General features: G+C 43.8%; 1 protein-coding gene and 1 non-coding gene across 3 annotated transcripts; one reads left to right on the top strand and one right to left on the bottom strand.

Moving 5' to 3' along the window:
- The first annotated feature begins 19,379 nt into the window (after positions 1–19,379).
- On the top strand, positions 19,380–31,255 carry LOC136497644 (serine/threonine-protein kinase CTR1-like). 2 transcript variants are annotated; one of them, XM_066493487.1, is made up of 15 exons: positions 19,380–19,996; positions 20,982–21,280; positions 28,281–28,425; positions 28,535–28,650; positions 28,897–29,105; positions 29,195–29,479; positions 29,587–29,627; positions 29,732–29,800; positions 29,878–29,978; positions 30,066–30,150; positions 30,231–30,329; positions 30,417–30,485; positions 30,570–30,701; positions 30,785–30,879; positions 31,005–31,255. In XM_066493487.1, the coding sequence occupies exons 1-15, from the start codon at positions 19,481–19,483 to the stop codon at positions 31,084–31,086; spliced, it is 2,343 nt and encodes a 780-aa protein (XP_066349584.1). In that variant the 5' UTR covers positions 19,380–19,480; the 3' UTR covers positions 31,087–31,255. The 2 variants fall into 2 exon arrangements, with proteins under 2 accessions (XP_066349584.1, XP_066349585.1); XM_066493488.1 differs by lacking the exons at positions 30,785–30,879; positions 31,005–31,255 and having other exon boundaries at positions 30,440–30,485; positions 30,570–30,657.
- A 5,190-nt stretch (positions 31,256–36,445) lies between these two features.
- Positions 36,446–36,518, bottom strand: TRNAA-CGC (transfer RNA alanine (anticodon CGC)). Its single transcript has one exon. It is a non-coding gene; the product is annotated as a tRNA-Ala (tRNA).
- Between the last annotated feature and the right edge of the window lie 15,888 nt (positions 36,519–52,406).

The raw sequence follows: 52,406 nt of genomic DNA on the forward strand, positions 1-52,406 counted from the left end.
ATGATTAAAGGGTAAGTTCCTATCTATGCAAAAGAATACCTTTTGCTTAGGCCAACACTTATATATTACTAGCATTAAGTTTATATCCTAGTATGCACTGTAAATTTTTGTACTTGATGATGTAATTTGAGTATATCTTATTAATGTGGCATATATATATGTCTCTAGGATCTGCAATCCTTTACCTAGCAGTTTGAGCAAATGGATTAAGGCAGTTTCAGGTACTGCAAATGTCAAGTTTGTTGATTCAAGTTTTTTTAGTATGCTGATTTAGTACATTTTTCTTGCTGAGTTCATATGAAGTTGTATGGGTTTGGCTTTCATCTTTATACAGCTTCTAGTTATGAAGTTTTCCGTTCGCTTGGAGGAGTATAGAACTGTTTATGAATATTCTAGACTGCCAATATTCTGCTCCCTGATTTGCTTTGACTTGCAATTTTATCATGTTGTCATTTAACTTACCATGGTGCTGCCATTGACACCATTTAAAATGAATTGTTTGAAGATGGCTACCACCTGAGTAGACTCTTTTTGTTAGAGACGCCATGTCCGATACAAATGGTGAAACAGTATGTTCCTCTCTATTCAAAAGAGTTCCTTTTTGCTTGTGTCGACAATTATATATTACTACAAGTAGTTTTATATTCTAGGATGGAATGTAGATTTTTCTCATTACAGATGTAATAGTAGTATAATGTTAGTATAAAGTTTGCATTCTAAGTCATTTGCTCTTGCTAGCACAGAGCATATGAACGTGCACTGTTTGAATCATGTTTATAGGACCTGTTCTATTTTTGTAAGGAATGTGCCATATATGTCTCTGGTATCTGCAATCCATAAAAAATAATTTATAAAATATGTTTTTTTTTCTGAACATTATGGCATATATGTCTCTGAGATCTACAATCCTTAGAAATAATTTATAATTTTAGTTTTCTGAACAACTTGGCATATATGTCTAGTGAGATCTGCAATCCATAGAACTTATTCGTAAGATAGGTTTTTTTTAAATTGTGGCATTTGTTTTTGGCATCTGCACTCCTTTGAGAGATAGAGAGAGAGTTTGTCAGGAACTATGACGTCCGTTTGCAGTATGTTGTTGAGCAATATGTTTGTCAGGAACTATGAATAAAAAATATTTGCCTTTTTTGTTTCTGTAAAATGTGCCAAATGTGGTCTGTCATTTCCATTCCATTTTTTTGGAATATATGGTATGTTTTCTGAGTTCTGCAATCCATATAGAGGAAATCAGTGGTGTGCTCTGCTTGTGTGCTCTGTTCAATGTGGTAATAGTCTGAGTGTTTTGTTGAGCAAACGAACATACCACAGTTGTTATGACTGAATGTTTATGTTATCATGTAAAAAGTGTTAGCTATTTTAGAAAGTTGTTTCATAGAACTGCTACCTGTATAGATTATGAATGGCCCTGTTTTCGTGTTTCTGCTCTATGTTTTTTCTGCCGAGAACATTGAAGCTACTTGAACTTTGAGATATTTCTAGTTACTAGAGATGTTGTCTGTTCCCTAGTATTGAACTTAGTTTCCCAGCCACAGTCTTGTGAGTTGTTGCCTTCTTGCAATCTAGCTATTGCTACTATTTTACTTGAATATCCCTCTACTCTTCAGTTTTTTGGTTGTATGCAATGCCTAATTGATGGTAGTTAGCTTTTCTTTGTGCTTTCTCTATCAATTTTTTATATTAGTTGAATTTTAGGAGGATGTGATCTTTTTGGTTTCTATTGCTTTGTAGTCTTTACCTTGCTAGTTTTTCTAAAATTTGTTGTTACATGTGCAGCCACCTAAGATTAAACTTATATGAATTGCACCACCAAATTCAAAAGCCTGAAGCCACACTTTTCCTGATAATGCACTTACACTAGAGTTCAACTACACTTACAGTGGTTAATATGGTGTAATTCCTGGGTATTATTGATGTAACTAGTATTAGATGAAAAAAAATTGTTAGGCTCATGTTTGGGTAATATATTTTGAAAGGTCTATGTTAGCTTTTCTGTGTTTTTTATTGAGGCAATGCCCTCAGATCTTCTTTAGTTTGAAACTTTGAATTGCCTTTTTTTTGCAGTGCTATGAGAAATTTTGCTTTGCTATTCTACCTGTTTTTTCAATGTCAAATTACTCAGAATTGTTTTGGTTTTGATTTCCATATTAAAATTCATGTCATAGTTTCTCTGCTACATTTATCCATTTAGTTTGGATTTATTTTGTATTAACTTTGTAGTTACAGTAGAGTTCAACTTTAATTATAGTTGTTCATCACGTGTAATTTATAGGTAATTTCTATGTAACTAGTACTAAGTTTAAGTTAGCAGGCCTTGTCAATTTTTCTTAGTGAATTATGTCTTTTATTTGCTCTGCTTTTAGTGTTTATTCCTGTATTTCTACCCCCTTGCCAATGTGGCTTGTGGGCAGTCCAAGTAGTACCTCAAATTTAGTGTTAATTTTCTAGTTGGCCTGATTTTTGTAGTTGTGTTAAATTTCATTTGGCATGTTGTAGTTTGTCATGCAGATTTACTTGATCATCAGAAAAGTTGTAAAAGGTGTTCCAGGTAACTTAGTTAGGTGGCCTAGTTGATTTTTGTAGTTGGTCGAGTTGATTTTTAGAATAATTGCTAAAATAAATTCAATTACAGTGCTTTGTAATTAGATTTACAGTCTATTTTCATTGTAATTTATTGTATTGAGTGCTGTAATTTAATGGTAATGTCCTTATTTTGATTAGATGATTGTACTCCTGGTTGATGTTGATCTGATTCTTTATTTTCCTTGTTTTTCTTCTTCCTATGTTGATATTTGAGTTGTACAGATGTTCAAGCAGAGGCTGAGATGGGCGGGGCGGTTGGTGATGGCCCTTCTGTGTCATTGGTTAGTTTTTATAATCTAAGGTACTTCTCTACTCCTAAAATCATCACATTTGTGCTCTGTACTTCTATAATCATCCCAATTTAGGTTAGAATTTGTTCATCCAGCTGCCAGTTTTCTTCTTTGTCTATTGTTATATTCTAGAATCTGTGCTACTTCTTTATCTCTAAATAATGGTTTTCTGGTTATAGGTATCCTAGTTACATTAGAGTTCAACTTCACTTTACAGTTGTTCATTAGGTGTAATTATAGGTATTATTTATGTAAGTAGTACTAAGTGCAAAAAGTTCATTACTTGTTTCTATGATTTTTACTTTTTTGAATTATCATTCTTTGAAGTTTGTTTGATTAATATAATGACCTCATAATTGTTTTGGTTTAGCTTTCTATATTATGAATATGTTGTTTGGTATGTTTGTAGGAGGCAGTACCCTCAGAATCTTTGTGATTTTGCATTTCATAAAAAAATTTCTGGTTTTTATTTTGTTTTTATTTTGTTTTGTTTTTGGTATGTATGTCAGATGCAGTCCCTCGTAATCTTTGTGATTTTGTATTTCATAGAAAATTTTTGGTTTTTTATTTTGTTTTTTATTTTTGTATTTTTTATGGTCTTTGGTATGTTTGTTAGAGGCAGTTCCCTCACAATCTTTGTGATTTTGCATTCCATAGCGAATTTCTGGTTTTTGATTTTGTTTTTTGTTTAATTATTTTTTGGTTTCCATTTTTTGGTTGTGTTTGTGCGTGAAGGTGGATGGTGGTCTTTGGTAATCCGAGTGAAATTCACGGTTGTTTCACTCGATTTTTTTTATTTGGTTATTTGTGTGTTTTATGCTATATGATTACTCGCGTGAGCATTAGGCTTCAATCAAACAATTTTTGTTTCTTGTCTCATTTGTGCGGTTCATCCTCTCAAATTGCTTGAGTGTTCAAATGGGTCAAATCACCCAAGTTCCAAATAGACAGATCCTTAATAAAACAATGGCAAAGCTTTTGCCGTTCTTTTAAAAAGCCAGACATAAGCCTGTTCGCTTGCTCGTAAACGATCGTAAATTCCCAGCTCAGAACAGTGTTTTTCTCTCACATCAAATCAGCCAGCAGTAAATAATCCACGATACGATACGGCCTCCCGAACAGGCTGCCCTGTAAAAGATGGGGAGCTTTCCCGTACTCAGGCTTCTCAACGTAGAGGCAGTAGTAGTATAATTCGGTCCCAGCTGGGCGGCCGGTGGTGAGTCCGGGATGAGATAAACGGCCACCGCCCCAGTGGTCCACTGCAAGCTAGGCCACCGCCCGCCGTTCGCAGGCATGCTCCCCTCTGTGCTCCCATCTCTGTCTGTTGCCGTATTGAGACTACTCTTATCTTATCTGACCTGACCACGCATGTCCCTCCATCGCTTTACAGATCGAGCTGCACCCCAGTGTGTGTATGTGCGTGCCAAGCAAAAGGTCGTCGCGAGTTGCATGCCTGCGGCCGTGGACCAACTGCAATCATGGGGAGGGGAGCATGGCGATCGTCGCGGTTGCGAGTTGTTGCAGCGCACGGCACCCGTGTGATAACTCCTTTGTCCGGTCCGGTTCACACAAGGGCCAATGAAGGAAGAAGCTAGAACTGATTTCCCAATCGGCAGACTCGATCTATTACGCATATCGTTTATGCTCATTCCTTTTGTTGATGGAGCTAGGGAAGTACTAGATCTGAAAAGCACCTGTTGTGGAGCGTGGCCGACATCGGCACACCTCGATGCTGCCTTGCCCCGCTGTTGGATCATTTTTTTCTTTGATTCTTTGCAGTTTGCACGACAGTCTGCCAGGTCTCCTCTCGTTTTTTCACAAGGTAATGTGATTGGGATGTATGGAGATGATGATTCTTCAGGCATGGGAGGATGAGGTAGGTAATGCTGCATGGGTCCTCTCTGTCTGAATGAGAGCTACTAGTCGTCTTTGTTGGCAAAAGTAGGGAGTTCACCCATATTTCACACCCACAGCGACCCAACTAGAGCTGATGTTGCTGATTGATGTCAGGTTTGTCCATCGAATCTCGATTTTCGAATTGATGCTAACTGCTAACCAATGGATTCGTATCTGAACTTTTAGAACTCCACTATAGTGTTTGTGGGAATAATCAACGCATAGAGAGCTCTAGCAAGCTATATATGAGAACATATGCATACAAACTTTTGATCCAATAGAAAATTATGTACAACAGATTAATGATAAAAAAAAGTAGGTGAGCTGATGATCGACCTTTGTTTGCAAATCACTATTAGTTTTTTTATAAAAGGCAAATCAGTATTAGTTTGGATAACCAACCAATCAGTGGCACACTGCATGGCGCCCCCATACAACTTGCAACAAGTTTATGCCACTTCCCAATATTATAAAACGTTTCTGGTATAGGCATAACTGGAGTTGACGGGAAAAATGCACAAATATATTGGAAGGCGCCACCACCCGCCCCTAACATTTTTATATTCACTGTTCTTTATATGCGTATATTTGGAACTCAAGAAATTTTGGAGGGATTTTGGAGGAATCTGGATGAATCTAGAGGAATTTGTGAGAGGAAAACACTGTTCCAGATGAAAAAAGAAGTGGATCAAGTCGGGTTTAAGAGCACGCAAACGGGTTAGGAGTATAGAACTGTTTATGAATATTCTAGATTGCCAATATTCTGCTCCCTGATTTGCTTTGACTTGCAATTTTATCATGTTGTCATTTAACTTACCATGGTGCTGCCATTGACACCTTTTAAAATGAATTGTTTGAAGATGGCTACCACCTGAGTAGACTCTTTTTGTTAGAGACGCCATGTCCGATACAAATGATGAAACAGTATGTTCCTCTCTATTCAAAAGAGTTCCTTTTGCTTGTGTCGACAATTATATATTACTACAAGTAGTTTTATATTCTAGGATGGAATGTAAATTTTTCTCATTGCAGATGTAATAGTAGTATAATGTTAGTATAAAGTTTGCATTCTAAGTCATTTGCTCTTGCTAGCACAGAGCATATGAGCGTGCACTATTTGAATCATGTTTATACGACCTGTTCTATTTTTGTAAGGAATGTGCCATATATGTCTCTGGTATCTGCAATCCATAAAAAATAATTTGTAAAATATGTTTTTTTTTCTAAACATTATGGCATATATGTCTCTGAGATCTACAATCCTTAGAAATAATTTGTAATTTTGTTTTCTGAACAACTTGGCATATATGTCTGTGAGATCTGCAATCCCTAGAACTTATTCGTAAGATAGGTTTTTTTTTAAATTGTGGCATTTGTTTTTGGCATCTGCACTCCTTTGAGAGATAGAGAGAGAGTTTGTCAGGAACTATGGCGTCCGTTTGCAGTATGTTGTTGAGCAATATGTTTGTCAGGAACTATGAATAAAAAATATTTGCCTTTTTTGTTTCTGTAAAATGTGCCAAATGTGGTCTGTCATTTCCATTCCATTTTTTTGGAATATATGGTATGTTTTCTAAGTTCTGCAATCCATATAGAGGAAAATCAGTGGTGTGCTCTGCTTGTGTGCTCTGTTCAATGTGGTAATAGTCTGAGTGTTTTGTTGAGCAAACGAACAGACCACAATTGTTATGACTGAATGTTTATGTTATCATGTAAAAAGTGTTAGCTATTTTAGAAAGTTGTTTCATAGAACTGCTACCTGTATAGATTATGAATGGCCCGTTTTCGTGTTTCTGCTCTATGTTTTTTCTGCCGAGAACATTGAAGCTATTGAACTTTGAGATATTTCTAGTTACTAGAGATGTTGTCTGTTCCCTAGTATTGAACTTAGTTTCCCAGCCACATCTTGTGAGTTGTTGCCTTCTTGCAATCTAGCTATTGCTACTATTTTACTTGAATATCCCTCTACTCTTCAGTTTTTTGGTTGTATGCAATGCCTAATTGATGGTAGTTAGCTTTTCTTTGTGCTTTCTCTATCAATTTTTTATATTAGTTGAATTTTAGGAGGATGTGATCTTTTTGGTTTCTATTGCTTTGTAGTCTTTACCTTGCTATTTTTTCTAAAATTTGTTGTTACATGTGCAGCCACCTAAGATTAAACTTATATGAATTGCACCACCAAATTCAAAAGCTGAAGCCACACTTTTCCTGATAATGCACTTACACTAGAGTTCAACTACACTTACAGTGGTTAATATGGTGTAATTCCTAGGTATTATTGATGTAACTAGTATTAGATGAAAAAAAAATTGTTAGGCTCATGTTTGGGTAATATATTTTGAAAGGTCTATGTTAGCTTTTATGTGTTTTTTATTGAGGCAATGCCCTCAGATCCTCTTTAGTTTGAAACTTTGAATTGCCTTTTTTTTGCAGTGCTATGAGAAATTTTGCTTTGCTATTCTACCTGTTTTTTCAATGTCAAATTACTCAGAATTGTTTTGGTTTTGATTTCCATATTAAAATTCATGTCATAGTTTCTCTTGCTACATTTATCCATTTAGTTTGGATTTATTTTGTATTAACTTTGTAGTTACAGTAGAGTTCAACTTTAATTATAGTTGTTCATCACGTGTAATTTATAGGTAATTTCTATGTAACTAGTACTAAGTTTAAGTTAGCAGGCCTTGTCATTTTTTCTTAGTGAATTATGTCTTTTATTTGCTCTGCTTTTAGTGTTTATTCCTGTATTTCTACCCCCTTGCCAATGTGGCTTGTGGGCAGTCCAAGTAGTACCTCAAATTTAGTGTTAATTTTCTAGTTGGCCTGATTTTTATAGTTGTGTTAAATTTCATTTGGCATGTTGTAGTTTGTCCTGCATATTTACTTGATCATCAGAAAAGTTGTAAAAGGTGTTCCAGGTAACTTAGTTAGGTGGCCTAGTTGATTTTTGTAGTTGGTCCAGTTGATTTTTAGAATAATTGCTAAAATAAATTCAATTACAGTGCTTTGTAATTAGATTTACCGTCTGTTTTCATTGTAATTTATTGTACTGAGTGTTGTAATTTAATGGTAATGTCCTTATTTTGATTAGATGTTGTACTCTTGGTTGATGTTGATCTAATTCTATGTTTTCCTTGTTTTTCTTCTTCCTGTGTTGATATTTGAGTTGTACAGATGTTCAAGCAGAGGCTGAGATGGGCGGGGCGGTTGGTGATGGTCCTTCTGTGTCATTGGTTAGTTTTTATAATCTAAGGTACTTCTCTACTCCTAAAATCATCACATTTGTGCTCTGTACTTCTATAATCATCCCAATTTAGGTTAGAATTTGTTCATCCAGCTGCCAGTTTTCTTCTTTGTCTATTGTTATATTCTAGAATCTGTGCTACTTCTTTATCTCTAAATAATGGTTTTCTGGTTATAGGTATCCTAGTTACATTAGAGTTCAACTTCATTTACAGTTGTTCATTAGGTGTAATTATAGGTATTATTTATGTAAGTAGTACTAAGTGCAAAAAGTTCATTACTTGTTTCTATGATTTTTACTTTTTTGAATTATCATTCTTTGAAGTTTGTTTGATTAATATAATGACCTCATAATTGTTTTGGTTTAGCTTTCTATATTATGAATATGTTGTTTGGTATGTTTGTAGGAGGCAGTACCCTCAGAATCTTTGTGATTTTGCATTTCATAAAAAAATTTCTGGTTTTTTATTTTGTTTTTTATTTTGTTTTTGTTTTTTGGTACGTTTGTCAGATGTAGTTCCCTCATAATCTTTGTGATTTTGCATTTCATAGAAAATTTTTAGTTTTTTATTTTGTTTTTTACTTTTTGTATTTTTTATGGTCTTTGGTACGTTTGTTAGAGGCAGTTCCCTCACAATCTTTGTGATTTTGCATTCCATAGCGAATTTCTGGTTTTTTATTTTGTTTTTTGTTTAATTATTTTTTTGTTTCCATTTTTTTGTTGTGTTTGTGCGTGGAGGTGGATGGTGGTCTTTGGTAATCCGAGTGAAATTCACGGTTGTTTCACTCGAATTTTTTTATTTGGTTATTTGTGTGTTTTATGCTGTATGATTACTCGCGTGAGCATTAGGCTTCAATCAAACAAATTTTGTTTCTTGTCTCATTTGTGTGGTTCGTCCTCTCAAATTGCTTGAGTGTTCAAATGGGTCAAATCACCCAAGTTCCAAATAGACAGATCCTTAATAAAACAATGGCAAAGCTTTTGCCGTTCTTTTAAAAAGCCAGACAAACCCTGTAAAAGATGGGGAGCTTTCCCGTACTCAGGCTTCTCAACGTAGAGGCAGTAGTAGTAGAATTCGGTCCCAGCTGGGCGGCCGGTGGTGAGTCCGGGATGAGATAAACGGCCACCGCCCCAGTGGTCCACTGCAAGCTAGGCCACCGCCCGCCGTTCGCAGGCATGCTCCCCTCTGTGCTCCCATCTCTGTCTGTTGCCGTATTGAGACTACTCTTATCTTATCTGACCTGACCACGCATGTCCCTCCATCGCTTTACAGATCGAGCTGCACCCCAGTGTGTGTATGTGCGTGCCAAGCAAAAGGTCGTCGCGAGTTGCATGCCTGCGGCCGTGGACCAACTGCAATCATGGGGAGGGGAGCATGGCGATCGTCGCGGTTGCGAGTTGTTGCAGCGCACGGCACCCTGTGATAACGCCTTTGTCCGGTCCGGTTCACACAAGGGCCAATGAAGGAAGAAGCTAGAACTGGTTTCCCAATCGGCAGACTCGATCTATTACGCATATCGTTTATGCTCATTCCTTTTGTTGATGGAGCTAGGGAAGTACTAGATCTGAAAAGCGCCTGTTGTGGAGCGTGGCCGACATCGGCACACCTCGATGCTGCCTTGCCCCGCTGTTGGATCATTTTTTTCTTTGATTCTTTGCAGTTTGCACGACAGTCTGCCAGGTCTCCTCTCGTTTTTTCACAAGGTAATGTGATTGGGATGTATGGAGATGATGATTCTTCAGGCATGGGAGGATGAGGTAGGTAATGCTGCATGGGTCCTCTCTGTCTGAATGAGAGCTACTAGTCGTCTTTGTTGGCAAAAGTAGGGAGTTCCATATTTCACACCCACAGCGACCCAACTAGAGCTGATGTTGCTGATTGATGTCAGGTTTGTCCATCGAATCTCGATTTTCGAATTGATGCTAACTGCTAACCAATGGATTTGTATCTGAACTTTTAGAACTCCACTATAGTGTTTGTGGGAATAATCAACGCATAGAGAGCTCTAGCAAGCTATATATGAGAACATATGCATACAAACTTTTGATCCAATAGAAAATTATGTACAACAGATTAATGATAAAAAAAAGTAGGTGAGCTGATGATCGACCTTTGTTTGCAAATCACTATTAGTTTTTTTATAAAAGGCAAATCAGTATTAGTTTGGATAACCAACCAATCAGTGGCACACTGCATGGCGCCCCCATACAACTTGCAACAAGTTTATGCCACTTCCCAATATTATAAAACGTTTCTGGTATAGGCATAACTGGAGTTGACGGGAAAAATGCACAAATATATTGGAAGGCGCCACCACCCGCCCCTAACATTTTTATATTCACTGTTCTTTATATGCGTATATTTGGAACTCAAGAATCTGTATATGTTTTAGAAATGCAAAGTTGGTTGAAGTTTCCAGAGAGAGACCAATCATTGACTTGCCCAAACGAAAATTTGCAAACTTCTTTACCTTGAACGCTTGCCCGGGGAAGTACACAGGAGCAAACTTGCCATTAATTGCCCTCATTAGGTATAGCGTATAGTGTATGTATGCCATCTAACAAGCTAAGAATAATTTATAGAACCCGAGATTACAGTCTGAAAAATAATGTAACTTGCAGCATTGTCTGGTTTATTTTTCTTAGCTAGAAAAATCTTGCAACATTGCACAATGATGGGGGGAAATCATTGCTCGTGATACCAAAAGCAGATGACCTTTATAATCATAACTGAGATATGATTTCCCAACAAAAACGATAAGGTGACAACCCCAGCTTTGCCAGCCTTTGCCTTGCCGCTTCCCAAGCAGAACTAGATAAAACTCAAGCATTCTGATCCGCCGGGGCGTTTATGGCTTCCTAAAGCAAAGCAACGCAGAGATGGCCTATTCCAAGACCTATGCAATGTAGTATTGCCTACTAACCTATCAGGCCCTCCTGCAAACACTCACCTAGAATTGGCCCAGTTCAAATTAGTTTTGTTCGTAGAGCGATGATCAGCTAGCCTAGAGGTGGTACCCTAAAAGTGAAGGAGGCCAGCCAAAAATAGACTTCTTGCTTACTATTTGTGTGCACTAGTTCCAAAGGCATCGATAATGACTCGGTTCCCAAGTCCAATATGCAACCACCTTGCATCACATGCCTAGCTCCACTGAGGTGCCTGTTTATCTTGATGGCCTCCATCAGCTGCATCATTAAGAATTGGGCAGCTAATGGCAGCCACTAGCAGTCAAGTTGCGATATTATATATTAGTGTGGTTTGTTGCGTCACCAGAAGCAAAATGCTTTGCTGATTGGCGAGGGTATGCAAAATAGGCTCTAAGACGGTGCTTGGCCAGTTTTTGAGAATACAGTGGTTGTTAACACCACTTGGTCATGGCAAGTTTGTTGGTTTAAAGAACTATTTACCTGTTCGGCTGGCTAGAAAAACGGCTGATGATGCTGATTTATATAGAGAGAAAAATATTATTATTTTACTAAACGGTACGGCTGATAAGTTCAAACAATCAGGCCCTGTATACGACGCCCATCTTTTTCGAGCAACTCACTAGTGACTGCCGACTACAGTGTTTTATGCCATAACCATCAGCGTTTAGCACCCTAGAAATGTCAATATTTGCAGCGCACACCGTCCATGTGAAGCTCCAAAAAATCTGGTCATGAGAAACATCCGTTTTATTGCAGATAAAAGATCCTGCATCAAAGTATCACGGGAAGACAAAAACTTACAGCCTGTTCGTTTCATCGTAAACGATCATGTATTATTTACTACTGGCTGGTTTGGTATGAGAGAAAAATACTATTTCAGCTTATAATCCATGATCGTATACGAGCAAGCGAACAAGCTCTTAATGAAAGAAAAAACTTTGCAAAAAGGATGACAGGAACTCGAGAAAGGGTTTGCAACAGAAGCATTTAGGTGAGAGCATCTTACATGGATCTTCCTTCGGTACTGTTTTTAAGCCGTTCGGCTTATCTTATAATTCGCACTATTTAACTTATTTTTTCAACCAGAACAGTATTTTTCTCTCATAACAATTCAGCCAGAACAGTATTTTTCAGCCAAGTTTCAGCAAGGCGAACGGGGCCAGGCTCACGGGCTTCTCCCGATCATTTTAATGCTATTCGTAAGTATCATTTTTTCCCTCTCAAAGTAGTGGTGATCACAGTAGACTTAGGTCCTTTCAAATTTCGTAACAGTATAACAGCACGTCTCCCAAGGCACGAAGCAGTGCCTTTTGTTTAACATACTGTGAAAGCAAGCAAGTTTGTTTTTTTTTTTGGTTTTGTTTTTTGAAAGGTAGCAAGCAAGTTGAGTAGTGTGCTATACACCGTGGTGGTAAGCCAACTTATCATAAAAGTGAAATTTAGTGATCTATTGGACACAAAGCCAGCTACAAGAAGACGATAACATATTTTTGCAAATAGCCCTTCACATTAAGAGTGCATGAATCAAGGATTTTACCAACCTCAACTATGTTACAACCTTGGATAGTTGGCAATGAATATCATGAAACTGCACTGAAACTTTTACAATATTACAAAGAACATTGAGTTGAGCGTCTGCTTGCCTCATCTCGCTGAGCAAGGCTAACTTTGCCAAGGCAGGAGAGCCAATTTAGCTCACCTAAACTAGCAAGGAAAATTCTTGCTTTCGGAGGCAATGAGCACAAGGATCTCAATGCATCAATTGTTCTTGCTTTCAGAGGCATTGAGACAATGAGCACAAGGATCTCAATGCATCAATTGTTCCAACTCTTTGCTTAGCTAGGCAAGGCGAGGGATAGCTGAGAATCCAAACGGCCCTAAATTATCGAAGGAGGATTATTTAACTGTATCAAGAATATAGAAAATCAAGTAGTTCTTATTAGAAATGTTCTTTGTGGCAGAAGTTTTTAATAATCCTTCAGAAACGTATATGCTATGAGCGGCAAAATCATAGTTAGGACTCTAACTCCATAGATGCAAGTAAAATGTTCATATGAAATGAATTGTTTTGATGTAGAGATATAGAGCCCCAATGGAGAACCAAGACTAGGATAAGCACGTAAATTATACTTGATCATGGGTCACCTGGCCCGACCAACCCACTCGAGAAAACACGACCTGTCACGCTAGTGCGTCGAGTCTGGTGAGGGCCATGATTTTTTACCCATGACCCAACCCAACCCCAAAAATTCGACCCAAATTAGAAAAATCCGAGAAATAGCCCAACCCACCAATGCGTTAGGGTATGCTCGAGCCAAATATTTTAACCCAAATGAAAGCATGGATAAAATTGGACACGCGTTGCTCAAGGGTGGAGAACGTTGTTTCCCACGTAGGCGATCCTACGGTAAATCAGGGTTCAAAGTTTTTTATTAGTTTCGGGGGTGGCTGGAAGAAAATCCAAAAATTTATATTACACTAGCACATGTGATTTACTATAAATATATAACCTTAAGCTACTGTTTATGTTGCATGCATATTCTTGAACTCAATAGATGAGTAGTCCTTAATCATGTTAATCTTTTGTTTAGGTCTAAATTTTTTAGAAAAAAAAAACACACTTCATGTCTATCTTCAGAAAATTTCGGCAGGGTTTTGCAAAATTCGGTAATTCCAGAGGCGGCCTAAAGAATTCCAATCCTGAGATTGAAAACCTACGGTAAATCATAATGCTGACTTAATTTAACATGTCAAATACGCATCTTATACCATTTTTTGTCGACTGCACATTGTGAACAACATTTGACATATGGATTGAGGATTTCTAAAAACAACTGGAACCAGATCGCTAGATTGCTACGGTTTAGGTGCGGGACAGTTGTAACTTTGCACTGCAATCTAGAGATGCTAGCTAGAAAATACTAAATTAACCTAGATGTTTCTTTGAGCTTCGAATCGTTCGTAACAATGTAATGAACTACTATTAGAACATGTTTGGATCTCACGAACTAAAATCAATATCTGAAAAATGGTTCCTATTTCATTATTAAATTACTTTTCAAATTCTCTCGGTCCCTAGGAACCAACCTTCCCGTTACCAAAATAGAATCTCTGTATTCCCATGTTTCACCTTCCACCAGCTGAAAGCTGAAAGCTGAGACGCGCCCGCTGCCCGCAACTTGCTCTGCAGACTTCAGCGCACCCCATGTCCCCATCCTCCACCTAGATTTCACCTGTCGAGCACCACGCACGCATGTGCCGACTACAGCAGACCGCGCCGGCGCCGCGCATGGGAACCGTGGATGGTATGGAACGCCGCGCGCGCGGGGTCCCCGGCTGCAGCCAGCCGCCCAAGCCAAAAGACGGCGCGGACCGCGGGTGGGCGAATCACGGGGCCGGGCACGTTCCATTCCACCGAGGCCCCGCACGGCGCACCCCCACGTCCGTCGAGCTGACTCGGGCGCCCCGCGCGCGACGGGTGTCCCGCCTCGGCACACGCACAGGCTCCGGGGCGCCGCTGCCGCGGGAGGAAGGAGCGCGTTTTCCCGTCGTCTCGCGCGGCCTGCCCGTGGGCCGTGGGTGTGTCAATGGAAGTGGAAGTGGAGGAAAGTAGGCGGCTGCTTTTTTGCTTGCGTGCCCTCGTGGAGTTGCCGATTTGGGTAATTGGGTTGGGGGTGCTTTCAGCGTGCATGGCTACTTGGCAACTTGGCTAGGCTCTGTTTGAACTTATTGTGATGATTAAAATAATCTAATTGTAATTCAACAAGTAGGATAGAGTATTATAATCAAAATCTTATATTATATTAATCCTATAATCCTAATGAAACCCTTTTTTTGAAAAAAAAATATTGACATTTCTTTTTTTAATCAACGATAAACCACATTAACAATCCATGGATCCAAACACTCTTATTATTATCTATAGTCATAATTATAACAATTCCATACATAATATATTATAATAATTCGGTTGTAATCCAAAATAGGGCCTTAATATGATGGTTGCTCTTTTCTTTTTCGAAACACTCGCATATGCTCGTATACACGCTAAACGTGTACCTGGAACTGGAACAAAATGCACTTACACCTAACCAGTATAACCATTTGTGAGAGACTGAGTCACTGAGTTGGTAGATTTTAAGCTTGATGAAGTAGCGTTGACATCTCGCTAGTGACTACACATACACACTTGCGGCTGTAAAGCAGAGGTACGCACGCCGTACACAGCCCGGGTCCTGTTAATTTAGTGACCCGGAGCGGAGCTCGAAAGATGGGCCCTTATAATTCAAATAATATAATGATGTTTCTAATAAATATAATGTACATAAAATATTTTTTTCTTGTGTGATTGTATCAAGTCTTCTATCCTCTCTTCTTTTTTCTTTTCTCACTTCCAGATGCGTGTAAATTTGGAAATTAGTAAGTAATTTAAAAAATTATGCAATACTCAATTCAATTTCAGAATTTCAGAAAATCTAATGTCATACTAAACATGCATGCCGCACCGTACGGGATTGCTAAATCCCAAATCTAAAGAATATACTTGCATACCACATACACAAACACAATCAAAGGGCTTAGGGCAATTTCTTACCTTCGTTACTCCATACGTACGTAGGAATGGAGAGTGAGCCGTGACCGCCGTCGGCCGGTGAAAGCTCTAGTTTGGTTTTGGTTAATTGATGAAACCCTAAGTGCTAACCTAGTTTATCAAGATGATTATGAGATAGGTAGCACTACTCCAAGTGATGAAGCAATGACGAAGATCATGACAATGGTGATGATCAAATGCTTAAAAACTTGGAAAAGAAGAAAGAGAAAAACAAAAGGCTCAAGGCAAAGGTATAAAATGTAGGAGCCATTTTAATTTAGTGATCAAGACACTTAGTGAGTGTGATCACATTTAGGATAGATAGCCGTACTATTAAGAGGAGTGAAACTCATATCAGAATGCGGTTATCAAAGTGCCACTAGATGCTCTAACTTATTGCATATGTATTTAGGATCTAGTAGAGTGCTAACACCCTTGAAAATGTTTGTGAAAATATGCTAACACTTGTGCACAAGGTGATACACTTGGTGGTGTTGGCACATCTACAAAGGAGGTGGTGTTTGCAGGGTTGAGATGGGTTTGGGTCTCTCTCCCTCCCGCCGAGCAAGCTCGGCGGGATTTGGCGCTTTCGAGAAAATGGAATGCCTATTTTCTATTGCGTCGGATGCAAATTCTTGTGGTTGGCTCATTGGAGCAAGGGTGAAGAAGTTAGAAGTGAAAACAAGTTGATCGTGAAGACGCTGGCGTCGGTCAACTAACCGGACGCTGGACCTGAGATGCACCGGACGCTGATTTCTGCGTCCGGTCAAACTGACATGGCGACACAGTGACTAGGGTTTAGCACCGGACGCTGGACCTGAGATGCACCGGACGCTGATTTCTACGTCCGGTCAAACTGACATGGCAACACAGTGACTAGGGTTTAGCACCAGACGTTGGTCTGTGTCCGGTCAAGGTGGACCGGACGCGTCCGATCGAAGAAAACCGGATTTGGACCCTTACTGTAAACGACCGGACGCTGGTGGTTCAGCGTCCGGTCAGTTTTGCCGGAGCGTCCGGTCAGTTAATAGCCATTGTGTTCTGGCGACTCAAGTTTAATTCAGAATGACATGTGGCTTACATCTGTGGACCGGACGCTGTGTCCAGGGTCCGGTCAGTATGGCTGGAGCGTCCGATCAAAGCGCGTTTTGTCCAGTGAAGGGGTATAACGGCTCTATTTGATTGGGGCTCTATTTATAGCCCCATGGCCGGCTCAAGGGAGCCCTCTTGCACATTTTTATTGATATAGCAACCTTGTGAGCTTAGCAAAAGTTCTTTCAATCATTTTCATCATTGATTTATCATCTTTGTGAGATTGGAAGAGAATCCAAGTGCATTGCTTGAGTGATTGCATCTAGAGGCACTTGGTATTCGTGTTGCGCTGCGGATTTCGCTTGTTACTCTTGGTGGTTGCCACCACCTAGATGGCTCGGTGCAGCGGTGGAGCATCGGCATGAGTTGGTGATTATTCGTGGCCGTCTCCGGTGATTGTGAGGGGAGTTGTACCTTCCCCGGCGGAGCGCCGAAAGGTAACTCTAGTAAATTGCTCGTGTCATTGAGTTACCTCACTTGTGGGTCGGTTCTTGCGGTGTCCTATCGTGTGGACGAGGTTTGTGAAACACCTCTTAGCCACCGAACTACCAAGTGTTGGTCGACACAACGGGGACATAGCGTGTTGGCAAGCACGTGAAACTCGGGAGAAAATCGATTGTCTCTTGTCTTTAGAATTCTCCCGGTGATTGGCTATATATTCTTCTTGTGATTGGTTCATCCCCTACATGTCGGTATAATCACCCTACTCACTTATTTACATTCTTGCAAACTAGTTGATACAAGCTCTTTAGTGTAATTAGAATTGAGAGCTTGCTTTATTATTTACATTCATCTAGTTGAGCTCTTTAGAGTAGCAAGATTGAGAGCTCTTAGTGAGTAACTACATTGGAAGTTGTGTGCCTAAGTAATCATTGCAACTAGAATTGTTGGATAGGTGGCTTGCAACCCTTATAGAGCTAGAGCAAGTTTGCATTACGCTATTTGTCATACTAATCAAATTGCTCTAGTTGATTTATAGATTTTTAAATAGGCTATTCACCCCTAGCCATATTAGGACCTTTCAGCCGGCGGCCGGTCGCTGGTTCTGGTTGTTGCCGCGATCACGTGACGCACAGGCGCACAGGGCACAGCCGATTGCGGTGGCAGCACGACGCGCAGTCTCGCAGAGTCGCATGTCGCAGCGGTGAAGAAGGCAATCGCGGCCGCGCGGGGAAGGGCAGAACGTGGTCGCGGACGCGGAAGCCGATTAGCTGAATCGACGCTAGGGATGACAAATCGGCAGCCACATGCCTTACCTGCTTCCTGGGCTCTAACTTTATTTGGGGCCATAGAAAGGATATAGTATACCTACTTCTCAATCGAGGGCCCTGTTGGCGTCGAGGGCCCTGTTCGGCTGAACAGCTCGAAACCCCCCTAGGCCGGGCCTGGCCGTACATCCTAGATTTATGAGCACTTACGAAAAATTGTATTTGTAGATCTTAAAATTAACAAAATCATATAATATATATGCCTCGCTATATATCAATGAAAATATCTTCCAGTGCCTTTATTCTTAAAATTTTGACATTATCCCAGAGGACGGCAAGGTGGGAGTAGCCCGGGCATAGGCCTTCTAGCCGGTAGCCCAGCGTCGCAATTTTTTGATCAATGTCTAATATAACAATTTAGCTTATAGTACACTAGGGAGGGTTTGAATGTCAATGTATAATTTTTTTTGACCCTAGGGAGTCGCTAAGACGTGTTGTATTGAACTTTTTCTATATCTTATTACAAAGACTTCAAACATTTTGTGTGGTCGAGATTTTTTTTTTTTTTTGACATTCTAGAATTCAAGAATTGTGAGCGAAACGTTCCGTTATAGGCTTCTACGCTTAGACATTCAACGGAGCCCATGCATGTATATTAAATCAACCCCACCTTCTAACCTTCATCAGATCCCTCGTGAATAGATTGTTTCTTACTGGAATAAGCCTTCGTTAATCTCAGAAACCGTCAACAGACTCCAGAAGCTGCCCAAAAAAAATTGGACACGTTTATGTTCACACAATAAAATGTACTGCCACCTCTATTTTAAATTATACGATGGTTTGATATTTTTATATTTATATTTTTATGCATTCTACACTACTACACTAGGTCTAGACGGGAAGAAGAAGATGCATATTAAAAGTAATATATCTAGAAAAGTTAAAAAGTCTTATAATTTAGAATATATGGAGCATTTTTTCTTAGAATGCAATTCTGTTTTTTTTACAAGTCAAGTAGTTCAAAGTTTGACTAGACCTACATAAATAAGTATTAATATTTTTTATATCAAGTAAGTATCATTAATTAAATTAATTATGAAATAATTTTTATATTATACCTACTGAAATCATAAATGTAAATATTTTTTCTTTAATTAAACTTAAGGAAGTTAGATTACTAAAGGAAGTTTGACTTAATATAACCGAAAATTTGGATGGAGGTAAGAAGAACGTACTACGTATTAGAGGGAGCAATAAGCCAATACTAGTCAATACATGAGTCTAGGCGGATAAGTATACGGCTGCTATACGGGATATATACGGCTACCGACCTACCGTGCTATACGTTATTTAAAGCCAGTAGTGTATATAAGAAAAGAAGGCGATAACAACAGGTAGGCATAATAAAGGAAAAACTCAACAGAAAATAAGCAACGCAAAAGGACCTAGTTGCAAGTTGCAACCCCTGCGCAGCTGCGCTGAAGTTTTTCAACTCCTTTCACACGCCCAGCTCCCAGCACCAGCTCACATCTCTCCTCCTTCCTCTCCAATCCCCGGATCGAGCAACACAAGCAACCACCAGCCGGGCAACGACCGACGTATCGCTCCATGCATAAGGTCTCCGCCAGCCATGCCGCACCGCCGCCGAGCTCTTAACCCGACGCTGCCCCCGCCACCTCCCGCCGCCACCGCGTTCGGCCACCTCGGCACGGACGAGGCGCGGCTGCCGCTCCTCGCGGACTACGCGCTGCTCCACCAGCCCTCCGCCGCCTCCGTCTCCGTCGTCGACGCGCCCGCCGTGGCCCCGGCGTCGTCCGAGTGGAGCGCCGGGAGCTCCTTCACCGCCACCTCCGACGCGGCCACCACCACCGCCTCCTCCACCGCCACGGCGCCGGGCTCCTCCTCGCAGCTGCTGACCGCCGCCGAAGCCGCCGGCGGGAGGGAGAGGGACACGTGGGTCCGCCGCGCCAGGGAGGGGTACTACCTCCAGCTCTCCCTCGCCATCCGCCTCACCTCGCAGGCCTTCCTCGCCGGCTCCCCGCCCGCGCCCGAGCTCCTCTTTGGCTGCGGTTCCGGAGTCGTCGCCGACCACCACGCTGATGGCGACGGCGCGGATGATCCAGAGGCCATCTCCTACCGGTTCTGGGTACGTGCATACATACATACACACTGAATGCATATATGGGTCGCACGGACATGGTAGAACACACGAGCACATGCATATGATCTATGGTGCAATGCTTGTAGAGAGACAAAGCACAAACTCCTGTACACGTTTTTCAACTCTTCTTGCCTCTGTGAGACTATGACACAACAAGATTTCAAATTTGTTTGGTTTCTATTGTGACTGAATCATTTCTGGGTACTGGGTTGCATTAGTTTCTTGCTTGCTCCTTAATTTGCTGGAAAAAAGGTTGGGAAAGAGAAAATTCTGTGTTTAATGAAAGTTGGTGATGTTGTTCGTTCCTTTCATACTATCAGGCTGCTCATTGGTCGGTTGGGAAGGAAAATATTATACCATGACTGATAAACCCTAACTGAAATCAACGAGCGAACATGTTGTATAAGTGGTTTAGGAGTGGTGGTGATCACTTAGTGGCCATATCTCCATGCTGGTCAATGATGTCATCGCTTAAAAGCTGATATTATATTCATGCGCATAATCAAATAACAAGCACATTACTGATTGCAAATGATGCCGAGACTCTTCTCCGCTGAACAGTTCATATATTTTTTATGGGCTCTAATTTATCCTTCAGCTTATTAGGGGGTGTTTGTTCGAGGTACTAAACTTTATTAGCTACTAAATGGTTTAGTTATTTTTAGTAACTCCAGAGTTACTAGAGAGGACTAAAACCCTTTTAGTAGCTTTTAGTCATAGCGTTTGGTTAAAAATTTACTAAAGTGACTAAAAACTACTAAATTTAGTAGCAACTAGGCGAACCAAACCGAACCTTAATCCTAGTGAACAGTGATCAACAGTGGCGATCTAGCGCGTGCAACTGTGCTTATTTATTGATTGCTACTAGTAGGCAGTAGCAAGCATTGTAATTAAGGAGCTAGTAAGACCTGAGGGAGCTAGGAAGCTGACAGCTAGCAATGGCGATGTGCATTTGTTCTGCGGTGCGCAGGTGAACGGGTGCCTGTCGTGGGGCGACAAGATCGCGCACGGGTTCTACAACATCATGGGCATCGACCCGCACCTGTGGGCCATGTGCAACGTCGCGGAGGAGGGCCGCCGGCTGCCGTCGCTGGCGGCGCTGCGGGCGGTGGACGCCACCGAGTCCTCGCTGGAGGTGGTGCTCGTCGACAAGGGCGCCGACTGGGTGCTCCTCGACCTCGAGCGCCGCGCCCTCGACCTCGTCCGCGCGCTCGGCGTCACTCTCGACCTCGCCCGCAGCCTCGCCGTCCTCGTCTCCGACCACATGGGGTGAGCACAACTGACCGCGCTGCCTGCCTGCATGGGCGTGTCGCCCGTGTCCCTGCCTTTACTTCGCTTCAGAAAAGCTAGCTGTGCTGGTAAATATCAGCGCCGCCGTACATGCCACGCTCGTGCGCATGCACCGGTCCATGTGCTAGATCAATCGCTAGGCTGGTGGTAGACTGTAGCAGAATCCGAAAATTTTTTATTTTTTAGCCTTTTTTTTTAAAAGTTTTTCACAAATACGTCCCTAGAGGAAAGATTTTAGAATCTTTACCCTTAGCTCGGCGCCATCGATGCTGGCGCCGAGCTAACACGTTTCGGCGCCAGCGTCCCTAGCGTCGAGCTCTTAGGCTCGACGCTGACGTGACGCTGATTTGGCAGGCATCTCGGCATCGTCGACTCTGACGCCGAGCTTGGCGCCGTCGACTCTGGCGTCCAGCTTGGCGTCAGGAGTATGACGCCGAGCGTGGAGTGAGCGCTGGCAGTGGCAGGACGCTGCGGCGCGCTCGAGGTAGGCACGACGGTGACCGCTCTGGGAGCTAGCAGTAGCTGGGACACAGACATGGCGCGAGCCCAGACAGCCTCTTAGTCTGTTGCGGCTCGCGCTGTCAAGTTCATACGGCCCTGGCCATTGGAGTATCAACTATCAAGTTCGTACGGCCCTGGCCTGCACTTCACCCAATCTTCATCCTAGCTCATCGATCAAGCATGCATGTCCCCTCTCGCCAGTCACACACCGAAGTGTCCGTATATACGACCATGGTGCATGCATCTCCGTACCGTATCAACAGGCAGTTGTTAGTGACAGTGAGCAGTGCACTCAGTACTGCTACGGGCGCACGGAGCTAGTCTAGACGTGTCCGGCGGATGGGCCATGCCTTGGGGTGACAGTGACGCACGTCGGCGGGCATGGGCCGCACCGCAGCGTTCGCACAGAAGCTCCCTCGTCACTTCCATCATCAGATCGTCGTACAGAACTAGTAGAACTAAGAGTCTGTTTATCTAATGCTCGGGTGTTTTAGCATCTGGGAACACACGAATTTTTTCCCCATGGATATTGTTTATCTTCCTCCTCTCTGCTCTTTTTCCTTGGCACAAATCATAAATCATAAGTAACAATTTTTTCTACGAAAGGACAAAGAAAATTTGGTGACGACGCTGGAGTTGGGGAAGAAGAAGCTCGCCGGAATTGGGGAAGATGTCGGGCGCGGCGGCGGCGGCGCGGGGACAGGCGGGCGCAGGCACAACGGCGTAGGCACGGCAGCGACGTGGGCACAACGGCGCAGGCGCGGTAAAAAAATCGTGTGCCACCGGGTGATAAAACACCTGGTTGGTGTATAGCATTCCGTAGAACTAAACGTATCTCATCGATTCACCACGCATGAATGGCCGGCGGTGCAGGCGACGGGGGCAGGTGTGCGTGCGTGTGATGGATCTGCGTGCGTGATCCGGTCCAGATGGACGTCAACGTCGCCCGTGGCTCATGTCCCACGTCCCACAAGAGCAGAGCACGTGCAGGGCGACAGCCGGTAAGGCATGGCCATGTCGACTCATCGTGTCACCCGGCTCGCAGCAAGCGACAAATACGGCAGGTCTATAGAGGAAGAGAAACGTTCATTGCATACGTACAGAGGAAGAGAAACGGAAGTGGGGTGAGTACGTAGGGCAACCGGCCGGCCGCCGCACGCCGGCCTCTCTCATAAATGCAAAAAAGGAGCAACAGAGAGTGGTGCGCGTCCGAACAGGACTACTACAGCCAACACAGGAGGTCCCAATCATCCGCGACACAGCGGCTTGTAGGGCGGACCGTACATATGAGCAGTTTCAGGCGCATGCATGCATGGACGCAGAAGGAGTACAACTACAACGCAAGCCGTAGCAGACTGAGAGGCTGTCCGAGGCTCGCGCCATGTCTTTTCCCTGCTACTGCTAGCTCCCTGAGCGGTCGTCGTCATGCCTGCCCTGAGCATTCCGCAACGTCCTGCCATTGCCAATGCTCACGCCACGCTCGGCGCCATACGTCCTGGCGCCAAGCTCGGCGCCAGAGTCAACGGTGCCGAGATGCCTGCCAAATCAGCGCTACGTCAGCGTCGAGCCCAAGAGCTCGACACCAGGGAAGCTGACGTCGAGACGTGTTAGCTCGGCGCCAGCATTGATGGCGCCGAGCTAAGGGTCCAAATTCTAAAATCTTTCCTCCAACGGCGTATTTGTGAAAAACTTTCATAAAAGAGCTAAAAATAAAAATTTTGGCAGCAGAATCGACCAATTTATAAGAGCATAAGTACAATGACAGCCCGTAAGTGATCATACTGTCATACTTGAGCCCATATACACCCGGTAGTCCATCGAGTACCACGAAAGGTCTCGATTCAACCAACATACAACCAACATCGTACATGATTCAACATACATGTCACACGTTATATAAAGTTCACAAATATAGTTTATCCATCAGAGTACAAATTAAAGTTATTACAAACCATGTTCAGGTAAGATAGTAGTGGATGCAAATTAAAAGTTTGAAATCAACATCTGTAACATTGTTTAAATATAGTGCCAGCTCACGATCACACTTCCACAAAAGCATAAGAGAGGGATTAATAAGAGATGCTTACCCAGGGCTTACTCCTCGTCCACAGCAGGATAGAAGCAGTTCTTGCAATAACCATGATAAACTGTACCATCTACAACAATGAAAATAAAACCCTGAATACAAGAAGGTACTCAGCTAGACTTACTCGTCATAAACAAAAAATAAAGTGACTCCAAGGATTATGCAAGGCTTTATAAGTGTAGCTAGCTTGACAACATTTTACATAAAAAGTCACTAATTCAGCTATACATTTTATAATTCGGTCATCAAGTTAATTATAGCTATTCATCTCTAAATTAGCAACTAATCTATGCCAAACATGTGGTATATCATTTCGTAGCATAACAATAGTAACCATAGCCGGTATAATAATTCTATGTTCATCATAACCATCATTCCATAATATAGTTACTACGATGTTGGTACTAACCAAGTTTCTCACTGTCCGGGAGAGACGGCGATTCGAATCGATTTCATCCAGCTGAAAATTTATTCCTAACACAAACTTAGGCAGACCAAATCAACGGTCACCTTTGGTACAACTCAGGTCCATATTTCACGGGTTCGCCCAGCGCCGCACAATCAGGGACAACCAGCTGTTAGAACGTCCAGGCCTGCCCTGCCCTTAGGCTCACGTCTGGCTCCCCGCACATCCTTACTACCATCCAGAGTGTGCACTTTTACAGAATGGGGACCGACCTGAGTTGAGCTACTCGGCTTTATAATCGGAACGAGTTATAAGTAAGAGACATGCATTTAATCCTGTCAGAAGCGCCAACAATGGTACGGTCCTTAATCAGCACAGATGGATTTACATGAGTCAACCTACACATAGACTCCGTCCGGTCTCCATTTATATTACCCCATGGTTCTTTTCCACGATAGCAAATATAGCCAACCGTGATTCGGTATCCACCTATATCTCGCAGGTGACAGAAAATCACCCGACTTCTACCGGTCTAAGTATGGCTAAGCATGTATTCGATTATGGACCTACACAAGCTTAAAGGTATATATATCTAGACAAGGTAGTTCTATGCATCAAGTGGTTTTAATTCAACTCTTATCACCTAATGCATCAAACATAAAAGGACTTAAGTGAAGTTTTATAAAACATAGGAGACTTAGAATTCTCCGGGACTTACCTTTGAGGAAAGAGGTTGGCCTGTGGTCTGGGCACTCGGGTAAGTCTTTGAGAGTTTCCTACTGTTCTTCAAGAGTTTCCTACTATTCCTCTCCTTCTGGATCTACGGCCTGAGGTGTCTCCTACTGATCTCCTTCTTCTTCGTCGAACTCTAAAAGAGTTATTCCCTCGGACGATCCTATATGCATGATCATAGAATAAGATATTGTGAATGCATACATAACGACATGTATGATATGGTGGGGTATGATGAAATGCATTCTCATAGGTGTTTTCAATAGCATTGTATTAAGATGATAACAAGTTACATCTTATTTTATTAAGTAGGTGCATATCTCTTCTCTAGTAACTAAATAAATTCTAATCTAAGCAATTTTTTGGACTGCAAGACAACAACCACTTGTTTTGACCAAAACTGGAGTTATACACATCTAAATAATATGGTTGTGGATATTATAAAAAGCTTATGAAATTGCCTACAACTTTCTTTTAATCATCTTAATATGATTCAGCAGTTATTTAGGTCAAACAATTCAATCTTTCAGATCTATCTAGAGAGAGAGAGCAAGCATTTCTGACAGCAGACTTCTAACAGCTATAATTCTTAAACCATATGGCATGTAACTATGAAATTTTAACACATGGTAGATAAGTAAGTTATCTATAACTTTGTTATTAACAAGTTTCACAGAAAAGGTCATTATCATCATAAAATTATTACCGCAACAGAAACTACACACGCAACCATCTAAGTGAATTATAAAACAATAATTAGCTAGTTGTCTACAACCAATCATTCCTAAGCCTATCTAATAACATCAACAAGCTATATGCATTACAAACACCACATAAAATATCATGGTTAAGCCCAACTAATTTATTTATTTTCATTTATTAATTTCTTTATATACCAATGTGATTTAAAGGATAAATATTTTCAATGCTCAATAAATTCTAAAACAAATGCAGTAGTCTACATATGACCCTAATAGTCTACTGTATAAATTTTATACCATTTGGATAAGTATAGCCATCTCTACTAAAATGACATATTATATAGGCTTATTTTATTAAAAATAGTTTAGCCTAATAAAAAGTGTCAAGCAATAGATTTAATATTTTTCTTACTTTCCCCCTAGAATAAAAATACTGTGTAAAAATTTGCATGATCATATGTTATGTATCCTTACCCCAATTAATTTCACTAGAAACTAGCAATTAATTAAGATTAAATAGGAAGGTCATATTTAAAGTATACTTACTATAGGTTTAATATTTTTTCTAGCTACAGCATGTCGACACAAGACCAGTAAAATTGGAATCATAATTTTATCACCTTTCTAACTTAAGTTATGCAATTTACAATATATAAACACATTTAAAAGCACTTATCTTGCTCAATTTAATTCTACCAGAAAAATACCCTAAGAAGTAGATTTCATATTTTTATCAAATATTACACTTCATGATGAATTTAACAAAATTTGGTTCACCTTATTTGGACTATCCTAGCTCCAGATATGAATTTTTGAAGTTTGTATTCAAATCTGTGAAAATAATTCAAAAACAACTAAACCCTAAATGCTAGGTGCACCCAACGTATACACCACAGAGGCGCTGACGACTGGGCCCCACGGGTCAACTGACCCCACACGACAGAGAGACAGAGGTAGGGGCCGGCTTTGACTGGCGAGAACTCGCCTACAACGAGGTCACCGGCGACGAGGTACCCTAGGTTTGTTCAGAGGATCACCGGAGCTAGCTCGCCGATGAGCATGGCGGCTCGGCGGCGGTGCGCGGTGGTGCTTTGGCCATCCCCGGCGATGGCATGGCCAGGCGAGCGCGGCTACGGCATCTACAAACCCTAGCGAAGCTCTACGACGTGGATTAGGTCCGGGTGGAGCGGCGGCGAAGCTTGGCCGCGTGCATGGCGGCACGACGGTGCGCAGTTGCATTCCGGCGTCGGTGTGCCGGCGTTGGCTCAACGGCCAGCGGCGTGACCTAATCTTAACCCTAGACTATCCCTAACAAGCGAAACATGTGAGCGAGATGGCTCGGTGGAGAACGGCCATAGCGAGCGCAAACTCGGCGGCGCTCCGGCAAGGGTGTGGCAATGACGGACTTGCCCTTAGGCGTTTACCTTGGCTCGGGCTAAGGCGTTGGGTGGTCGGTGAGGTGAAGGGGGAAATGGCCGAGCGGTGTGCACGAGCTATCGAGGAATGGTGCTGCGACGGTGGAGGGCGAGCTCGGCGGAGCTCGACGATGATGGCGCGATGCTCGGTGGCTTTGCTCTAGCGCGGTGAGAGAGAGGCGAAGTGAGGCAGAGGAGCATGAATGCGGGCGAGCGAGGGAGGGCAGCGGCGTCGCATGGCTTTGTTGCCCGCATCGGGCTGACCAATGGGGCCGGCGCCGGCGTACGGCCACCACGCGGCGCGCACGGCCTGCACCGGTCGACCAAGACGCGCGTGCGCGGCGCCGATTCAGACGTCGTTGAACCCGACTGATAGCGCGACTTCGTGACTTTATAACTCCTAATCTGTGGCGAATTTTTGAAAACTTCCTTAATCAAATTTGTAGAGCTAAGTGAGTACTACAAAAATGCTTAAAGGAGTTTGGCATAATTCCCAACGGTTTTCAAACTACAAAAACTGTAGTAAGCACATGACTTAGCAAGATTTTCTAAGTTTCAAAACAACATTTTGTTGATTTTTGTGAACCCTATTTGACTAAGTTAGACATTGATTCAGCTCATGACCCTTAAATAAAGTTTGTTACTCTTGATGTGAACTACAATTTTTATTTAGGTCACACAGCCTTGTAAACACTCTAAGGTATTGTTCAACTTTGGTCAAACTAGCATTATGAAAATGACATTTCAAAATACACCAACACTTAGAAGCAAAATTGGTCCATGCCATGAATACAAAAGTTGTTCCATTCATCATTCTAGATGTGTCTAAGGTATATTGGTGCCCTTACAACCATTTCATACATTGGCCATACATGATTGCAAGCATAAGCATATATATAAAATCAAAATTTCATGTGATAAGGTATAAGAATGAGATGAAATTTCATATGCTCATGTTCATGAATGCTTGGATGATGCTTGTGCTCATAAAATGCAGGTGTCAAATGCAAAGCTTAACATTGCGGTGTTACATAGGCTTTGCAGTTGCAAGATGTTCCGTGAACCCGGTGGTTTGAGTGCACCACCTTCATGAATGTGACGTTCTCTCTTTGTTATTTTTCCCTTTTTCCCTCTGAAGAGGTGCTTTGCGATCGGAGGATGGGAACCTGTACCAGCGGTGGAAGGCGGTGAGCAAGAAGCTGAAGAAGAGGCAGAAGTGCCTCGTCGTCCCCATCGGCGGCCTGTCCATAGGCTTCTGCCGGCACCGTGCCATTCTTTTCAAGGTAGTACTAGTTACCACGGTCAGAGATCCAGCACCGGCCATGGTGCAATGCAACTTGTTATAGTATGTTTTAAGCTAGAGTGCCATCTTTCTTCTCCGAAAACATTCAGGTACTCGCAGACTTCATCGGCCTGCCATGCCGGATCGCGCAAGGTTGCAAGTACTGCTCTGCGCCTCACCGATCATCTTGCCTTGTCAAAGTCGACAGTGAGAGGAGATATGTAAGGTCTGTGCTCGTTCATGTTCCTTTCCCTCTCTTCTGCAGATATATTGTAGAATAGCAGAGCTTTAGACAATTAATACTGCTCTTTTAATTTGTAGCTTCTCCTCTTGTGAAGTTTGAGCATTTCAATGCCTTCATATAATCTGACGTTGGTGCATGCCGATGCACACTGAACTTTTTGCAGCTGCCACACTTTTTTTTGGTCACACATCGCCTCAATCTGTCTAGTAATCCTGCTTGTGGTTTCAGGGAATTCGTCGTGGACCTTGTAGTTGAGCCAGGAAGCATCAGCAGCCCAGATTCATCCATCAACGGCCAGCTGCTGTCCACCGTGCCTTCACCTTTCAAGACTTCGTGTGCAGTTGGCTCGGGGAACTACACCACACCAGTTGCAGCCTGGAATCAAGCAATAGCAGATGAACGTCGCAACATGGTATTGTCAAATTCCCAGTATTCAGGTACGCTACCTACTATTGCGCAACTCACCATATCTAGGTAATTCAACCGTACTGTTGCCCAAAATAGTCCAATACTGTGCTACTTGTAGTTGCTAGGTGCCGCATTGTGGAGAACAACTCTGTTCAGGTGGCCAGCAAAGAAGACCTGCTGCCAAAGTGTGGGCTGATCACACAGAATGGAAACTGCAATGGTGTATCCATGTTACAAGTGTCAGCGCAATTGAAGGCAATGGACATCGGTGCTGAGAATGGCAACACGGAGAACGTCCCTGGTGCTAATCTTCCGAAACCCTTGAGCATTGAGCCGCCTTTTGCTGTAGACTGGCTGGAGATATCATGGGAGGAGCTTGACCTCAAGGAACGCGTAGGCGCCGGTACTCCTTTGCCTCCAGGATTTCAACTAATTTACTGTGTGCTCTGAATCTGATCATTGTTCTTTTTTTTGCAAATAGAATCTGATCATTGTTGGGGTACAATGCAGGTTGTTTCGGCACTGTTTATCGTGCAGACTGGCATGGTTCAGTAAGCATCTCAAACTTGCATTCTGAAACCCGTTTTATATGTACTTTTGTGGTGAGTTGTCCTTTGGAGACCATAAATTAAAGATTGTAGATTGGGGTCTGCAGGATGTTGCAGTAAAGGTGCTTACAGATCAGGATGTCGGCGAAGCTCAGCTGAAGGAATTCCTAAGAGAGGTCACTTTACCACCCTAGTTTTAAGTTCTCCTGTCTAACTAGCAATCATAACCTGAACATATGCGCATGGTTTCCAGATTGCTATTATGAAACGAGTCCGCCATCCGAATGTGGTATTGTTCATGGGTGCGGTGACAAAGTGCCCACATTTGTCAATAGTGACAGAGTATTTGCCCAGGTAAAATTTTCATCAATTTCGGCTGTCGGACTTGTTACTGATATTTGGTTATCATTGAGAAAATAAGAACCCTGCTGGTGTAAACAGAGGGAGCCTCTTCCGCCTCATCAACAAGGCAGCTAATGGAGAAATGCTGGGTCTAAAGCGTCGTTTGCGCATGGCACTAGACGTTGTATGTATCATATTGTGTTCCACATGTGAGAAACTCCTGAAATGTCACTGATATCTCTACGTGCTGTATGTACAATGCAGGCAAAAGGCATCAACTATCTCCACTGCTTGAATCCTCCTATTGTGCATTGGGATCTCAAGACACCAAACATGCTGGTTGACCGGAACTGGTCTGTGAAGGTTAGTCCACCTCCCAGATAGCATAGCATGGTCCAGATCCACTGTTCTACTTTTGTTTCTTTACTTTCCTTGATGATATGACTACAGGTAGGTGACTTTGGCTTGTCCAGATTTAAAGCAAACACCTTCATATCATCCAAATCAGTTGCTGGAACAGTAAGTTTCGTAGTTTTGTCCCCAAACAGCAATCTGGCACTGAATTTATTGTTTTCTTACCACCCAAGTACTCTTGTGCTGCAGCCAGAATGGATGGCACCCGAATTTCTCCGTGGCGAGCCATCCAACGAGAAGTGTGATGTTTACAGCTTCGGCGTGATCTTGTGGGAGCTCCTGACAATGCAGCAACCATGGAGTGGCCTAGGCCCTGCACAGGTAACCTTCCATCTCTTAATCTCGATGTCCTGCTGATGTGGAAAATAGTGGTCGTTTCTGATTTGGTAAGGTCACATCTGCAGGTAGTAGGAGCTGTAGCATTTCAGAACAGAAGGCTTCCAATTCCGAAAGATACCGACCCAGAACTTGCTGCTCTTGTTGAATCCTGCTGGGATGAGTAAGCCTTTCCAACAGCCAGAAGTTATTATAATCAAAATAGACCAAATTTGTGCATGACAGTATGCTCTTTTCAGGGAAAAGAACTTTATCACTGATGCTATCTTTGCTTTCAATATTGTTCAGCGATCCAAGGCAGCGGCCTTCGTTTTCGAGCATTGTGGATACGCTGAAGAAGTTACTGAAGGCGCTTCTTGGAGGTTCATGAGGACTCTTGCTGGCTGTCTTGGCTGGGCCTTTGCCACTCCTTTTTTTTTAACGCAATAGAAGGAGCTCTGCCTTTCAATTAAGATAGGAAAAGAAAGTTTATGTACAAGCAAAGGCACTCGAGATTAGGGCTTCAAACCCCCATAAGCATGTAAAGAAGGGAAACGCACGGCCCAAAGGGGGGGGGGGGACAACAGCTAAACATAAGCGAGTGCAGTCTTCCTTTGCTCTATGTCTTCTTTTATCCTTGCAGCATCGTTTCTATCTTGTTGTCGAAAATTCTCCTGTTTCTCTCTTTCCAAATATTCCAAAAAGTGTAGATTACTACCCCGTTAAGCTGTCTACGCTCAGATCTTGGCACTTTCCTTGCCGCCTCTTCCCACCATGACCTGATATGGGTGGGGTCTACCTGGGGTTGTTGTCGAAGTTGAGTGAAGTTTTCCCACGAGAGGATTTGATCCCAAACCGCCTTTGCAAAAGGGCAACATAGGCATAGGTCTAGGGCGGTCTCTAAGGGACCGTTGCACAACACGCATTGTTGTTGGTGTGGCCACCCTCTCCTTTGTAGGTTTTGTGCCGTTAGAATTTTATCCTGTACTAAGATCCAGGCGAAGATTTTGCATCTGTTCTCCACATGCGCTTTCCAAATCAAATCAGTACGGAAGGGGACGAGCGAGCCTTTGAACTGAATTCTGTAGGCCGAGCTGGTGGAGTAATTCCCATCCTTGGTCCATCGCCAGATGATTGTGTCCTGGATGCCCTGCTGTAGGTGCACATCCTGTATTCGTATCCAAAGGGACACAAACTCCTCTATGTGGACAGCTGATGTGATTTTCCTTCCTAGTTGAGTGCATCCAATTATTGTTATGGAGCTCTTGTTGCACCGTTCGGTTTCTCCTTGAAATTAGGCGAAACAAGTTCGGGGCTAGGTACCTAGGAGCTTGTCCATCAAGCCAACTGTGGCGCCAAAACTTAGTCTTTGCACCGTCCCCCAAAGATATAATGATTGAGGAGTTAAAGAGGAGACGATCATCATCAGAACATGGAAGCTCTGAGCCGTTCCAAGACTTGGAATCGTCCATCCATTCGTGCCAAAGCCATCGCAACCGGAGGGCTCTCCCAAACCTATCGAGGTCAAGGACGCCTAAACCACCAAGGTCTTTTGGTCTGGTCGCTGTTTTCCAGTTAACTAGGTAGTGTCCGTCATTGGCATTCTCCTCCCCCTTCCACAAGAAAGATCTCCTGATTTTGTCGATCTTTTTTTTAGCCCATGCAGCCAGAGGAAAGACTGTCAGGTGGTAGGTTGGCATGGAGGAGAGGACCGAGGTCACTAGAGTGAGACGTCCCGCTCTGTTTAGCCATCTTCCTTTTCATTTGGGTAACCTTTGCCCAATACGGTCTATGAGAGGTTGCACATGTATCTTTTGCAGTGATCTGATGTGGAGTTGCAGCCCTAAATATTTGCATGGGAAGCCCCCTCTAGTACCGGTGAAAGGTGACAGAACTTTGTCTAGGTCGACGTTTGCACAGCTGATTGGATGCACTAAGCTCTTTTGTAGATTAATATGGAGTCCCGAGAATGTGCCAAAAGCCTGTAGGATGATTTTGACGGCTTCTACATCGTCTTTTGTCGGGCTGATGAAAATTGTCGCATCGTCTGCATACATAGAGGTTCTCCATTTTGTCGCCGTGATTGTTAAGGGGGTGAGTATCCCATGTTCGGTTGCTTTGTCAAGCAAACGATGGAGCGGGTCCATAGCTAGGATGAATAGCATGGGTGAAAGCGGATCCCCCTGCCGGACGCCTCTAGCATGGCTAAAAGTGGCCCCCTGCCGCCCATTAAGCAAGGGTGTCGAGGTGGATGTACGTAGGAGAATAGAGATCCATTCACGCCATCGTTGTCCGAAGCCCAGGGCCTGCAGAATCTCAAGCAAGTACCCCCAATGTACCGTATCAAAAGCTTTGTGGATGTCTAGTTTCATGAACAAAGCCGGTATCTTCTGCTTGTGTAGCCTTTGTACCGCGCCCTGGACGTAAAGAAAATTATTATGGATGCTTCTTTTTTTATAAATGCGCTTTGGCAGTTGGAGACGAGGGAGTTCAGTCGATGGGCAAGTCTGTTAGCTAACACTTTGGAGAAGATCTTTGCAATGCTATGGACGAGGCTGATGGGTCTAAAATCAGTAACTCTTGTTGCATCCATTTTTTGGGGTAGAAGGATGATGCAAGCCGAGTTTAGCCATTCAAAACCCTAGGCATTCAATGTGAATAGGCTGTTCATCGCTGCCATAACATCATCTTTAATGATTTCCCAACAAGCTTTGAAGAAGGCACCCGTGAAGCCATCCGGGCCTGGCGCTTTGTCGGAAGGCATGGAATATATAGTGTTTTTTTATCTCTTCCTGGGAGAAAGGCACCTCCAGATCTGAGAGATCATGTTGGTTGTAGCCAAGGGATTGCCAATTGACTGTGGAAGCTCTCGGAACCGCGGAGCCAATATGATTTTTAAAATAATCTCGTATCACCTTTTCTTTGTCATGATGAGCCACCGCGATCCCCTCATCTGTATGTAGACAATGTATGTAATTCTTCCTCCAGCATGCATTGGCTCTACTGTGGAAGAATTTTGTGTTAGCATCTCCACACCGGATGTATGTTAGCCTCGATCTCTGTCTGATTCTTGATTTTTCAATGGCTGCGAGCCCAGTGCTACGGGCTTTGAGACGGCAACATAGGTGAAGCTCCATGCCAGTGAGCAACCTATGCTCTTGGACTGCTTCTAATTGTAACAGTACTTCCTTCACTATGGCTAGTTGCATCCTCGTATCCCCTATCTTGTCTTTCTTCCAACGCTTGATTCCTTTTGCCACACGCGCCATTTTGATATGCAAGTGTTTGATAGGAAGAGCAGAGGCGACTGGCCTATTCCAAATATTCAGGACAAGCTCTTGAAAGCCTTCCATCTTCGTCCAGTAATTTTCGAAGCGAAAGGACGTGGTGTGATGGTGGTCAAGCTCTCCCTGGAGTAGCAGTGGGAACCACTCCATTTTTTCTCTCGTTTTCTCATTCCTTTTCTGTCTCTGTCCATGCTAAACTACAGAAAGGAATAAGGCTGTTGCCTTGAAGAAGGAGAGGAGGTAGCTGAAGCAGCACAAGTGCAATGCTGCCTCGAGTTCATTAGGTCACTTATCTTTTTATCCTCATGCAAACCAAAGAATCGTTGCGTTTTGCTCTCCCATGCTGCCCTGGGGCAGCCTTTGTACAGCGATTCCTAGTGCTAACAGAAGTTGCTCACCTGCTCTGGCCTCTGGGGTAGTTGGGTGGTCTGAATATCTGCTATCCTTAACTGATTCTATTGGTTGTGCACTAGGACTGAAGATATGTGTTCTAGGAGAAAGGAAAGACAGTTTTGATGCCAAATTAGAATAGCTCACAGGATATAGGTATAGAGTTGCTATATTCTATACAGGTCTCGAACAGAACTTCTCAGGAGACATCTGAGTGGAGCTTATGCGTTCATTTTTTTTTTCTTTGGGCGTTGTCATTTGGCAAGCAGACATGAATAGTTCCGACACTGCGAAGCTGTAAGCAGCAATTTCATCGATTCATCACCTCAAGTCAAAGAGAACATCAACAAAGATTCAGCTAACCGTAAACCATTTGAAGTTGATTGTTGCATTTCGGTTATCTGCACCTGGAGTCCACCTGAAGATCCCGCACATAGTCGCAGAGTTCAATACTTCAATTGATCGGATTTAACGTGGGGAAAGTACAAAATTAACAGAGCGCACCGAAGAAGAAAAAAGACAAGTAATTGATGAAATGAAATGCATGGCACCGACAAGATTGTGACAGAAAATATATAGAGAAAAAAAAGAAGTAAAAGGTGGTGGAGCGAGCCACCCTCCGCGTACACGATCGTGACCGTCACACCGGATAGCCAGCAGTGAGCCGAAGATGTCGGATCCAGTCTCTGCGATGCTCTGCGCCCCGCCGAGCCAGCACCTTTGCCCCCAAGCTTGGGATGACGTGGGCCACCGCTACGAGGCCCGGCGAGGAGTTGCTGGCCGAGCACGTCGTTATGCTGGTCGCGTCCAGCGAAATGCTCCGGTATGGTACTGAACCAAACTGCGGCGATTGAAGGGCTTTGTGCTTGTGCAGCAGTGCAGGCGAGAAACGCGCACGGAGTCGGAGTCGGAGACGGTGCAAGCAGCTGTCGTCACGCGCAACGGTCCGCGCGCCACCTTCGATCGGATCCGGCGGTGGTTCCGCTTCCGCTCGTGCTGTACACGTGTTACGCGGAGTCGTCGTGCGTGCGCCGTACGCGAAGACATACGCTCGTCGTGCGGCGCTCGGTGCGAGGGCTGTAGCCGGCCGCCCGGCCGCGTCCTATGAGCTGGCTGGTTCCTGATGAGAAAATGGACCGAGAAAATTCTTGATGCCCTTTCAGAGTCAGAGAAGATTATCCCTGCCATGCAAAACGAGAGTTGCTGCTCAGAACCAGTAACCCGTTGTGTCAACAATCTATTCAGTGGCCATTTTAGTTACTTATTAACTGACACCTTAATCAATGTCCATGTAAACCGTACTAGTTTTTTGGGTTGGGAGTGGCCTAAGCACATGCGTGCAAATGGTAAAACCCACCACTGCCGTTCTGAACTACATGACACCTTAAGGATGTAGTTCTGAAGTACGTACCGTTCTTGTATCAGAAGAATATATTCTCTATCAAAAGGGAAGGTACAAACTTACCCCAAAATTGGCAACCCACCACTGTTGTTAGTCGTTACAAGGTCAGAAGCATGATGCACAGAGAAATGTGTGCTGCTTCACAGGCGCTTCCGCCGCGCCGACCGAGCTCCTGCCAGTCATTCGAGCCGAGGCCGGGTGCTGGATTCAAGCAGGCGCTACAGGTTTGGCAAGCTTGGCAGCAGCGACCCCAGCGTAGCTCAAGCACATAGACCAGGAACGTTCGTTGTCCAAAAAAGTATGTAACCATCGTTCAGTTTAGCGCCGTGCCTGCGATGACCACTTGTAACGTAAACCGCCTTTCTTCTTAATGCAAATGATATATAATGCTCTTGCGTATTCGAGAGAAAAAAAAAGAGCACGATGCACAGATGCTATCGAACTAAACGCTACACATATCAATAAAACAAGCTTGGAGGCTAAAGCAGTTGGATGTATTAGCAGTGCTACACAGCCACACAGGGCAAAGGCTGTATGTTGTACAAGAAAGAAAGAAAAAAAAACGCTAGGCCAGCTACGGTAAGCCAGACACCAAACGTCAAACACCATACCAAATCCAACAAGGAGAATTCGCAGTAACATAACTGATTCACCAGCAAAATAAAAAATAATGGAGGTGCGGGGAATCGAACCCCGTGCCTCTCGCATGCGAAGCGAGCGCTCTACCATATGAGCTACACCCCCTTCGATGCACTTTGTACATCTATATGATTCTAGTCTATTGAGAAACGGTTTCAGAATCCTAAAGTTTCCCAAAGCTAGACTTGTTTGCCCGTGAAACGCACGCGGACCGGCAGACAGCAGCGCACGACCGGTACAGGCAGGACGTGTGCGTAATGAACTTCAGCATGTTCAGTGGGCTGGTTCGTATCGTTGTTGATTTGTGAAAAAGTACTGCTGGCTAGTTTATGTGAGAGAAAAATACTATTCTAACTACAAATTTACGATCATTTACGACAAGCCACGAATAAACGAACTGGCTGCTTACCTGTGTCCGGCGGTACAGTCTACGAGTACGACCTACGACCACTACGATTGAATAATTGTGGCGCGCATGCAAGTGGTTGCCGATATCCCATCCTCAACGGCTCGCGTAGCTTAGCTGCACTCTCCCAACCACTTGCTGTTACACAGGGGCTGTTATCCTGTCTTCTTTCTTGCTCTAGCTAGTTATGGGGTGTTTGGTTGGCAGAGCAATTGTGATCCATCACTATCTTATTCTCAGTTTTTTTAAGCATGTGGAATAGAATAAATTAATTCATGGCCGTCTCATTCCTCACAAGCTAATAGTTATTACTATTATGAGAAATGAGGTCATTCAACTAAATTTAAAGAATTGACTCATGATACATCATTTCATTTAAGATAAATTGATTCCTCGAACCAACACACCGTTAGTTTCCATATACTCCAGAGCCGACAACAGGATGTCGATCGTGTGTGACGGACGAGCTAGTCATGTTGGCGGGACTTTTTTTTGCTAGAAATTGAGCACAGCGTGCAGGCTGTTAAACGCCATATGGGGCTGTAATAATCTGTGATGTTTGCGCTGGGTTTAGATGGTGTATGTGGCGTTGAACGCTTTTCGTTGCGGGCTAACGCGGTTCGTTTAGTTTGTTTTTCTATTGTTACAAACTCTTGTAATTTCGTTGTTGTCAAGTAATGAAATTCGGCTTTGCCTCGGTGGAAAAACCATATATTCTGGCCGTCAGAGTTTTAGGATTGGCATGGAACAAACACGGTGCTCGTTTTGCAGGTTGTTTGCCAAGCACAGACGGATCGACTTGACGACCCATAATACTTGGTCATTTTAAGTTTTAACCTAGCCTGTGAACAAAACTGAACGTTGGTGGGCACAGGTGATCAACCATACCATACCTCCAGAAGGTGAGTGCGTTTGACTTTTTAAAAAGTGAGAACGATAGTTAAAAAGGGGCGGACTGGCGGAGGGAGTAGATGAGAAATAGATAATTCATTAGAAGCATGCAGAAGTGCAATTGTTGTCTTTTTATGATAACAACAATCTATAGGGGTTTCCTTTATGCCGGTTTTCACTATCACGGAGGTGGACGGTTAAGATGCAAAATTATGATCTACTTTACATTAGTTTTTGCAATGGCGCGAGTGAGTAATTTTATATTAAGGTTATTTTATGTTATTTTTAAAATGATGACGTGTATGATAATAGTTCAATATAGATTTATGAGGTAGTTCAGTCTATTTTCGTAAATTCATAAAGGCAATGTAACAAACATTTTAAGCGAATTGAGTATAAGTTTCTTATGGTAGAACCTGCCGCCTGTGTTATGAGCTCTCTGACTTGACACTTGACACAACTGCACAAGCGCACACATTTTCCTGTAGTCTAGATAGTGACTAGAGTATACCGAGCTAATAATAAATTTTTTATATTTTTATTTCTATGAGAATTTCTGCAATGTAACCATTTTTCCCTTGCATATTCTTGTAGAATTGGCGTGAAGTCATTTCAGTATGTAATTAGTAACAGTACGTAGATTGTAGATAAGATAGTAAGATAAGATGGTAGGCTAGTGGCCAATTAAACGATGAGGTGGATATAAAGACGTACGTACGTGCAGTTTGATGATCTGATCAGTGGCTGTCAGCTTCCAAACTTCCAACCCCCGTCCGCTCGACGTTCGTCCTGTCCTTTTGTGCCGTTGTGCGTGGCCGCGCGTGGTTCATGCGCCTCTCCGTCTCCGCCTCCGCGCTCCGATCCGGTGGTCCTCCTACTTGCTGATGACCAGCTGGCAACTGACGATGCCGATGCGGATTGAATCGTTTGCCGGGCCCTCTTGCCGTCTGTGGATCGTAGCACTAGCTAGAAGCAGTTGCCAAGCTGTACGTCTTGGATGGAGTAGATCGCAGTTCGCAGGCACTACTAATGAGCTGATACTTGCTCTAATTTGCACTCTCGTAATGTATTATGTATAGCCATCTCGATTGGAAGGGGGGGAAAAAGGATAATCATGCATGTTTTCTGAATCTCTTGTTCCTCAGTTTGCTACTCGGTAACCGTGATCTGATTGCGTAGATCGATCGATCGCTGGATATGTAGTATAGCAAATTCTTGAGGGGATGGATGGTGAACCACCCCTGCGGACTGCAGAGTCCACATACTGTATGCGTTAACGATAACGTCACCTGATCGTGCTTGTCCATTAAGTACAATTTACACGAGCAGTCCGCGGGTGAAATCAAAGCGGGCAGTCGGCCATTCGGCCTAGTTCACAGCGCGCGAACAGAGGTAGATCCCGTGCGTGCAAACTGCAAACAGAGGTAGATCTATCCTGTGTACGTAGGTTCGTCCAGGTCCATCTACCCGCTTTTATTTATTATTGATGGCAGAGAACAGGATGATCGAATCGATTGGCAAGCAAGGCCTACCTGTAGATCGACCGTCGCTGTATCTGTATGCGATTGCGATCATCCATGGTGATCGTGCAGCCAGGAGGGGGAGCAGCACCTCATCATTCCAGAACCAGAGTATGCTCCTCCCATCGATCGAGTGGCATATGCATAATGCATGCACCAGCTTTTCTGCCCTAGTTATGCGGACCCTCTGCCAGGGCGTTCTTCCGGTATAATATACTCCCTCCGTCTCGTATTATTTGCACATCTAGAGTTGAGCGTGAAAACCAAGGCAGCTGCTAAAATGATGCTTTTGTCCCTGTACGAAAGTGACTGTGCGAAGGCAAAAGGTATTCTCTGGATTGACAGGAAGCATCGTCTACTTTTTAAAATACAGCTGATGATGGAATGAGTGGTTGAGAAGGCTCCAGAGTCTGAACGAAGGTGAGATTCAAGGCTTCAGGCCTATGTGACCGATTAATGTTGGAAAAATTTTGAACGTAAGACGTCCAATTAATCTGGGACGGAAGGAGCACTCGGTAGATGGCATGGCGGTGTGTTGGCTCACACGTGACGAAGCCAACAGGTCGGTCAGGTGGCGGCCGGCAGTTTTAATTAATTTCTGTAAGAACGAAATACATCACAGACTTTGTAAGAGATAGTATCAAGTATAGACTGTCATACATACACCAAACGTGAACTGTGAACATATACACAGCAGACAAGTTCCATTGCACGATCAAACCAAACTTGATCGTTCTTCGAAAATACTCGAGGACCCAGGAAGTGGTCTCGTAAACTCTTGGATGAAAAGTAACTTATATGGACTACACACACCTGACATTCAGCAAATCATTCGAGTTCTCCTTTTGCATGCCCTGAACCTGTTACACCACCAGTCAGTACTACTAGTATTCAGGAGATGCCAATAGATCCGCAGCAGTACTACTACTGACCGCTCCCGCCTTGTCTGGCTTTGCTGAAGCAAAGAAGAGTACAGCAGACGCTCGCGGGGCATGCTCCGTTCGATCGAGTGGCACGCACCCGTTTTTTCTGGCCTAATTATGGTGCAGCGCAGCGCATGCAGGCCCTCTCCTCCCCGTCGTCGTGGGTTCCCTCGCCGGACCCTCCTTGCTACTAGATCCGGTCGAGCCTCGCATGCGGATGCGGATATACTGTCGCGGCGGGCCGTAGACCTGTCTATCTATCTATCTATGTATGTATCTGGGCAGACGGCGGCCGTGCCACGGCAAAGGCGGCAACAACTATACCATCAGTAGTTACCACCAGGCGCCGGCACCTGGCACGCTGCAGCCCAAAAGATAAACGCCCCGTTCGCTGAAATTTAGCTGAAACTAGCTGAAAAATATTATTCCGGCTGAATTGTTATGAGAGAAAAATACTATTTCGTTGAAAAAAGAAGCCGAACAAGTCGAATATGGGATAAGCCGAACAGGACCAAAAAGAAACTGTACGAACAATAGCATTGTACATGTCGGTGCGAAAAGTGCCAACACATAAATATTTATAGTTTTGTCGTGCGTTGTGATTGGATGTGGCTAGCACTCAATGAGACAAGATTTATACTGGTTCAGGCAACATGCTCTACGTCCAGTTTCAGTTAGTCGATGACTTTATTTCTGAGTCCAGGTGCTCGAAGTTTGTTGTGTGGTTACAAGTGAATAGGAATGAGAATGGGGTGTTAGAAGCCCAGTCGGACTATAAACCGAGTGGCCGAGAGTGACGGGGGCTCTAACGTATGCTAAGTATTGAAGCGTATGCTCTGTGTGTCTCTAAAGCTTGTTGAGCTGTTGTGTTCTCGAGTCGTCAAGAAAGTTTTTGAGAGAGAGAGCCAGCCTTATTTTTTAGAAGAGAGCGCATCCTCTTTTATAGTTGAAATGGATGGCCTTACAAGTCAGAGAGAGAGAAAATATATACGTGTGCTGCCTAGTCTTGTTGCTCACGCCATCGGGTACGGGATGGCTGCCAGCGCTCATAATACTGTTTATGCCCAGACGCGTCTGGCAGGCTCTACCGTGTTCGTCTGGTACGGCAAACGTTGGCGCCCACAATACTGTTTGTGGTCTAACGTGTCTGGAAGATTGTATAGTGTCTGACTGTCATGACTTGAAGGCATTGTCTTACAGGTGCGCAGGGTATGGTAGGGTACGATCCTTGATATTACGGTTGACTTAAGCACATTACCTTATCTGCTCCGCCCGCTCCCTAGGCCCACACCGAACAGACGTTCTCGGTCGGTCGTTTCTAGTCATCCTCGACCATGTCGGTCGAAAAAGAACAACGAATAGAGGTCCAGCGTATCCTTGGTCGAAGAAAGGGGTCGGGCGAGGTAGAGCCCCCGACCCAGAGGTTGGACGAGATGGAGTCTGCGACCTAGAGGTCGGACAAGTGCGGGGCCTGCCCCTAGAGGTCGGAGGTGTCGGTCGAGGACTGGATGAAAGGTTCTAATGACTAGAGGGGGTGAATAGCATATTAAAAATTTCTACAACAACACTTAATAAACCGGTTAGACAATTATGAGACGAAGCGAGTGTTGTACTAGCCTACTAAAAATGCAAGCCACCTACCATAATTCTAGTTTATGTAGTTTTTATCCACACAATAACTATGTCACTACACTAAGTTAGTGTGCTCTCAAAGGCTAACTAAAGAGCCACACTAACTAAACTAACAAGCTCTCACAACTAGTTACACTAAAGATCTTGATAACTAGTTTGCGGTAATATAGAGAGTGAGCAAGATGGTTATACCGCCGTATCGAGGAATGAGCCAATCAATCACCAGAATGAATACCAATGAAGATCAATCACCTCGGAATCAAATGATGACACAATGAATTTTTACCGAGGTTCACTTGCTTATCGGCAAGCTAGTCCTCGTTATGGCGATTCACTCACTTGGAGGTTCATACGCTAATTGGCATCACACGCTAAACCCTCAATAGAGTGCCGCACAACCAACACAAGATGAGGATCACACAAGCCATGAGCAATCAACTAGAGTACCTTTTGGCTCTCCACCGGGAAAAGGTCAAGAACCCCTCACAACCACTATGATTAGAGCCGGAGACAATCATCAAACTCCATATGACGATCCTCACTGCTCCAAGCCGTCTAGGTGGCGGCAACCACCAAGAGTAACAAACGAATCTCGCAGCGAAACATGAACACCAAGTGCCCCCAGATGCAAACACTCAAACAATGCACTTGAATTCACTCTCAATCTCACAAAGATGTTGAATCAATGATGGAGATGAGTGGGAGGGCTTTGGCTAAGCTCACAAGGTTGCTATATCAATGCAAATGGCTAAGTGAGTGAGCTTGAGTCAGCCATAGAGCTTAAATAGAAGCCCCCACGAAATAGAACCGTTGTACCCCTTCACTGGGTATAACATGGGGTGACTGAACGCTCCGGTCATATCGACCGGACGCTATTTCTACAGACCGGACGGGCCGGTCTTTCCAAGACCAGCGTCCGATCACTTATAGTGACCTCTATCTTTTCTGTATAGAGCGCTGGTGGCATCGTCGGACTGTCCGCACTCTATGGGTGGACGCTCCACCGGTGAAGTTCCTAACTCTTGCTCAAATATGCCAACCACCAAGTGTATCACCTTATGCACATGTGTTAGCATATTTTCACAAATATTTTTAAGGGTGTTAGCACTCCAATAGATCCTAAATACATATACAATAAGTTAGAGCATCTAGTGACACTTTGATAACCGCATTTTGATATGAGTTTTACCCCTCTTAATAGTACGGCTATCGATTCTAAATGTGATCACATTCACTAAGTGCCTTAATCACAAAATAAAATGGCTCCTACTATTTATACCTTTGTCTTGAGCCTTTTGTTTTTCTCTTTCTTCTTTTCAAGTCTAAGCGCTTGATCATCACCATGGCATCACCATTATTATGATCTTCACAATTTCTTCATCACTTGGAGTAGTGTCACCTATCTCATAATCACTTTGATAAACTAGGTTAGCACTTAGAGTTTTATCAATTCACCAAAACCAAACTAGAGTTTTCACCGAATCATGATCTTGGCCTGTTATTGTGTGTCTGGGCTGGCCTAGGCGTGTGCTGTTGTTGCACCGCCTGCTGGGCTAAGTTTTATAGGGAAGCGGGTCCATTGGGGACCCCAGGTTTATGAACCCGATAGGCACCCCAAGCCCATTTGGGACTTCTATGAAGTCATGAAGGGGTTGTTATTGGAACTTCAATGTTTTTCCCCTTGGTTTGTTGTACTATGTAGGGTAACTGAGTAGGATTTAGGCACCCAGCCTCTATATGGAGGACTAGCAAAGGGGATACAGGAGCCTAGCCTCCGTGGGGAGGACTAACGAAGGCCGTGGAGGCGCGTCGGAGGGATATTGGCACCCAGCCCCTGAGGAAGGGACTAGCGAAGGCTACGGAGGCGCACCGTGCAGACATAGGCACCTAGCCCTTGAGGAGGAGAATCGCTGGTAATCTGTTTTCCACTGGGTACGCGCGAGCGCATCCGATGGGTGTAGCCTCTGAGCCTATAGACGACTGGGGAGTCGGTCAGAGGCTGAGCACCTTGGTACTCTTTTTGGGGCCACAGACTCTTGTGTCTCTTCCGATCGGGTTGTTTGTCCATGTGAAAGGTTCCTGTTTGATTTTGGTAATTGAGTGACAACCTTAGGTGGACTAATTATGTTTATGTGAGACACAGGTGATTAGTCCATAGGTATATGTGTATGAGCAATATATGCCATGAAGGTAGAAATGGCTCAGAGATGTTGCAAAGCTCACACATGTGATGATGAAGAAGGTCGTTGCACATGAGACATGACATTGAGTCATGTGATCAAGGTGGAGAAGATCAAGACATGACTGGCTCGATGGACCAGTTGCAAGTGTGAAGGGCAAGTTGAGTGATGACTTGGCGCCAATAGACCGAGGAAACGGTGAAGAGCAAGTGAAGTCAAAATCGATGAATCAATATGATCACGTGATGATATAAAATGGATCATATCATTGTTGATCATGTTGGTGCATGTGTTACATCGACATTGGAGGATATGGAATAGAATGCATAAGACAAAGGTATAACCTAGGGTATTTTATTTCACCGGTTATAGGTGTATAGAGAAGTTGATGACCAGGTTTAGGATAGATAGTCGTACTATCAAGAGGGGCAAACTTGTTTACATATCGGTCATCCAGTGCTACTCGAGTGATTGAACTTTGCATCATTGTTAGGATCGAGTGGCACGGCAAATTGAGTGGTTAACTCTTTAAAAATGTTTGTGAAAGGCTAACACACATACACATGGTATTGTACACTTGGTGTTGTTGGCACATTTACAAAGGAGAAAGAAGTTGGAGTTAAAACAGATCAACTTGGTGAAGAAACGAATGCGATAAGTGGTCACTGGAGGTGACCGGATGCTGGCTCCAAGGGGACTTGCACGTCTGGTCATGCTCTACAATGAAGGCGTAGGCTTCGGTCTTCGACCAGATGATGAGTTCGAAGTGACCGGACTCAGGTTTCCAGCGTCCGGCCAATTATAAAAGAAGGTGGTGCTCTCGAGCTTGATTTGCCCTGTGACTGGACTCAGAGGAGAGAAGTGACCGGACTCTAGCTGAACACTATTTAGCATCTGATCCTACTGATGTGGCGGTGCATAGAGAAGAGGAGGAGCGAACGCACCGGTGTGTCCGGACATGGTGGACTGGACGCATCCGGTCAAGAAAAACCAGCTCTGGTGCCTTACTAGAAATAACCGGACTATAGTGATGGAGCGTCCGGACACTTTGAGCAGTGCGTCTAGTCGCAAATTAACCATTGAGATCGAGCATTCAGCATTTGAAGCTAATGACACATGGCGATCATCAGGCGACTGGACGCAGGGGTCCAGCATCCGGTCAATCTGACCGGCATGTCCGGTCGTTCTGAAATCTGCCCAGTGAAGGAGTAACGGCTATTTTAGCGTGTTGGGCTATAAATAGAAGTGTTGCTCGGCCTTTGGCCGGGAGCTGAGCACCCTTGAGTCTTGGTGGCTTGTGTAGGTGTGCTTGGGAGCCTTTTAACTCACTTGAGCTTGATAGTGTTCATCCGATTGAGTGAGTGAGCGATTCTAGTGCGATTACATCATGAGGTTGCATTGAGTGGCACTAGGTGATCGATTGCAAACTGATGGTGCTTGTTACTCTTAGAGGTTGCCATCTCCTAGATGTCTTGGTGGTGGTCTTCGTTGAAGCATGCAAAGAAGATTGTACGGTGCTCTAGAGAAATGATTGTGAGGGGGATTGTGCTCATCCACAGGAGCCGCGAAGAGCAATTCTAGTAGAGCGAGACGCGAAGGGTGACAAGTGGTCCGAGCAGGTCAAGTGCTAGAGCTTGTGGTAAGCACTCCACGTGGGAGAGTGTGACTTATGGGTCATCACTAGCAAGAGGACCGATGGCAACCTTAGAGCTTGTCTCAACGAAGACTAGCGTGTTGGCAAGAACATAAACCTCGAGATAAAAATCATCATGTCATCCTTGTATTCTCATTGTTTGCATCCTCCTTACACAAGCTTGTAATTACTTTTATATACATTGTGCTTGTGTAGTTGCGCTTGTAATTAGTTAGCTTGTGTAGCTCACTAGTTACCTTCTTGCTTGTGTAGCATAGAAGTGGCTCTCTTGCATGACTAATTTGGTTTGTGTAACCTTGTTAGTCACTTTGCTTAGTTTGAATAGCTAAGTATTTGCGCTCTCTAATTTGCCATCGGTTGCCTTTTTATTGAGCATTTCTAGTGAGCTTAGGAGCTTTGTGCTTTTGCTTACTAGATTGTGTAGGAGCTCCCCCGGTTGTGCAAAGTACTAGTGCATAGGTTTATATGATCTTGCTCTAGAATTGATTAGGTGAGCTCTAGCTAGCTCGACACCTTTGTTGCATAATTATGATCTTTATAAGGTGCTTGTGAACTTAAATAGAGGGGTGTAGTCTTGGCTAGACCATTAGTTTTAATTTATTATTTATCTCGGTTAGCCGACGCGTTTAATTTTAGAAAGGACTATTCATCCCCCTCTAGTCCGCCATCACGATCCTACAATTAGTATCAGAGCTAGGTCTCTCATTTGTGGTCTTCACCGACCCGAGAGGATGGCGACTTATGGGCTAGATGTTGAGTGTCCACATATTTTTATGGCACATACTTTACACGATGGAAAAATTAGATGATATACAATTTTAAGTTTATTTACCCTCAAATATGGTGGATGGTAGATGTAGGCTTTTCTTACGTGTTGGATGAAAATAATCTAACTCAAGCATAAGAGAAATGCCTAGATCTCAACACCCAAGCTATTGACATCATGTATAGACCTTTGGATGATAGCATATTTGGTGAGATCATAAACATGAAGACCGCTCATGAGATTTGGATTTATCTGATTGAGAAGTATGGGATGGTCTCTGATGATGATGATGATGATGATGAGCCCATGGAGAAGGTTCATGAGGATGTTGAGCATGACCACAATTCGGTGATTATAGAAGATTGCTCCACCTCATGGTCAAGTGATGATGATGATCATATTACCACATGATCACTTGACAAGGTTGATGATGATGCCACAAGTGTTGCACATGAAGATTCTACCTCAAGCACACTTGACCGGATGCTCTCTTGCGTGACAAGGTCTCATGACCGGACGCTGGCGTGAAGAGTGATTGGGCGCTCAAGGTCTGTGTCTGGTCAGGCTAATGTACGGTGATGTAGATGATGTAGAAAAGTTGGAGAAGCATCGAACGCTGATGCTTTGTCCGATCGTGACCGACCGAACGCATCCAGTCGTGACTGGAACCTTAGCGGAAATGACTGGACTCTGTGGTCCTACGTCTGGTCACTTTGAGCAGCGCATCTGATCATCACTTGACCGTTGAGATCAAGCGACTAAAGTTGAACGGAGGTGACATGTGGCGAGCATCCGTTGATCGGACGCTGAGGTCCTACGTCCGATCGATCTGACCGGCGCGTCCGGTCAACCCAAAAAACGCCTAGTGAAAGGGTAATGGCTAGTTTAGCCTGTGAGGCTATAAATAGAAGGTGGTCTTGGGTATGGCTGGTGCTGAACACCTCGAGGGACTTTGTGTCCATGCTTGAGAGTGCTTGGGAGTCCTCCATCTCACATATGCTTGATAGTGATTATTCGATTGTATGAGAGCGATTCTAGTGCAATTGCATCGTGAGGTTGCATCAAGTGACGCTAGGTGATCGAGTTGCAAGCCGGTCTTGCTTGTTACTCTTGGAGGTTGCCACCTCCTAGACGGCTTGGTGGTAGTCTCCGTCGAAGCCCACAAGAAGCTTGTGCGGTGCTCCGGAGAAGAGCTTTATGAGGGGCATTGTGCCCGCCCCGCGGGAGCTACGAAGAGCAACTCTAGTTGAGTATGTCATTGAGCTACCCTCACTTTTAGGGTGGGTTCTTGCAGTGCCCGACGTGTGGGCTTTGCAGGTGATGCTAATTAGCCGCCGAACCACCAAGTGAGCGGTCGACACAATGAGGACTAGCGTATTGGCAAGCACATGAACCTTAGGATAAAAATCATCGTGTCATCCTTGTATTCCTGTTGGTTTGCATCCTCTTTACACAAGCTTGTAATTACTTTCATATACATTGTGCTTGTGTAGTTGCTGTTGTAATTAGTTAGCTTATGTAGCTCACTAGTTACCTTCTTGCTTGTGTAGCATAGAAGTAGCTCTCTTACATGACTAATTTAGTTTATGTAACCTTATTAGTCACTTTGCTTAGTTTGAGTAAATAAGTATTTGTGTTCTCTAATTTGCCATGGGTTGCATTGTTATTGCACATTTCTAGTGAGCTTAGGAGCTTTATGCTTTTGCTTACTAGATTGTGTAGGAGCTCCCCTGGTTGTGCAAAGTACTAGTGCATAGGTTTATGTGATCTTGCTCTAGAATTGATTAGGTGAGCTCTAGCTAGCTTGGCACCTTTGTTGCATAATTATGATCTTTATAAGGTGCTTGTGAACTTAAATAGAGGGGTGTAGTCTTGGCTAGACCGTTAGTTTTAATTCCTCATTTATCTCGGTTAGCCAACGCGTTTAATTTTAGAAAGGACTATTCACCCCCCTCTAGTCCGCCATCTCGACCCTACAATTGGTATCAGAGCTAGGTCTCTCATTTGTGGTCTTCACCAACCTGAGAGGATGGCGACTTATGGGCTAGATGTTGAGTGTCCACACATTTTTTATGGCACACAATTTACACGATAGAAAAATTGGATGATATGCAATTTTAAGTTTATTTACCCTCAAATATGGTGGATGGTAGATGTAGGCTTTTCTCACATGTTGGATAAAAATAATCTAACTCAAGCATAAGAGAAATGCCTAGATCTCAACACCCAAGCTATTGACATCATGTATAGACCTTTGGATGATAGCATATTTGGTGAGATCATAAACATGAAGACCGCTCATGAGATTTGGATTTATCTGATTGAGAAGTATGGGACGGTCTCTGATGATGATGATGATGAGCCCATGGAGAAGGTTCATGAGGATGTTGAGCATGACCACAATTTAGTGATTATAGAAGATTGCTCCACCTCATGGTCAAGTGATGATGATGATCATATTACCACATGATCACTTGACAAGGTTGATGATGATGCCACAAGTGTTGCACATGAAGATTCTACCTCAAGCACACTTGACCGGATGCTCTCTTGCGTGACAAGGTCTCATGACCGGACGCTGGCACGAAGAGTGATTGGGCGCTCAGGGTCTATGTCTGGTCAGGCTAACGTACGGTGACGTAGATGATGTAGAAAAGTTGGAGAAGCATTGAACGCTGATGCTTTGTCCGATCGTGACCGACCGAACGCATCCGGTCGTGACTAGAACCTTAGTGGAAACGACCGGACGCTGTGGTCCTGCGTTTGGTCACTTTGAGCAGCGCATCTAGTCATCACTTGACCGTTGAGATCAAGCGACTAAAGTTGAACGGAGGTGACATGTGGCGAGCATCCATTGACCGGACGCTGAGATCCTATGTCCGGTCGATCTGACTGGCGCATCCGGTCAACCCGAAAAACGCCCAGTGAAAGGGTAACGGCTAGTTTAGCCTGTGGAGCTATAAATAGAAGGTGGTCTTAGGTATGGTTGGTGCTAAACACCTCGAGAGACTTTGTGTCCATGCTTGAGAGTGCTTGGGAGTCCTCCATCTCACATATGCTTGATAGTGATCATTCGATTGTATGAGAGCGATTCTAGTACAATTGCATCGTGAGGTTGCATTAAGTGGCGCTAGGTGATCGAGTTGCAAGCCGATGGTGCTTGTTACTCTTGGAGGTTGCCACATCCTAGATGGCTTGGTAATGGTCTCCGTCGAAGCCCGCAAGAAGTTTGTGCGGTGCTCTGGAGAAGAGCTTTGTGAGGGACATTGTGCTCGCCCCATGGGAGCTGCGAAGAGCAACTCTAGTTGAGCATGTCATTGAGCTACCCTTACTTTTAGGGTAGGTTCTTGCAGGGCTCAATGTGTGGGCTTTGCAGGTGATGCCAATTAGCCACCGAACCATCAAGTGAGCGGTCGACACAACGGGGACTAGCGTGTTAGCAAGCACGTGAACCTCAGGATAAAAATCATTGTGTCATTCTTGTATTCCTGTTGGTTTGCATCCTCCTTACACAAGCTTGTAATTACTTTCATATATATTGTTCTTATGTAGTTGCTGTTGTAATTAGTTAGCTTATGTAGCTCACTAGTTACCTTCTTGCTCGTGTAGCATAGAAGTAGCTCTCTTGCGTGACTAATTTAGTTTGTGTAACCTTGTTAGTCACTTTGCTTAGTTTGAGTAAATAAGTATTTGCGTTCTCTAATTTGCTATGGGTTGCCTTGTTATTGAGCATTTCTAGTGAGCTTAGGAGCTTTGTGTTTTTGCTTACTAGATTGTATAGGAGCTCCCCTAGTTGTGCAAAGTACTAGTGCATAGGTTTATGTGATCTTGCTCTAGAATTGATTAGGTGAGCTCTAGCTAGCTTGGCACCTTTGTTGCATAATTATGATCTTTATAAGGTGCTTGTAAACTTAAATAGAGGGGTGTAGTCTTGGCTAGACCGTTAGTTTGAATTCCTCATTTATCTCGGTTAGCCAACGCGTTTAATTTTAGAAAGGACTATTCACCCCCCCTCTAATTCGCCATCTCGACCCTACAATTGGTATCAGAGCTAGGTCTCTTATTTGTGGTCTTCACCAACCTGAGAGGATGGTGACTTATGGGCTAGATGTTGAGTGTTCACACATTTTTTATGGCACACACTTTACACGATAGAAAAATTAGATGATATGCAATTTTAAGTTTATTTACCCTCAAATATGGTGGATGGTAGATGTAGGCTTTTCTCACGTGTTGGATGAAAATAATCTAACTCAAGCACAAGTGAAATGCCTAGATCTCAACACCCAAGCTATTGACATCATGTATAGACCTTTGGATGATAGCATATTTGGTGAGATCATAAACATGAAGACCGCTCATGAGATTTGGATTTATCTCAATGAGAAGTATGGGACGGTCTCTGATGATGATGAGTCCATAGAGAAGGTTCATGAGGATGTTGAGCATGAACATAATTTGGTGATTATAGAAGATTGCACCACCTCATGGTTAAGTGATGATGATGATCATATTGCCACAAGATCACTTGACAAGGTTGATGATGATGCCACAAGTGTTGCACATGAAAATTCTACCTCAAGCACTTGACCGAACGCTCTCTTGCATGACAAGGTATCATGACCGGACGCTGGCGTGAAGAGTGACCGGACACTTAGGGTCTACGTCTGGTCAGGCTGATGTACGATGATGTAGACGATGCAAAAAAGTTGGAGAATGACCGGATGCTGATGCTTTGTCCGATCATGACCGACTGAACGCGTCCGGTCGTGACTAGAACCTTAGTGGAAACGACCGGACGCTAGGGTCCTGTGTCCGTTCACTTTGTGCAGCACGTCTGGTCATCACTTGACCGTTGAGATCAAGCGACTAAAGTTGAACGGAGGCGACATGTGGCGAGCATCCGTTGACCGGACGCTGAGGTCCTACGTCCGGTCGATCTGACCGACGCGTTCGGTCAACCCGAAAAATGCCCAGTGAAGGGGTAACGGCTAGTTTAGCCCGTGGGGCTATAAATAGAAGGTGGTCTCGGCCATGGCTGGTGCTGAGCACCTCGAGGGACTTTGTGTCCATGCTTGAGAGTGCTTGGAAGCCCTCCATCTCACATATGCTTGATAGTGATCATTCAATTGTATGAGAGAGTGATTTTAGTCCGATTACATCGTGAGGTTGCATCGAGTGGCGCTAGGTGATCGAGTTGCAAGCCGGTGGTACTTATTACTCTTGGAGGTCGCCACCTCCTAGATGGCTTAGTGGTGGTCTCCGTCGAAGCTCGCAAGAAGCTTGTGCGGTGCTCCAGAGAAGAGCTTTGTGAGGGTCATTGTGCTCGCCCCACGGGAGCCACAAAGAGCAACTCTAGTTGAGCATGTCATTGAGCTACCCTCACTTTTAAGGTAGGTTCTTGCGGTGCCCGACGTGTGGGCTTTGTAGGTGATGTCAATTAGCCACCGAACCACCAAGTGAGTGATCGACATAATGGGAACTAGCGTGTTGGTAAGCACGTGAACCTCAGGAGAAAAATCACCGTATTAACTTTAATCTTCCCATTGGTTTGCATCCTTGTTACACAAGCTTGTAATTACTTTCATATACATTATGCTTGTGTAGTTGCTCTTGTAATTAGTTAGCTTGTGTAGCTCACTAGTTACCTTTTTACTTGTGTAGCATAGAAGTAGCTCTCTTGCATGGCTAATTTGGTTTGTGTAACCTTGTTAGTCATATTGCTTAGTTTGTATAGCTAAGTATTTATGCTCTCTAATTAGGCATTGGTTGCCTTGTTATTGAGCATTGCTAGTGAGCTTAGTTGGCTTTGTGCTTTTGCTTACTAGCATGTGTAGGAGCTTTCTCATTGCTTGAAGTACTAGTGGCATAGGTTTATGTGACCTTGCTTCTAAAATTGGTTAGGTGAGCTCTAGATAGCCTGGCACCTTTGTTGCTTAACTAGGATCTTAGCAAGGTACTAGTGAACATAGATAGAGGGGTGTAGTCTTAGCTATACCAATAGTTTTAATTCTGCACTTG

The sequence above is a fragment of the Miscanthus floridulus genome, chromosome 12 (assembly GCF_019320115.1).
Source record: "Miscanthus floridulus cultivar M001 chromosome 12, ASM1932011v1, whole genome shotgun sequence".
NCBI lineage: Eukaryota > Viridiplantae > Streptophyta > Magnoliopsida > Poales > Poaceae > Miscanthus > Miscanthus floridulus.

Excerpts from the sequence above, each read along its gene's own strand:
- LOC136497644 (XM_066493487.1), top strand. The coding sequence starts at position 19,481 with ATGCCGCACCGCCGCCGAGCTCTTAACCCGACGCTGCCCCCGCCACCT. Across the intron at positions 30,151-30,230 it reads TGCGCATGGCACTAGACGTT|GCAAAAGGCATCAACTATCT; the intron begins GTATGTATCATA and ends TGTACAATGCAG. Across the intron at positions 30,880-31,004 it reads GTTGAATCCTGCTGGGATGA|CGATCCAAGGCAGCGGCCTT; the intron begins GTAAGCCTTTCC and ends AATATTGTTCAG.